General features: G+C 38.7%; 6 protein-coding genes and 1 pseudogene across 6 annotated transcripts; 1 reads left to right on the top strand and 6 right to left on the bottom strand.

Annotated features, from left to right (window-relative positions):
* Window positions 1-2,609: 2,609 nt before the first annotated feature.
* On the bottom strand, window positions 2,610-3,755 carry LOC132953755 (uncharacterized). The gene has a single exon (XM_061026108.1). It carries the CDS (start codon window positions 3,753-3,755, stop codon window positions 2,610-2,612), a length of 1,146 nt encoding a protein of 381 aa, XP_060882091.1.
* Window positions 3,756-28,969: 25,214 nt separating this feature from the next.
* Window positions 28,970-29,629, bottom strand: LOC132953753 (uncharacterized). The gene has a single exon (XM_061026107.1). The coding sequence runs from the start codon at window positions 29,627-29,629 to the stop codon at window positions 28,970-28,972; it is 660 nt and encodes a 219-aa protein (XP_060882090.1).
* Window positions 29,630-30,307: 678 nt separating this feature from the next.
* Window positions 30,308-33,469, bottom strand: LOC132953752 (uncharacterized). The gene has a single exon (XM_061026106.1). The coding sequence runs from the start codon at window positions 33,467-33,469 to the stop codon at window positions 30,308-30,310; it is 3,162 nt and encodes a 1,053-aa protein (XP_060882089.1).
* Window positions 33,470-33,900: 431 nt separating this feature from the next.
* LOC132953751 (uncharacterized) lies at window positions 33,901-35,505 on the bottom strand. Its single transcript, XM_061026105.1, has one exon. It carries the CDS (start codon window positions 35,503-35,505, stop codon window positions 33,901-33,903), a length of 1,605 nt encoding a protein of 534 aa, XP_060882088.1.
* A 25,216-nt stretch (window positions 35,506-60,721) lies between these two features.
* On the bottom strand, window positions 60,722-63,396 carry LOC132953750 (uncharacterized). Its single transcript, XM_061026104.1, has 2 exons — window positions 63,237-63,396; window positions 60,722-61,330 (listed from the first exon to the last, which is right to left on the bottom strand). The coding sequence occupies exon 2, from the start codon at window positions 61,325-61,327 to the stop codon at window positions 60,722-60,724; it is 606 nt and encodes a 201-aa protein (XP_060882087.1). The 5' UTR covers window positions 61,328-61,330; window positions 63,237-63,396.
* On the top strand, window positions 62,424-63,194 carry LOC132953749 (putative nuclease HARBI1). The gene has a single exon (XM_061026103.1). It carries the CDS (start codon window positions 62,424-62,426, stop codon window positions 63,192-63,194), a length of 771 nt encoding a protein of 256 aa, XP_060882086.1.
* A 433-nt stretch (window positions 63,397-63,829) lies between the features above and the next one.
* LOC132953748 (uncharacterized) lies at window positions 63,830-64,705 on the bottom strand (annotated as a pseudogene).
* Window positions 64,706-72,089: the final 7,384 nt, after the last annotated feature.

Here is a 72,089-nt window from a genome sequence, read left to right as displayed (position 1 = left end):
TGGGCGCTAAGGAGAATACTCGCTCGGCAGCTTTCCCCTAGACCGAGCTTGGTCTTTTAACCACATGGTTAGCTCCTGCTAACTGCCACTCCGAAACCAAACCGCCGCCGACCACGCCACGACCGAGGTCGGGACGGGCCGTCGTGTGAGGGCGCGTCGCCAATTGCTCGGCGCCGCGGGGCTCCCCCACATCCCGAAGTACCATTTTCGCCCCCGTTAGGAAGGCCCATCAATGGTGAGATGGCCGGGCCGAGCTTCGTCGACCGGAAGGTCTCAGCTATGGTCCTGCCAAGATTAGGACCGTGTATCACGGGCTAATGGTGGGCCCTTACCAGTGGCGGTCGCCCTGGCGCGGTGGCCGCGACCCCCGAGTTCAAGGCTCGGTAGCCTTTGCCACGCCTCCCAGAGGCATCACCGAGGTGATCGACCCGCTCTTCTCGAGGTCGCGGTAAGAACCTCCAACACCCTAGTCCCCGGAGGTTTCGGTGTGTCCGCGCCCCGGGCGCCGGCCCCGACTGGCCAGGTTCCCTTTTAGTCGCCTCTTACGACAAGCAGGGAATACTGATGCCGAATTCTGGACGGCCCCAGCAACAGGGCCAAACTCCTCGCCCCTGGCGCATGAGCACGCCCCTAGTCAGGACGCGCTCGAGCGTACCCCTCCGCTTGTGCCTCTTACACCGTGCGTGCTCATCCGGGGCACCCCGACACTATGCACTACACCGCCTGGTGTGACTACGTCCTGACCTTTGGATGTCTTCATCCTTTTATCGGTCCTCCCTGTTTCGTAAACTGTCATATGAAAATGTTCTCAACGCTTCATATGTCCTTCGGTTTTTCAGGAAGGCCCCATCCCTTGGTGGCCATCCCTCGCCTTCTTCGCTGAGGATCCTTTTCAGTTTTTCTCTTTGTTTCTCTGTCCTTTTACATCGCATTAGCACGTGCGCCACTGTTTCCGCCCCGCCGATGGTGCATTTGCAGTTGGGACTATTTACCAATTTAAATCTGTGTAGTTGTGCCAAGAAGTCTCCGTGTCCTGTTAGCATCTGCGACGTATAATGGTCTAGGCACATCGGGAGGACATATCTTCTGCCTACATCAGGTATCATTTTCTTCGTCCATTCTCCCTTGTCAGTCTGGTCGTATCTTTCCTGCCATGTGTTTATTAGTCCAGCAAGTAGGGTATCATATTCGTCCTTACTTATGACTTGACTTCGGAGTTCTCCTCGGAGCACTGAGTTCTTTATCTCCAAGTCCAAGGGCAATACTCCTGCCACTGCCGACAGGCAGTTTGTAGATGCTGTTCGATAGCAGCTGGTCATGGCACGTAGCGGGTCTCTCTGGATGCTACCCAGGAGTTTAATGCACTTCTTGAGACTACATGTTTTCTCCCATATCTCGGCTGCATATGTTATGCGTGGCATAAAGACGGCTGTATATATCGTCCTTGCGGCATTTCAGCCCATGCCCCAGTTGGCCGACGTCATGCGCCTAAGACGTGTGAACATGTCCTTGTTCTTATGTCTTAGTGATAGTATATGGTCCCAGTAACTTTGCCTTGGGTCCAGGGTGACACCAAGATACTTCACTTTTTCACTAGCCACTATCCTAGGCGAATTAGGTCGAGTCCCAAAGCCCACCGAGTAATTTGGTTTTAGACCACCTTTAATTGACATCAGTTGTGATTTTCTTGGCGAGAACTGGAGGCCATAGGTTTTCGCCCAATTCAGTATACCATCTAAATATCTTTCTAGTCTTGCGAGTGCAGTGGGAGGCCTTGCTGCCCCTACCAAGACTGCTATGTCGTCCGCATATATAATAATCTTTGCGGTTGGTTCCAATGCAATGTCACTTACGGCTGTCATGGCTACCTTCCATAGGGTCGGCCCAAGTTGCGACCCCTGTGGGCACCCTCTTTCTAGATACCATGTATAGTTTCGGCCCTTAAGGTTGAGCCTGACCGTTCTATCTTGCAAATAACTCTGGACTATCTTCAGCGTACGCAGTGAGGAGCCTATGCCTTGCAGTCGCAATAGTAATGGGGGCCACCCCACATTATCAAAGGCTCCAGTAATGTCCAAGAATGCCCCCATTACATGCCTGCATTTAGTGTCATTTGTCCATCCGTACAATTCTCTTATCGCTGTTATAGTCGATCTTCCAGACACGAACCCATGCTGTTGCCTGTATGTATCCAGGTCGGTTTCTTCAGCCAAGTCCTGAATTATTAAAGTTTCCAGTGCTTTCCCCAGCACTGGTAACAAGCTTATTGGCCTAAACGACTTTGGACTGGCTAGGTCCTTTTTGCCTGGTTTGGGGATAACCACCAACTTGGCTACTTTACAGGATTCCGGGAATACGGCCTCCGTTATGCACCTCTCAAAGAGTTTTGTTATCTCTTGTCCTAGCACCGGCCAAGTTTTCCTTAGTATCTGTGCCGTAAGTCCATCTAGGCCTGGGGCCTTCTTGGGGCTCATCCGCCAGATCGCGGCCTTGACCCTATCAGCGTCAACTGTTCTATGGTAAGCATTAAGGGGGCCTTCCCTAACTATATCTGTTTTATCTGCGTCCGCAGGAAAGAAGGTTCTTAATAAGAGTTCAGCTGTGTCGTCTCAGCTATTGGTGGTTACACCGTTAATGTCTTTCATAGTGCTGGGGATACTCGGTCTTTTTGAGCCATTCTTTGCCCACTTAAAGGCCTTACCCCACGCGTTAGTGTTAATGTCATTTGAGAAATGTCTCCATGCAGCCATCTTCGCTGACCTTATCTCTTTTAAGTATCTATTGCGTAACGCGTTATATTCGGGCTTATTCGTCACGTTTGATCCATTGCGTCTCTGTCTGTCCAATTCTTTTTTCAGACTGTCCAACTGATTGTTCCACCAGGGTTGCTTACCACAGCGTTTTTGTCTGCTGCCAGAGGGCATGGATGCTCTGGCTGCATTCTGAATCACTAATGTCAGAGATTTAGCAAAGGTGTGTACTGAGGTCTCATCTATCTCTGGCTTATTCTCCAAGAGTTTATGCGTGAATTTATTCCAGTCCGCCTTTCTCACGACGAATGTGTGGTTTCTATCACTTGGTGGTTGTTGGCTGCCGATTTCCAAATTATACACCAGCGTGTTATGATCACTGTCTGTATTATCAAGTACTGACCATTCACCGATTTGGTTTGAAATACTTGGTGTGAAGAGGGTGACGTCGATGTTTGACGATCCCATTCCTTCACGATCATATGTCCTTAGCTGCGATGGACGGTTCGCAATACCCAAATCATGGTCTTCAATTAGACCTTCCACTACCAGGCCTCTTTCATTACGGTCAGTGCTGTGCCATAATTTGGAATGTGCATTAACATCTGCACCGATTAGGACCCGCCTCTCATCTTCGAGGACTGCGTGCAATTTCTCAACGAACCAGAGTGTCGGCATGTTGTACTTAAAATATGCCGACACTACTGTTATAGCATGTGCCTCATCATGCTTGCTGACTCTAATTGCGACTACATGGTCACTCGTATGTTGTGCCAGCTCGATTATGCGAAGTTCTTCGTTGAGAACTACAATGGCTGCCCCTGCCCGGTTGCCTTTATGTATTTGCTTACTGCTTTCAAATGCATATACCCTGTCTTTTTGGATTAGCGGCTCTTGTAAAAGAATGATGTCTATTTTATTGCTATGACAGTAGTCTCGGAGTTGCAAGGAGGCTATCCTACACTTGCAGATATTATGCTGTGCTATTTTAATGGTCTCAATCATTGAGAACCAGTAAAGTCCGTGCGCCTCAGCAGGTTGCGCGTAGCCTGGCCTCTAGCTTTGCATGTCCCGCTTGACGCCTTGTGCGGTCCCTTGCAGTTCACGCACTTCACCCCGTCCTCCTTACAAGTCCGGGAGTCGTGCGGCCCTGCGCAGTTCCTACACGAAGGCGTCTTCTGCTCGCAGCGTGCCGATGTATGCCCAAACTGTTGGCAGTTGTAGCACTGCGGAAGTGTGCTGTGCACTTTGCACCTACATCTTGTCATGCCAATGTAAACCGTTTTATATTTATTTTCCAACTTGGCGAGAACACTCGGGGGAACTTCTACCACCCAGTGGACCACGTCTCCATTGCGCGGGCCTAGCTTATGAAGCGGAACTGAGTTGCCCATATCCTCAGCCATTATCCCGAGCTCCGCGTTCTGCGCCATTAGACACTCGGTGAGCTCATCTTTGCTTATGCCTCCGTCGACGTCGTAGATTATGACACGGGGCTTTCTCGGGCCTATTTCCTTAATATCGTTCATGCTCCTAATCACCTCCAACGTATTGGCATCGTCTGGGATGATTACAAGCGACCTGCCGCTGACTATGGTTTTCGCCTTAGGGTTACTACATTTCGCCCTAACCGTCTGCCATAGTCCGGCCTTCGCACTTGCAACTGTCATCTCCTGAGGAATCTCTATGAGGAAACGAGATGTTGCCTTAACATTCCTACTCTTGGCCATAAGATCCTTATTTACCGTCTTCCTAGACTTAGGTTGCGGTGCACCTGCGGCCTTAGGTGCAGTTTCGGTCCTAGGAGCCCTTTGTACGGTTTTTGCAGCCTTAGAGGCATACGAGGGCTGTTGCGATGTACTTGCGCCTTGTAACACCGTGGTGGTCTTAAGCGCGTCTAATTCGGCTCTTAGGCCGCTGGCTTCGGTGTTCTTAGTTTCCAGCTTACCAATAAACACAGCAAGACTCTGATTCAGGGCCTCATCTTTACCCTTCAGTTCACCAGCTAGCCTGCTGTTTTCGTGTGCCAGGGTCTGAGCGACCGTTCTCAGTCTGGCTATCTTGGCCAACATTTTTTCAGCGACCATGACGCCCAGTTTCTTTTTATCCTTTTCTTGGATAACTGTTTGCTCCAAGAACCCGATTAAATTATACTACGTTTCTACTAACGGCATAGTTTATCTGTTGTCGCGTTTTCTCTATATCATGGATATATGATGTTGTTGTTGTATTAAATTGCTCGCATAAATACGACCAAATTACCAAGTGCTCTATTGGAACTATTTCTGTGTTTTTTGCAATTTTTAAACAATGTTTTATTGTTTTCTTTTGAAATTTCTTAATTCGTTCAAAATTACCATCATACGTGGTTAAATTCACATAGACTGATAATTTCCACTTTGAATTTGTTGTTTTTATTTTTGTCAAATGATTAAAAAAAATTCCTGATGGTGATTCAATTTCCTTTATTCGATAATTTTCTGTTAAATTTGTTGCCATGATAGGTTGTATGATTAATATCCTGTAATAATAAGATATCATTGGTTTACTACTTATTTTTATGTTATTGATTACATAGTTTTAATAGATTTCTATGTACTTTAACTAATTTTTTTCCTCTAATGATTGTTACATTTTCATTATTATTTATTTCTGCTATTACATACGGACCTAACCATTTTTGTGCTAATTTATTTTTTTGTTGTTTTTCCATAAGCCATACTTTGTCATTTATTTTTAACCTAAGTGGATTAACCTTACTATCATATCGACCTTTTGTATTTTCTTTTGTATTCATTATACGTTGTTTTGCAATTTCATAAGACTGTTGAAATTTTTGCTTAATCTCATAATTATAATCTTCATAATTGTATCTTGGTTCAGGTGTTTTCTTTAACGATGTAGGTATTTTCCCTGGAAATCCATACAGTAGTTCATACGGTTGGAATTTTGTTGTTTCATGCTCTGTTGTATTATATACATACATTGCATATGGAATAAATTCATCCCAATTTGCTAAATCTTTGTCGACATAATGTCGCAAATAATTCCCTAATGTTGAATGACTTCTCTCTAATGCTCCATTACTTTGTGGTCTATACGGTGTTGTGTTGAATTTAGAAATTTTTAATAGCTTACATACTTCTGAAAAAATTTTACTTAAAAACTCTGTTCCCTGATCAGATACTATTGATTCTGGAATTCCATGTATACAAACAAATGAGTTCACAAAACTATGCGCTACTTCATGGCATACCATAGGTGTCGCAATACTAAATTTTGTTAAATCATCTTGCATTGTAAGTACATATTTGTTTCCTTTGTGTGTAACAGGAAGTGGTCCTACTATGTCCATAAATACTTTTTGGAATGGTTTGTCTGCCGTGGAAGTGATAACCATCGGTTGCTTTGCTTATTCGAAGTTTTATTCTTTTGACATGATTGACATATTTGTACATAATCTGTTACTTCTCTTGCCATTCTTGGCCAATTATACTGTTTTTTAATCTTTTTTATTGTATTTGAAATCCCTCTGTGTCCTGCCAAAGGACTCTCGTGCATTTCCTTTATAATAGTTCTTTTTTCCTGATCCGTAAGTTCATTCGGTGTAAATATTTTGATTTTTATACTAGTGCCTTTAAACAAATATCTTATCATTATTCTTACTGTTGCCCAATCGAGCTGAAAAATTTGATCACCTGTTTTTGATACTGCTAAATCTGCAATTTGATTGTTTAAACAAAATGTTTTTAAATTCTGTAGACAATTATACACATTTTCGTAAGTAATTGGACTTTTTCCTTTCTCCGATAAAATCATATATATTATATAACGGTTACTTTTTTTTAAATATACTAAATCTGTAACTTTTTTATTTTGATTACTTTCCAGATTCCCGAATCGTCTTCGGAATTCCAGTGCCAATCCTTCCTTTAACGTCAATTCCCGTGATACATAATGTACGAGATGCGAATGTTCGTCTTCAAAAAAATCACCTGCTATTTCTATAATATTTAAGTTTTGGACTATATTTGTCTTAATATACTCCATATATTCATTATATGTTGTACTGCTTACTACTTGTTCCCCTTCTATTTGCATAATTTGTGGTATTCTACTGAGAGCGTCAGCATTAGTATTTAATAAACCTGGTTTATAAATAATTTCGTACTCGTATTCCTCCATTGCTAATTTCCAATGCATTAACCTTGATCCTGGATTCTTGTGATTAACCAACCATCTGAGAGGCTGATGATCTGTCAATATATAGAATTTTCTTCCCAGTAAATATGGTCTTAATTGTTTTAAGCTCCATACGATAGCTAACAACTCCTTTTCTGTCGTACCATAATTTTGCTCTGCTTTATTCAGTACCCTTGATGAGTATACGATTGGTAAATCTTCCCCTATTTTACCTTGTGAAAGAACTGATACAATTGCAAAGTTACTTGCATCGCATGTTACATTAAATGGTTTATCGAAATCTGGATAACTAAGAATAGGTTCACTCACCAATGCATCTTTTAATGTTATAAATGCCTGTTGACAAAGATCTGTCCAATCATATAGTGTATCGCTTTTCAACAATGTGGTTAACGGTTTTGCGATCTTACCATAATTTTTTATAAATCTACGGTAATACCCTGACAGACCTAAAAAACTTTTCAATTGTTTTTGGTTTTTTGGTTCTGGAAAATTCTTTACACTCAGAATTTTTGATGGATCTGGTTTCAATCCCTGTTCTGTGATAATATGACCTAAATATATAACTTCGTGACGCAAAAATTCACATTTCATAGGTTGTACTTTTAAATTATAATCTCTGAACCTTTGAAAAATTTCTTTTAACTTTTCACTATGATCTCTTAAATCATGAGCATATACAATAACATCGTCTATATATACAAATGCTTTTATTCCATTTATTCCTAATAACACTGTGTTCATTAATCTTTGGAAAGTACTTGGTGCTCCTTTTAATCCAAAAGGCATTTTAAGAAACTCATAATGTCCTTTATCTGTCGAAAATGATGTCTTAGCTCTATCATCTGCATGTACCGACACCTGATGGTATCCGCTCGCTAAATCCAAGGTCGTATAGTATCTAGAATTGCCTAGTTGATCCAAAATATCATTTATATTAGGAATCGGAAACACATCTCCGATCGTAACATTATTTAATTTCCTGAAATCTACACAAATACGAAATTTTTGCTTCCCTGAACAGTCGACCTTCTTTGGTATCACTATTAACGGGGCGTTCCAAGGTGAAGTACTCTTTGTAATGATTCCATCTTTTTCCATTAGATCTACCTGCGTTGATATCTCTTTTTTGTGATTCTGTGGTAACCTATATGGTTTAATATAAATTGGTTGAATATCAGGTGTTGTTCTAATTCCATGTTGTATTGCTGATGTCCCGTCCAACCTGTCACCTTCTAATAAAAAAACATCTGAATACTGATTAAATATATCTTTTAATGATTGGTACTCCTCCTTATTGAGATGCTGCAATCTTAACGACTGCTCCAATAACTGTAACCGATTTTCATTATTCCGACTTCCTATAGTTTTAGTACACACTTGTATGTTCGCTTCTTCAAATTTTTCATATAATAAATTACTCAAATCTACTGGCTGTAACTTAATAGAATTTTCATTTTGATTGACAATTTTTGTTAACACCTGCCGATTTTTCACTTTAGTAATTACATTACCAAATTGAACTCGATTTTGCAATACTTGTGAATATATAATCACTGTATCATTTTCCTTTATTTGATTATCTGTAATTTTTACTGGAATGATCATTTCCGATCTCGGTGGTACTACTGCAATGTCTAAATTATCTACATGCGGAATGTCTTGATTTACCACTGTAAAATTGTCTTCATTAAGTGTTGATGTTATCTCATTTTTTGAATAATCAATTGCTATCTTGTTATCCTCTAAAAACTCCTTACCTAAAATCCCATCATGAGGTATTGGAAAATTATTATTAACAACTTGAAACCTTACTTGTCTTTTTTCTTCTCCAAAATTTATCATTATATTTACTGACCCAATTGTGTTCACAAAATATTCATTAATCCCTTTTAATCGATATAAAATTCTTTCGTTAACTTTTACGTCATCTTTTAATGACAATAATTTTACTATATTTACTTCACTCCCTGTGTCAAGTAAAAATCTTGATTCCTGATTAACGAATTCCGTAGCCTGACATATAATGTGATCTTTAAAAAGTTGAGCCTTTAATTTAAATGCTCTTGAAATGTTACGGCTGTTGCTTTGATTTCCTGGACCGATCGTTCGCCGCTCTGAATCGACCCTGTCTCGTTTCCCGAAGTTGATGGTTCTGACATTGAACTTAAATTTGCCTGACTAGCTCTTTTCTCATTGTTGTATTTTAATTTCCTGCATACTCCAATTTCATGACCTAGTTTCTTACAATATTTACAAACAATTGCCTTGTTATTAATCGCACTATTACTTTCTGCAGTTTGCCGATGAATATTTGCTGACCAATTGTTTGGTTTTGAATTTTGCCCAGTATTCGTAACCCCGTTCTTTTGATTCTCTTGTGGCTGTTTTATAAATTGATGATTTGATCTTGACCTACATACCTTGGCCATGTGACCTACTTTGCCACAATTGAAACATGTAATTTTCGCTGTATTTTGCTTCGGCATTTTTGATTGTGTTTCCTTATCTGATTTGTATGACGTTTCCTCCTGTTGAGCCACCGCAAATGCTTCCTCTATTGTACTCGGACGACTTGCCTTTACTAACATTTTTATAGGTTGTCTTAGTCCTTCAATGAAAATACTTAATGTTTGAGTTTTTAAAATTCCCTCTATGACTTCTGCCACTGCTGCAGTTTTATCTTTGGTTTGAACATTCAACGTCAAATGAAATAGCTTTTCTAACCGGCTATAAAATGTACTAATTTCTTCATCATATTTCTGACGAGTTGTGGTCAATTCTAACATCAAATGTGTGGAAGTATGTTGTGGTTCAAAACAATTTTTTAACTGTGTTTTCAATTCTTCCCATGAATTAATTTTTTTAAATCAGACAACTTGAGCTGCTTTTGCTGTTAAATTTGCAACTATTGCCCCTAATATTATGGGTTTTAACTCCTCACTAATGCATGAAAAAGCAAATTCTGATGACTTTATGAAATTATGTAAGCCTTCAGAGTCTTGTTTGTCAAACTTTGGTAATATTCGAAATGCTGCCTCTAAAGAAGTAATTACACTCATATTTACTAATTCAGTACTCGATTGACTCAAATTTGGTACAAAACTGTATGATTCAGTACTACTATCAAAAGAAATATCTTCCTTAACAATGTTTGAACTTAATTCTGCTGGTACTCCTAACCGTCTACGCTGTATTGGCAAATGTAATGTGTTTCTACCGGTGTCAGGATTTTGAAGTCCTAATAAAGTACTCTGATTCTGCACTGTATTTTCTACTTGGTTACTAACGCTATCCCTGCCTAATGTCGTTTGACTTGCCCTACTATCATCTGAATCAAATGACCTATCTGGGACAAATGTTTTGTCTTCACTATCGCTCTGTGTTACGCTACTAGTACTACTACTATCGTTGCTCATTAATTAAATATAAATAGAAAAATATAGATATGCTTACAATACAATATATAAAAATAACAAACTTACAATACCAATAAATTTAACATTATCGGAGTTGTTTCTCTGTTGCCTTGAAAAAGTTGAATGCTGAATTTGTTTGGAATGCTCTGTAATTGACTGGAATGCTTTGTAGTTGACTGGAATGCTCTGTAGTTGACTGGAATGCCTTGTAGTCGAATGAAAATGCTCTGTAGTTGAATGAAATGCTCTGTACTTGAGTGGAATGATCCGTAGTTGACTGGAATTATGCACCTTGACTGGTTCAATAACAATTTAACTCACCCTGATTGAATGAACGCGCCTCGTTTGAATTAATGGTTCTTTTGATCCGCTGCCACCAATGTTACAAGTCGGTTGACCGTAGCCTCGTACTTGTGGAGTTTGTATATAGATTTAGTAAATAAAGTAACAAACACACGTTCAAATATTCAATTAATAAAGTTTATTGCGTTCTGAACATGTACAGTCAATGGCACTATCTCCATTCTCCACTGCCTGTCTTACAATCTTAACGTTCCTTATATCTAAACTTCTGTAGGACAATCCCTCCTATATAAAAAGTGCTTACTCGCAGTTTCGGGATTGTACCTGTTTACACTAATTTACAATAATCATTTCATTTCATAATTCTAAATGTTTTATAAATACTACATTTCTAATTTGTTTACTAACTGCTACATCCTTACTTACTTCCTATGTTTAATAATACCAAATCATAACACGTTAATTTCCGTCGTCTCTTTCGACGTACGGGGCAGTTTAGCTGGGAGTCCACCCGGCGAGGAAGGACCCCGTTTCTGGCTGCCTCCGGCGCCCATGTCACCACTTGTACCACTGGATTCTGTGAAATCCGATTCATCATCACCGCCTCCCCTAAGCCTAAGAGGGGCTAAGTAGCAGTGTCCTATTGAATCAGTCATTAGGGACACAAAATCCATAATTGAGGATATGGTTAAAGAAGCTAAGGTCGCCAGGCGATGGGCTGAAACGCTGAATACCCAACTCGATGAAATTCTCATCGGATTTAGACGCCTTGGCATGGCAGGGTCTAAGATCCTCGGCGGTTGGACGGAGCAACGAGTCATGCTAAATGAGTCACGGTTGGCGATGGGTGACCTGCAGTCAGACTTAGGTGCACTCCGTGAAAAGCATAGAACACTCGCTGGCTTGCATGACGAATGCATAAAAGGAAAAAACAAGGATGACTGCATAATGGTTGAGAAATCGCCAAGTACCTCGGTGTATCCCACACAATGCACAGAAAATACTCCACCTGTGGAGTTCATGGTGATAGATCAGGACTCGATAAAAGTTGTAGGCCCGTCAGGTAACACCTATGCCAAAAGCGTTAAGACCAGGCGCAAAGAGGAAAAGAGGGAAGCATTCCCCGCGCTCAAGCCTATGGAGGTCAAAACTCCCAAACCAAAGACTGCAAAAAAGGGTAAAGCCTTACAGAGACAGAGTCATAGGAAATCCAAAGCCAAGGCCAGGGAGACCAAGGTCGGATCCCGCTTCGAGGTAGCGGGCGGTCCCGCGGCCTGGAAAGAAGTCAGAAAGTCAGTGGAGCAAAAAATAAGTTGCCCAAAAGTCCGTATTCTCAGCAATAAAACTGGCGCGGTTCTGTTTCCGGAGAACCCAGAAACATTGGACGCGCTCAAAAGAACGGGCAGGCTCACTGAGAGGAAACCCGCATTGCCGAGACTAATTGTTAAAGGGGTTGATAGCATGCTCGATGCTGACGTTCTCGCTTGGAGCATTGGCAACCAGAACCTGAATTTAGGCCTCACTGAGGAAGACGTCGGAACGATTACTCCTCTGTACAAGACAGGTCCAAGGGATAGGGTCACTGTGGATTGGGTGATCGAGTCACGCCCAGAGACCTTCTACAAACTCGGAGGCAAGATGGCCTACCTTGGTCTTACCAAGTGCCGGATGAAACTGCACGAGAACCTCCCCCAGTGCTATAAGTGCCAACGATATGGGCACACAGCCAAAACGTGCAAAATGACAACCCCGATCTGCCGTAATTGCGCGGGTAGCCATGACTCGAGGGAGTGCAAGTCATCAATTACAAAATGCGCCAATTGTAAAAGCACAAGCCACAAGGCTTCCTCAATGAACTGCCCGGCCAAGCTTAAGGCAGTTAGGAACGTTCTCCGTAGGACTGACTTTGGGACAACCACCAAACCGAATGATGAACACGGTAAAATTATTTCAACATAACGTCAATAGGGACCGCATTGCTAGCCATCAGCTACAGGTAGCTTGCAAGGAAAATAAAATTGAATACCTGCTTATCCAAGAACCCTTGATAGTTAGCGGCAGGGTATATGCATTTGAGTGCTTCAAGTCACACATTAGCGAGGGAGCAGGAGCGGCGATAATTGTTTTGTCGAATCGCTTCCAAACGATTAAGCTGAGCTCCTTCTCTTCTAGCCACATAGTAGCGGTAAAGGTCTCATACGGAACTGGTCGCATGGACCATATAGTACTAGTGTCCGCTTCTTTCAAATACAGTACTCCAATATCAACACACATAGAACGTCTATAACAAATCCTAGCGGGCGAGAGCAGATCAGTGTTATGCGCCGACACAAACGTCCATTCCACCCGCTGGCACTCTACCAAAAGAAACCGCCGTGGTCGTATTGTTGAAAAATTCATAGACAAACATGGCCTGATAGTCCATAACTCCCCTGGACAGCTGAACACCTTTTGCCGTCGAGATGGGCGGACATCAAACATAGATGTGACGATGTCGACAGCTGATGTCAGCCGAACAGTCAATAACTGGACAGTAAGTGACCTTACGGACAGCGACCATAGAGTCATCGCTTTTAATATTTTGGTAAAGAAGCCTCCAAAAAGAGAAAAGTTAAGCACCCGGTACGACACTAGATCGGCTGATTGGGACTTATTCAAAACCACTCTTCTAGGCGAAGTTGGTCGTATCTCAGTTGATGTAGATATAACTGCAAAAGGCATTACCCGCGCCATTATCATAGCTGCTGATAAGGCAATCGTAAGAAGGAAACCTTCTGGTGCCGTAGGCAGAAACCCCTGGTGGTCTCCAGCGCTCACCACGCTGAGGCAGAACCTTATTCGGCAGAGACGCTGTGGACTCATGTCTAATGACAGACCGGCGTATAACCTGCTACGAAATGAGTTCCTGACGGCTATTAGGAAACAGAAATCCGCCGCATGGAAGTGCTTTGCGGAAGAACTTAATGGCAACCCGTGGGGCAAAGCCTTCACCTGGGCCAAACATGGTAGTGCAAATCACTCCATCCCCAGCACATTGACTAGGCCGGATGGAACGTCAACTACGAATTGTCACGACACGGTGAAAATGATCCTTGACACATTCGTGCCTGCCGTCCAAGATCATGCATACTTGGAAATCCAGGGGCCAGTCCAATATGTCAATAAACTTGAACAGGACACTGTAAAAAATGCCATATGGAAAATGAAACCGAATAGTGCTCCTGGTATGGATGGTATTACACCAAACATACTAAGAAAGGCATGGCCGACTCTGCGGGATGACATAACTAGTCTGTTTGATCGCTGCCTACAAGACGGGTTATTCCCAGATTGCTGGAAGACAGCAAAACTAGTCATAATACCCAAGCCCGGTAAAGATAATTACACCGAGCTAAAGTCATATCGCCCAATTAGCCTCTTACCGGTCTTGGGCAAAGCCCTGGAGTCCGTGATAATCGCGAATCTAAAGAAAGAGACCCACCTAGACGCACACATCGAACAGCATGGTTTCACGTCGGGCAGAAGCACTATTAGTGCTATTGAGAACGTGTATGATTGGATCGACGCGTCCAACGCCAGGCACATATTTGGTGTATTCTTGGACATAACAGGCGCATTTGACAATGTCAAATGGGCGCCACTATACTATCAAATGCACCGTCTGGGCGCTTCTGTTGGCACGTTGAGGATCGTTAAGTCATACCTCACTAACAGGCAGGCGGTGCTGGAACTCGAGGGTATAAAATACACATGAACGCTGGACCGAGGCTGCCCACAGGGCTCACAGCTAGGCCCGACATTGTGGAAAGTCGCCATGACCCCGGTCTACGAGATAATAAGCAAGTTACGAACGATTAAGGTCATCACCTACGCAGATGACATTCTCCTAATGGCCGGGGCAGCCAGGCCACATACAGCTTTCTGCCGCATCGAAAATGAACTCGACAAACTTAAAGCTTGGGCTGTTGATTTTAAGCTTGAGTTCTCGGCAAGTAAGACCCAGCTCCTATCTCTGAAAGGTGGACTTAAACCTGGATATACCATTGGCTTCGGCACAGATATCAATGCCCCTAAAATTACGGCATCGGCCACTGCTAAGTACTTGGGGGTAATCCTGGACCCAAGGAGGAGCTATTGGGACCACGTCGTCTCTGTCAGTAAGAAATCCACGCAGATGTACAGCCGTTTGAGAGCGCTATACTCGGCGAAGTGGGGCATGGGACGCACAGCAGCCCGTACAATTTATAAAGGCGTGTTTCTGCCCCGGGTGACATACGCGGCAGAAACATGGGCCGCAGGATCAAAGCTCGAAAAGAGCAAGAAAAAGCTGTTATCCGCCCAAAGAGCGCCACTGCTTGCCATGACAAGTGCATACGACACTTCGTCTACCAACTGTCTTGCAGTAGTGGCAGGCACCCTCCCTTTAGATCTGGAGTTAAGGTTCCAAGCCCTGAAACGGGCCAGTTCCCGATTAAAAATCACCCAGGATGAATTTGCCACCCGGACTGAGGGCGTGATGATGGAATAACAGATAAGATATGGAAATTCTGAAAAGGGCAGCTGGACCCAGAAGATGATACCTTCGGTAAGGCATAGCAGCTTATGGTAGGCGTGCAGCCTACCGATGGTACTGGATCACTGGACTACACAGTTCCTCACCGGTCATGGGGACTTTAGGGCCAAGTTACATCGTTTTACGCTTGCGCCAGACCCCATCTGCGAATGCGATAAGGGGCCGGAAACGGTCAGGCACGTTCTCAGATTTTGCCCGAGAACCAAATCTGCACGACTAAAGCTAAAACGGGCACTCAGACAAGATGGAATTGCTTGGCCTCCAGCAGATGGAGCCTTTCTAACAACAAATAAGTCGTACGAGGCACTGGTCGCCTTCGCTAAGGAAGCTCTTACTAATAGATCAGACCGATAATAACAAAGGCAGATAAGAATAAGGTCTAAAACGATCTCATGGGTCAGAACGCTGCCCCATCAGGAGATGGAAGGCATCGTCTCGGGGTGTTCCCGATGAGCACATATGGCGTAAGTGGCAGAAATGGGGGAACACGCTTGAGCGCGTTCTGGCCCGGGCTGTGCTCATACGTCAGGGACGAGTAGTTCGGCCCTGCTGCAGGGGCCTTACAGAATTCTGCATCATTATTCCCTGCTTGTCGTACGAGGCGACTAAAAGGGATCTGGCCAGCCGGGGCCAACGCCTGGGGCGTGGACGCACCGAAACCCTCGGGGATTAGGGCGTTGGAGGTTCTAACCGCGACCTCGAGAAGAGCGGGTTGGTCACTGGGCTTAACCACCTGGTGACGCCATGATGGCGAGGTTGAGGTTCTGACCGCGACCTCATGAAGAGCGGGTCGGTCAATGGGCTTAACCACCTGGTGACGCCAGGATGGCGAGGTTTGAGGTTCTGACCGCGACCTCATGAAGAGCGGGTCGGTCACTGGGCTTAGCCACCTGGTGACACCTCTGGGAGGCGGAGCTGGGCCCACCGTGAGCCCGCGGTACATGGCCCAAATCTCGGGAGGATCACAAGTTGAGGCAAGCCGCCGACGAAGCTTCATCCGAGCATCCAACTACTGATGCTCTTTACCTAACGGGAAGAGAGAATAGTACTTCGGGATGTGAGGGGACCCTTCGATGTTGAGAGATTGACACCGAGCCCTCACACGTCGATCGCGTGCGGACACTGGCCGCGATCGACGACGGTTTGGTTTCGGAGTGGCAGTTTGCAGGAGCATACTATGTGGGAAAAGGCCGCACGCTTGGCCTGGAGAAAGCTGCCAAGTGGATGAAGTCAGGCGAACTCGCACGGTGACAGCCGGCCGAGGAAGCAGGACTTCTCCTTAGCGCTCATCCAGCTTATCGTTGGAGCTATATGCAGCGAAGGTTGTCCGTGACCAAAAACGGAAAGCAACGTGGATAGATTGCGACCCCACCAAGGTGGCGAAAGGTACCTGTATGCCCAAGCCGGATGGTACGGGCATGCCGTAGAAAAGCAGGCCCGGTGCTCGTGGTCCTTAGACGACGTGCGGTCGTCAATCCCCGGCGGCCCCTGGCCATACGAAAGTGTGGGGCGGTCCGCCGGTTGGCGGTCGTAAACCTCTACGGCTCTTGACTAGCACCTAGTGCTAACATAAGGTAAGACGGAGGACATGCCGCGAGGCTTGTCCGAGGTCACAAAACCCGGGAGCTTCGTGTTCGCATTGAAACATTTTTACGTAAAGTAATAGCGAAATAAAACCACAAAGTGTAAATAATGTTTAAAACGCAGAAAAAAAATAAACACTTGTAAAAATATTTTAAAGACTGAGAGAGTAAATATACGTGAACAACGGTTTAAGATAGTACACGGACTAAACGGAAAATCAGGAGTCTCTTCTTACCAAGGGCACTGAGGAATTTTTGGAGGATAGTAGTAATGGTGGGGAATTTTACAGTGCGCATGCTCTACACACGTATGAGAGGTGCGGGGTTGACCTCGGGTGTTGTCTCTAGAAGTTTAACAGGTTGGGGAATTTTACAGTGCACATGCGCTAGTGAAAGGAGATGTATACTAATAACCGGTGGTCATCTGAACGTATGTGTATTATCCCTTAGGCATGTCGTCGCAGGTTTTCGTGGAATTATGGAAAGGCAAGTCGTCGCAGGTTTTCGTGGAATTATGGAAAGGGAAGTCGTCACAGGTTTTCGTGGAATTATACGAATAATGGGCACCATATGTCACGACGGCGGCTATATAGTTAGTTGTGACTTTTCTTGTTATACTTTTTGCGCTTTTCGTCAGCTCAGGATACTCTTAGTCTTATAAATACGACTTTTATTTACCAGCAATATTTATTATTTTGTTCGTGATTATCGCATCTTTCGCCTGGAAGACGTAAGTAGTTTTATTTTTTTTTATTTTCACATTATTCAAGACTTACGTAAAAATCGATTTTTAGATGTCTAATGATTCGTCGTCTAGTTTGTCGTGGTTTAACGGGGATAGCTACAATAGGGATCTTGCAGCGACTCCTCCAGAAGGTACTCCACCTTTTTTTTTTTATTTCACCAGAGAGGACATTTGTATTAGTAAGTATATATATATATTTTTAAATATTAATTATTATTATTATTGTACTTAAATTAAATTATTTATAAAATGTGCATAATCTTGTTTTAGCGGGTTAATAGACCGCTATCAAGACCCGTCACCCCAAGGCCCATTGCTCCGGCATTAGATGATAGTATGCAAGATGGACAAAGACCATGGTGGATGCTTAACTGGTTTAGTCCGCAATCACTGCCCGTTAGCCCATCCCCGCAGCGTCACCCCTTCAGATATTCAGATATGGTAAGTGTTAAAAAAAAATTATGTCTTAGACTCAATATAATATAATTTAAAATAAACAATAATTTTTTATTTAGACTCAAGATAGTGGTTTCTTTCCCGGACAACAGTCGCAGAGTACATTATCTCAAGTTAGATGACCTGCAACGCCTCCACCTACAACACTGGGGGTATACGCGTTGAACCTGATAGAAAACATGGAATTTTCGCCTTCACCGCTACGACAATCACAGATGGACGAATGGCTTCGTTCGTTTTCACCAATACACTCTTCACCAGATATATTACCGCTAGATGTTGTAGGCGGCGTGGTTTTTTCACCTTCATCGCGACGACAATCTGAGATAAATGAATGGCACCAATCTTTGTCACCCATCTCTCCAAGTGTGCTAAACATTTGACGTACTAATTTACGGGAGGATATTAAATACCACCCAGCCAAAATGTAACTGATTGGGCTGAGGATGGCTATAATGATATCCTGGAACTTCACATGTTAGCACTTGAAGCAGAATGGAACGATGAAGTTGGTGATGAAGTTTTGAATCAACATATGGATACTAACGAAGGTAAATTACAGAAAAACTTATTTTTTTAAATATACTTTATCTTTTGTTTTATATAATATTATTATTTACAATAAACCTAATATTATTATTTTATATTTTGTTTTTAAGACGAGGAATTGAATCGACATTTGGACGAATACGAGGGTAAATTACGAAAAAACTAATTTTGTTTTATATAATAATATTTTTTTCTCTAATCCCACATATACTTATTGTGTGTATAATATGTTTAGATTGAATATTTCTTATAAAAAAATATTTTTACTTTATATAATATTATGATTAAATATTCCTTATAAAAAAAAAAAATTTTTACTTTATATAATATTATGATTGTATGTTTCTTGTAAAAATATATTTTTATTTTATATAATGAATGTAAAAGGTGATATTATTATGGTTAAACCCATGCTCACACACGTGTGATTTGTGTTAATTGAGTGAAAATAACGCTGAGAGTATAAGTGGTCATGTAGCCTAGTGGGTTAAAGCGTGATCGTTATTAGATGGGGGTCGAGGGTTCGAAAACCCGATCAATTATTTTGTAGTTCTTTTCCCGTCGTATAGATAATTGTACACGTCTTGCGCGGATATATTATTTGATAAGTGATAATATGATAAGTGATTACACGTTAAGTGATAACGGTAATATATATCTCGCACACGTACGCGGCCGGGCGGCAGGCTCAGCGGCTCGGCAAGGATCAGGGATCAGGTCCATTGTATGTTTGAATTGTCTATTTTATACTACTAAAATGTTATCTTACTTATTTTGTTTAGTGTTTTAGATGGCATAACCCATTTATACCATATGATTTTCTAACAGGTTTATGCACAATATTTATTTATTATAACATACAGTGTAAATTTCTCTGTTATTATTATCTAAGGTTTGTCAATGATTTTAATGGAAGTCAACGATATTTATTCAATTAATATGAGTTTGTGTGCCTATTCTGTGATTTTTGTATTTATAGCGCAGTTTTCCTTATTTATAATGCAACGATTTTTGGTACATATTTTAACGTGCATGAATCATGAAATTGGCCAATCGTATAAATTATCCATATAATTCTAAATTATTATTTCATAACAATCATAACGCGTGAATATATACAATACATACCTTATTGTTATTAGAAGTCTTTCTTCGACTCCGCCACATTTTCTAAAATGAGTGTCTTTTCGGCTGATGACCGGTCCAAGCAAGTTGCAAAGTTCTGAAAAACTTTCTTAACTCATTCTGTAGAATGACTGAAAACGCTCCGGATGTAATAATAGTTCTCTCGACAACATACGCAACATACGAATTTCTGTTGATATTATTTGTTATGTACGGATGGATCCATAATTTCCGTTTTTTTTTTTACTTTTTAAATAAGACCACATCACTATCACACTATCATCTGAACTATAGAAGGTACTAATAATAGAAGGTATTTTGAATTAAAATTGGTAATAAATTTAAAAGTTGATGGTAAGGTACTTAATAATAAAAAAGTAACAACTTCAGTTGCTTATTACTAGTATACCTAACTACATTTATAATGCACTTTTATGAACTATATTAATCAATTATAGTTTTTTAAATTCAGAGTTTAATTAAAAATACAATACTTGAGATAAAAAAATGTCACATACTACATACTAAAAGTCCCCATTGATAGGACTGCAGCTTTTTTTTTATAAGCTCATGAAAGTTTAAAAATATTAGTTTTTTTGAATATCTCAAAAAATATTACAAATATCAAAAATAGTTTCAAATAAAAGTTATTTATTAGACAATTTACAGCCCGGAAAAGACATAAGTAGATGAAAATCACCAAGTCGAACAATGACGTTTGAAAGTTCTTTGCCATGAGTATGAACAATATCTTTTGCTTTCATGTACAATGGCAAATCGAAAGTAACAAACGTAGTCTTTTGATTAATTTCGTTTGATTTTGTTATTGCAAAATGAAGTACTGTTGAAATTGCATCATAACTATGAGCGGGTAAATCTACAAAAGTTAAAAATATTATTTGCGAAAGTGAATAGTCTATTGGGGAAAGCTGACATATATTTTCCATGTATCCATTCCAACTACTTAAATTGTTTATTTTCAAATATTTTCCACAAGCCCATAGAACGTCAATAGGTTAGAGGTGTTGCTTAGTTCTTTGAAATGTAGTGAACTGCTTAAGATCTCGAATTTCAATATTCTTTAACCCATTTCCGATACCCTTTTCATAATAGTAGTTGGGCACTTGACCATACTTACTAATATTTTTAGCCGATGGAAGTGTTTTACAATAAGTAAAGGCTCTTCTGGAATAACTGATGTAGCTAGTGTAGCACAGCATATAACACCCATTATATGTGTAGTATTTAAACCATCGATAGTGCACGAGTTAAAATCAGCATTGTCAAATACAAATTGGCTAAAAGAATTTTCTAAAACCCGAGTTTGTGGGTAAATGTTATGTTATTATAATTGAATCGTTTACCTTTAGTTTGTAGAACACATAAATATATTTAACACGTTGAGTGCTGACGTCGACATATCGTATTAGTACTATGCGGCGAACGTCGACGCATCGTCGACATCCTATATATTACTTTCTGACCTCTCCCAATAAAACTTGCCTACAACAAGCCATTTTTGCTTGAGCCTCCGCACAGATAAGAGGTTGAAGTTGTTTAATTCGCTGTGGTTCGAGATTCCGAGAATTTTGTACTATTTGTTAGCTACTTTTTTGCCTAACGCGGCAACACTGTCGGACGGCCCTTCCAGACCGTCTCCGAGCAGTGAGTACTATTGCTCCTTCTGTTTCGCCGTTTGTGCCCGCGCGCCGAACTGCCGTTAATTATAAAGCTATTTATTATAAGTCGTTATGTGATGATTTAATGTTTCTTTAAACTTAATAAACCGTAATCGTTAATAAATTAGCCAAGTGTTGAACTGTTTCTATATCCTGTCACACCCTTTACTATTATTTCTTTCAATTCAGAGGTGGGATACGACTCTTCCTTGGTAAGAGTCTATCCACCCGTTGTTTTTCGCGTGCTCGCCACGATCGTTTTTTTTTGTTTAGTGCCGTCATTATAGTGCGTTCGCCGTTACCCTACGATCGCCCCGTAACTCATTTCACGAGTGTAATCGCGTTTCCATAGAAAATATCGACGACAACATTTCGTTCGAGGTTAACGCTTCAGTGTTCTGTGTGCCGCGGGGTTTTCCCCGAAACGTGTTGTGCGTGATCACGTCCGTTGGTTATCGGGCTGTCTGGCAACCCCGGTTACTACCGACCCGATAATGGGTAATCGTTCCGCGATTACCACGGTATCAGTCGCCGTTATCTTTATCAGCATGTACCATTTGTTTTGTTCACGCTCACCGTAATCTTAATCGTGACTCGTCATAGATTTGATATTTGAATCGTCATGGGCGACGAGACAAGTCCGCCGTCGACGAACGACCAAAAGGCTCCGAAATAATCCGATTTATTTAATGCCGTTACTGAGCTACGCGATAAACTCAGCCGTCTCGAATCTTCGTGTCCTAAAACCGAAACCGTATCGGCGCCGACCGTCGATTACCGAATCCTCCCGGACGTAGGGACCGCGATTTGGACCTTTACTGGCCACGAGTCCAGCGCGCAGGCTGAGGACTGGGTCAGTTCCGTGGACGGGCTAGCTCAGGTAAACCAGTGGCCTTTGCGTCACCGGTTGTTGTACGTCCGCTCGCACATCTCCAGTGCCGCACGTAGTTGGTATCTGATGCAGGACTTCCACGCGTGGGAAGACTTCCTCAAAGGCTTCCGAAAAGCATTCGTACGAACCTTACGAAAGGCTGATTTGTGGCGTGAACTGGAAGCCCGCATCCAAGCACCGGGTGAACCAACGATCGACTATTTCTACGCAAAAGTTGGATTGTGCCGTTCGTTGGACCTGACATTTGGCGAAACGCGCGATTTTGTATTAGAAGGCCTCAGATCCCAACAACAGTCTGACTGGGTTCGGACGACGTCAGACCGATATCGACGAAATTTTAGGCGACATACGCGAATGGGAGCGCATGCGTAATCAACGCAACGAGAAGTTCGACTCAGCAAACACGTCGGCTGCCAAACTACGACAGCCGAAATCGAAACCTCCTGCCGAACCGACAAACTACGTGTCAAACAAAGTCATCGCCTCACACCCGAAAACGTCGACCGACACGACAGTCGCAACGCGTCCGCCGAGTTCAGAAGCGACGTCGAGTCAAGCCACTTTCTATTGTTACAACTGCCGTGGTCCGGGGCATATTTCACGAGATTGCCCAAAACCGAAACGCCCGATGAAGTGCACAAACTGCAATTCGAACCGACATACAGTTAAACGTTGCCCGACCGTCGCCACCGACGACTCCGTCACCACTCCTGCCGCGGACCAAGCGTATCGTCCTGACGCGACAATCACGAGTGGGACATCGAAAAATCCCTTTATCAAAACCGTATATGTTAATGGCCGACCCGTTGACGGGCTGATTGACACGGGAAGTTCGGCAGTGTTGATTCGATCCTCGATTGCCCGTGAGTGCGGACTGATCGTACAGGACACCTTGTGCCCGCTCTTCACCGTGGGGAACGCCAACGCGCCAAGTACCATGACAATTGGTGAAGGTGAAGCCGATGTCACTATCGACAACGTGCTGGCCGCCGACTATACGCTAAAGGTTGTATCAGATAACTTGCTACCCGTTGACGTGTTGGTCGGTGGTACGTGGCTCGACCTACCACACGTCAACTACTATAAGCAAGCCGGGGAAATTGTATTCAAGACTACCAGCTGTGTACCAGCTGACGTACTAGCCGAGACACGCTCCGAAAACATTTTTGTTGCCGAATCAGAACCGGTCCGCCCGCCGAAAGAAACCATAACCGCCGACGACGTCGCGTTCGGTGCCGATGTGACCGATGTCCAACCAGAATCACTGATTGGATTACTTAACGAACACCGCGACGTTTTCGCCAAAAACATCATGGAGCTTGGCTGCACGAACGCTATCTCTATGGATATCTCCGAGACACCGGGCAGTACACCGGTAAGTTGTAAGCCGTATCGTACGTCCCCTACCGATCGCCGTATAATTGCTGACATGTTATGCGACTGGAGAGCGGCTGGTATAATAACGGATTCGTCATTCCCGTACGCTAGTCCCGTACTCCTTGTGAACAAGCATCGGCGTAACTAGGGGGGCTAGGGGGGCCTTAGCCTCCCTGCAGTTGTATTTAGCCCCCCTAGAAGGTTTTACATTTTAGCCTCAAATTGAGCCTGTAGCTAAAACCCAAATCCGAAAAAATAAGAAAAAAAATGTTTAAAATAACTCATAATAGTCATAATACTCATAATTAATAAATATTTTATACATATTGATATTGTTTTATTGTGGATGTACCAAAAACAAATTTATAAGTAATTGGTTATGTCCATGAATTTGACCCACCCACTTTCTATGATAAGACCCAAACCAATACCAAAAGTTAGCAAATAGTTAGCAAATAATAGCAAATTTACTATAGAAGTTAGCAAATCATTATTGAGGCAGTTATAAGCATTATTTATTTGGGTGGGCCAAGTTCAGGTAACCCACCCACTTTGTCCGATCGTCTCCAAACAAACGCCGGTAGTTAGCAAACAGTTAGCAAATAATAGCAAATCAATTTTTGAAGTTAGCAAATCAAAATTCTATTTTTGGCCGATTTTAGAAAAAAAAATTCCAGCCCACCCGCTTTGTCCGATCGTCTCCAAACAAACGCTGGTAGTTAGCAAACAGTTAGCAAATAATAGAAAATCGATTTTTGAAGTTAGCAAATCAAAATTCTATTTTTGGCCGATTTTTGAAAAAAAATTCCAGCCCACCCACTTTGTCCGATCGTCTCCAAACAAACGCCGGTAGTTAGCAAATAGTTAGCGAAATAATAGCAAATTATTAATTATTATTTTTGCATGACTCTTTTATATTATTTTTAGATTATGAATTACTATAATATCCATAATAAAACTCATATACTCATATACGATATTAGTTATTACTTATTAGGTGTAATTTTTAGTGTTTTATAAAATAGATACGTGTATGAGTATGATTTTTCGTATCCTTGGTGATATGACAACTTCTAAAATATTCTCAATCTGCTTGAGTAGCGTACATAAGCCTTTTTTATGGGTGGGGGGTTACAAAAATATTTTCATATCTACATTATATGGGATTTGACCATGTTATAAATAGTATAGTTAATACCTACATCACTTTCACGAACTTCACGCCCGTGTATTATTTGGCTGTAATAATATTATATACTAATTAGTGACATAAAGCAAATAAACGTGTTGTGTTATTTTACCACCTCAATCCAAACTAACACTACGACCGGATCATGATCAACCAGTGTTCAATCATCGTGTATGCATCACACTCTGTAGTCTGTGTTTTTTTCATACGATTAATGTCTTCTGGTATCATCACATATCGTGGTTACTGCTAATAAGATGAACACGACAAATGTAAATCTATTAACGGACTAAGATATTAATATTATACAGGATTATGGAACACAAATAATATTTGTTGGGGACTTCAGCACTTCACCACTAGTTTGGATTGAGGTGGTAAAATTACACAACACATTTACTCATACTCAAACTCATACACGTATCTATTTTATAAAACACTAAAAATTACACCTAATAAGTAATAACTAATATCGTATATGAGTATATGAGTTTTATTATGGATATTATCGTAATTCATAATCTAAAAATAATATAAAAGAGTAATGCAAAAATAATAATTAATAATTTTCTATTATTTGCTAACTGTTTGCTAACTACCGGCGTTTGTTTGGAGACGATCGGACAAAGTGGGTGGGCTGGAATTTTTTTTTCTAAAATCGGCCAAAAATAAAATTTTGATTTGCTAACTTCAAAAATTGATTTGCTATTATTTGCTAACTGTTTGCTAACTACCGGCGTTTGTTTGGAGACGATCGGACAAAGTGGGTGGGCTGGAATTTTTTTTCTAAAATCGGCCAAAAATAGAATTTTGATTTGCTAACTTCAAAAATTGATTTGCTATTATTTGCTTACTGTTTGCTAACTACCGGCGTTTGTTTGGAGACGATCGGACAAAGTGGGTGGGTTACCTGAACTTGGCCCACCCAAATAAATAATGCTTATAACTGCCTCAATAATGATTTGCTAACTTCTATAGTAAATTTGCTATTATTTGCTAACTATTTGCTAAATTTGGTATTGGTTTGGGTCTTATCATAGAAAGTGGGTGGGTCAAATTCATGGACATTAATTGGTTACCTATAGTTATAGCGGAAGAAATTGTTTTGACGTATTGTATTGAGTCAATAAATACTAATGAGTAAAGTATTGTTCACATATGGCTAAATATGGTACATTAATTATTGAATGTACGACGCGGGTATGAGACTTATTATGATTGTTTATCAGTTAAAAGTTTTACACAAACTACAAAGTATTTACAGGATTGTATTATATGTCCCGAAGACCAAAACCCACTTATTATATATTTTGTTATCTTTAAATAGGTATCTACCCGTATTAGCGTATTTTTGTATAGACATATTAGTTATATACTTATATCGTACAGCAGTTACTGGTTAGTGATTATAGTACTATTATATAATATTTTCTAACAATTCTCAATTTACAAGCACTATGCGATATGCGTCTGTGCAGACTGCGAATAGGTATTACTATTTACTGGTATTAGTGTACTAGACAGTGTCTCAGTAACAACTATTTTTTTTTGCGTATATGTTAAATTTATTGAATTTACCCATTACCTATTTATTAAAATGTTCAACATATTTAAATCAAAAGCAAGTAGTGCTAAGAAAAATAATAATGATGCACCAAAAAACCAATCATCAATGAAAGTCTTACCAGATATACAAACAATTGAGGTAATACGATTTACGTAATTACCTATTTATTAGTTATAGGATAATTATTATTTGATATTTCTGTTTAAATTTTATTTTAAATTTTAATTATTGAACTGTAGGTTCTTGGTTATAATCAAAAACAAGTTGCTGAATCAACAAAATCAGAAAGTGAGACCTAACCTTTAAATATTAATTCAAAAATTATTAAAGATAGTAATAATGTGAGCGATTTGGGAAGCAAAGAAACTGGTCCTGTAAAACCGATTTTAGATGTGAGTTGTAATAATTTACCAATATTCTATTAATTAAGACCATAATGTTTGTAATTATAAAATAAAAATAGAGGTATTTGTTAACTATTTAATACCTAATTAAAATACTTTAAGTTCACTAATTTTTACATTACCTATACAGAATATTTCTTTTAAATACCCAAATCAAAAACTTTAAAGCCTATTATTTTGTATGTAGATTTATCTTTAATGTAGGTACCTATATAATATTATTATAATACAGTAACTACTAACTATACAGAAATTACCTATGTTGTATTATTATTACAAATTATTAATTACTATCTATTATATTTAGGTTTATCCTATGACAGTAGCTGGAAAACAAAACAGATCTTTTAGTGCAAAATATTTAAAAGAATACTCTTGGCTCGAGTACAGCTTAGAAAAAAATGCTGCATTTTGTTTTTGCTGCCGAAATTTTGGTTGCCGTGATGTTGATAAAGTATTTACAAAAACTGGCTTTACAAATTGGAAAAAGGTGTTAACAAATTAAATATGCAGCTGTATTTTAGTTCTAAAAATATATTATATATAAACAACAAACATATAAATGTCAACTGATGCAGTGATGTGTATGGTGAATCTAGTGAATCTAGTATCTAATAACTTTTAATTTTTTAATTAACAAATATTTTTAATAATTTTATTTATCAATTAGATGGGAGGTGCAAATTCAAACATTTCAAAACTAAAAGCACATGCTGCTACTAAACAGCATTTCTAGAATGTCAGGTTACAAGAACAGTCAGTGTGGTTGCTGGATGTGTTAGTTCTCAAATATCAATTGCTCATCAACAATTTGTTGAAAATAATAGGAATTATTTAAAAAAACTTATTAACATTGCACTGTTTTTGGCTCGCCAAGGGATTGCGTTTCGTGGACACAAAGAAGACACAAACTCACCTAATCAAGGTACCTATCTAATTAATACAAATATCTATCATATAAATTTTAAAAACTGACTTTTTCCTTTTGATTTTTAATGTTTTAATTGTAATACTGGTATTTAGGAAATTTTATTGAAATGTGTAAATTATTTTCCAACCACAATCCAGAGTTTAAAACATTATTTAACTGTTCAATAAATTACACTAGTCCGTTAATACAAAACGAACTTATTAGCTTATGTGCGAATAATGTTCAAAGTATGATAATGTCTGAAGTTAAGGATGCTGGATGTTTTTCTATTATGTGTGATGAAGCAAGGTAATTAAAATATTAATACAGACTATACAATGTTTCTATTTATTTATAAATAAAGAATGTATAAAAATAATGAAGTAATTTTTCAAAGGTGTCATAAGCAAGAGCAAATGTCTATCTGTATTAGATACACAAAAGATTTTGAAATTCTTGAACGTTTTCTGGGCTTTGTAAATGTATCACAGAGCCAAACTGCCGCTTCATTATTAAGTTTTATTTTATCTTTCTTGAAAGAATTAAACTTAGATAATATTCCTATCGTTGCTCTATGATGGGGCCAGTGTGATGTCTGGTTGTAGAGGAGGTGTGCAAACATTACTTAAAGGACCATGAAACAAAAAAAAAATGATTTTTTTTTTTATACCTTTATATAATATTAGAAATGAAAACTAAATTATTCGTCTTTTCAAAAAAATTATCCGATCACTCCTTCTGTGTCAAATAGCGATCGTACGTATACGCGTGACGTCACTGGTGCGCACAGATTTGTGCCGCCGTATTATTTCACGCGGTATTTTACATGGCGTTTTATAAACACTTATTTAAAATGAAAACTACTACTCCTAAAATGTCGAAAAAAATATTAAGTATTAAGTTAACATTTATTGAAATATATTAATGCATTATTACAATGAGTATTTGAGTTTTACAGTTTACATTTAGTATAGACAGAATATTATAAATTTAAAATGGTGTACTATATTTCAACAATTAAAATATTTAAAAATGCTTAACTATTAATTTATATTTTTAGAATCTTGTGAATTTTTTTTTCATTAAATCGTTGTAACTAGGTTTTGGTTGAAGAACTATATTGTTAGGTACCGCGGGTAAACTGAATTTTTCTGATATTGTTGAATTATTTTCTTTCATATGAACATGGACTTTTTCATAATATTTTCGCGCCACTCATCAGTTTTATTTAATTCATATTTTTTTTTATATGACATATCTACTGGCTGGTTTGGAAAATACTATTTTCTCTCCGACTTCCTTTTTATTTACATTGTTATTATGATCTAGTATAGCAATGATACTTCTCATATACATACCTTTGTATTTTAAGTATATACGTTTTGGCATATATTTTAATCGTAAATTGTGATACGACTCCAATCTACCAGTATGTACAAAATGAGTAGCATGTGTCAAATCCTTTAAAAAGTCTTTTGTCATGATAATTTTTTTCAAAGCGTAATATGATTCGCTTTCTGGGTCTATCCACATTTTATTTCGTATTTCATTTTCATTTAATTTTTCATTCTCGCATCTCTTTTTTTCACCATTATCTTCCCACTCATGCTCATTTGATATGTGTTTTAATATAGATGTAAATTTATCAATGAGTTTTTCTTCATCTCCTACACTTGTCTGTGCTGACCACCAAATATGATTGTTAATTGACGATTTCCATAAAAAAGTATCAGGATATTTCTTTTCGAGTGGTTTTAATCTTTTCATTAAACTCTTACTTAAATGCCAAATATCGAATTCATGTTTAATATCTGGATGCTGTGTACGGATAAATGCACGTATACATTTATGTCTATCTGTTAAAAATAACTCGATTTTACAATTACTTCTATTAGTTATATCCATTAGTAATTGTTCACAGGCTTGCCTTTCTAAATCGCCTTTAAATTGACCCTCTAGCCTCTAATTATAATATCTAATAGCAACTGCGAATGACGACTGAAGAATGACAAATGACAATTAATAATATCCTATAGATCCTAGTTTGTTATTCATGTTATTAAAATGGAATCATGTAATACGATATAAATAACTTTTAATGTCAATAATATTAAATGATAATGATATTATATCGTTACAGAAATTAATTCAGTCTTATATTTTGTATATTTTAATGCACCATATAAATATCTACTGCGTACAATAATACGGCGGCACAAATCCGTGCGCACCAGTGACGTCACGCGTATACGTACGATCGCTATTTGACACAGAAGGAATGACGCGGAGTCACCGCCGCCGTGACCGGTCGGCCGACAGATAAGCTTATCGGGCCTTTGGTGGTGGACACGGCGTGCAGGTGCAAACGTTGATTGTGGCGTCAACATACTCCCCCCTTGGAAGACTAAGGATCTTCCAAAATGTGTTCGAAGCGTAAACGAAGATGAATTTTTGAACAAAACATAATATATAATAAAGTAAACAAAAAAATTATACAAAATACAAAAAATACACGAAATATCAGTTTACAGGAGAGGAAAGACGTTTGCTGCGTAGGAATAAACAAAGAATTTTTTTTTTTTTTTAATTGATTGGAAGACGAGCTAACTTGACCACGGGCCTTTTGAGGGTGCCATCACTGGTACGGAGCGTTACTACCCTCACAACTTCATCTTCGCCGGGATGTACGGCTTCGACCCGTCCCATTTTCCAGAGTGTGGGTGGCAAATTTGGTGCCTGCACTAGCACAAGGTCACCAACTGTGACATTAGGTTGCGGGTGGTGCCATTTCGATCGGACTTGCAAAGATCGCAAGTATTCTGAAGACCAACGTTTCCACAACGATTGGTGAAATTGATCCAACAGCTGCCATCGGTTGAGACGGTTCATCGGAATCTGCGTCACATCGTGGTCAGGCAGCGTGACGAGAGGTGCACCTGTGAGGAAGTGACCTGGTGTTAACACTCGTAAATCATTCGGATCTGACGAAAGGGGTGTAATTGGTCGTGAGTTCAGTATGGCTTCTATTCGTTGAGTTATGGTGCACATCTCCTCAAATGTTAACAGTTGGGTGCCAATTACTCGTTTCAGGTGGGTCTTCATGGATTTAACAGCTGCCTCCCACAATCCCCCGAAGTGGGGAGCAGCCGGTGGGTTGAAATGCCACCTACACGGCACAGCATTTGAGACACTGTTTTGTGCTTCAGGATCTGACCACAACCGACGCAATTCAGATGCGGCACCTTGAAAATTGGTACCACAGTCTGAGTATATTTCCAAAGGTATTCCTCGGCGAGCAATGAAACGCTTTAATGCCGCCAGGAATGCCGAAGTTGTTAGATCAGAGACCACTTCGATGTGCACCGCTTTCACGGCCATGCAGATGAAGATCGCCACATAACATTTTGTAGAGCGGGCGTTCCGACGTTTACCTTCCTTGATCAAAAGTGGTCCTGCGTAATCTACACCGACATTAGAGAAGGGTCTCGATGGACATACTCGTGAGGAAGGAAGATCGCCCATTAACGTTTTGATGGTTGACGCTCGATGTCGTGTACAGGTAACACATTTGAAAATAATGTGACGAATAACTGATCGACCTGACACAATCCAAAATTGAGAAGACAACAAGGATGCCACAAGCTGAGGCCCAGCGTGCATACCCGTTATATGATAATATTGGATCAATAGTAGCGTTAAAGCACTTGACTTTGGAATTAACACTGGATATTTGAAGTCTTCCGGTTCGGTTGAACGGCGCAATCGTCCACCCACGCGTATGATTCCAGATGTGTCAATGAACGGGGTGAGACAAGCTATCGAACGAGGTTTAATTGACGGTGACGAAGATGAAATAAGCTTGAGTAACTGTGGAAAGTGGATGCGCTGCGTTATTTGGACTAGCGTCTGTAAAGCATCACGAAGTTCTTCATATCGAAGGAATCCTGTACACATGGGTGGATGCTCGTCACATTGATGTGTGGGCTTTCGCTGGAGTGACTTGTGATGAGCCTTGACGATGAAACGTCTCATGTAAGCAACAACACTTTTTAGCCGAGTCAACGATGAGAATTTTTCAATCCAGTCGTCGTTCGTTGTTGGTGTAACCATAACGTGCAGAGTCTCTGCCACGGTTTTCTGTTCAGGTAGTTCAGCGACGGGAATTTTTTCATACTGTGGTGATTTCCAAGTATCAGGTGACTGTTGTACGAAAGACGGACCATCCCAGTATAAACTGTGTTCTAATGCGTCGGTAGGAAGTAGGCCACGGGACACACAATCAGCTGGATTTTGCATGGATGGTACATATCGCCACTGAATCGAGGGCAGAAGTTCACCTATCTTGTTAAGCCTGTTCGTGACGAATACTTTAAATGTAACTTGCTGAGTTGTTAGCCAAGACAACACCACTGTAGAGTCGGTCCATGCATGAATCGAGGAGATGTGAGTGATTGACGATAATGCCTTTTGTACACGATACAGTGTTTGAGCTAATAGCAGTGCCCCACATAATTCCAACCTTGGAATGGAAAGTGACTCGTCCAGACGACTGTTCTTTAACGGTGCCACCTTCGACCTTGCTGTAAGTAGATGTACTGTGCCAGGTTTTGACGCATACGACAATCGCATGTAAACAACAGCTGAGTATCCTTTTTGTGATGCATCGGAAAAACCTAGTAGTTGAACGTCAGTACACTGTTCAATCGGAATATGTCTCCTGATTTTAACTTGTGAGACCGAAGGTAACTGCGTAGAGAATGAATTCCAGGAAGAAGCTAGTTCGTCGGGGATCGGTTGGTCCCATTCATAAGCATTTTTCCATAAAATCTGCATGAAGCACTTAGCCCAAAAGGTGATGGGTGATAAGGCTCCGAGTGGGTCATAGATCTTAGCTATCGCGGATAGCACTGAACGCTTCGTAGGCCGAGAGACGCAAGGATCACTATGATAACTGAATATATCATTTGCCGGGTCCCAATGTAACCCCAGAATCTTTATTGAACAATCATCCTTTGGGTCGAATGACAATTCCACAACTTGATCGTCCTTTGGGATATTTTGCAGAGCTTGTCGACAGTTACTTGCCCACTTTTTCAGCTCAAATTGACCTTGACCAAGCAAACCGATGAGCTGTTTCTGCAACGTCACCATCTGTTCGACTGAGGCAGCTCCGGCTATAATGTCATCGACGTAAGTTTGACTAGATAACACTCCTTGTACAGCTGGGTATTTGGAACCTTCGTCCAGTTCCAGTTGATGCAATACACGGATGGCTTGAAAGGGAGACGAAGACACTCCGTAAGTAACTGTCGACAAGGCATACTCTTGTATTGATTCAGATGGATCGTTGCGCCACAAAATATGCTGGTAAGAGCATTCCGCTGGTGACACCTGTATTTGTCTATACATTTTGCATATATCTGCTGTGAGCATATATACATGAAAGCGACATCGTAATAATAGATCTCCTATGTCACATTGCAATTTGGGTCCGGTAAATAACAAATTGTTTAATGATGTTCCAGAGGATGTAGTGGCAGACGCGTCAAATACGACTCTTAGTTTAATTTTTCCGTTCGTTCGTTTGACAACTGCGTGGTGTGGAATGATGTAGTTTCCTGGAGTTTGCGCGAGTTTCATGTGGCCAAGTTGTAAATACTCGTTCATAAAAGATTTATATTCCTCGTATATGATAGGATCGGCTGTTAATTTACGCTCCAAGTTATAAAATCTTGATAGTGCCATTGATCGGGAATCACCAAGAACGGAAGGATTGGTTTTAAACGGAAACGACACTGAGTAATCTCTTCGCACTTCTGTTCTTCTGTAAACGGATTAGGTAAAACCACAGGCTCCTCAACTTCTCAAAACCGGTTCAGCAATTGTTTAAGTGACGGTTCAGTTGTCAATGACAGTGAGACTTGCGATGACAAAGTGCTTGAGGCTGCCGCGGCTCCAACAATAATCCAGCCCAATGTGGTCTCGAACGCGGAAGGCAATCCTGGTGTATGGCGTACATGATAACCGTCTGTGAAAATGTGGTTGTACACGTCAGCGCCTAGTAAGAATTCAATTTGCCCTGGACGATCGAAATTCGGATCTGCGAGCTCCAGATCCATGTACTGAGTTCGTATGGATAAATCTAACACTTTCGAAGGCATCAACCCAGTAATCTTTTACAATAGAACGGGTTCACAAGTTAGCTGTCGATCTAACCGCATGTGTGGCACTATGCTGCACAAAACTACACCTTTTGCCTGGACTACGGGGCTCTGTGACAATCCGACTACGTTGATTTTACGGTTGCACCGAGTGAGACCAAGTCGTGTTGCGCACTTTGTTGTTATAGCAGATATTTGAGATCCACAATCTATTAATGCACGGACTGGGACCCACTGTCCCTGTTGGTTGTACATCCGAATAACAGCTGTGCCCAGAACACTCAAATTGCCGCTGCTAACGGTACCAACAAATGACGTGTCATCGGTGCTTGGTAGATTACCAACGGGGGCTACCGACGACGATGGAACCGCAGGTGCATTGTTAATTGAATTAGTGCCAGCCTGGCGTTTTCGCGATTCGAAGTGCAGTAACGAATGATGTTTTCCGGAACAGGTTCGACACGAATACTTCGACGGACATGTGGAAACCGCATGGGAACCACTGAGACAATTTGAACACATGTTATTGGACTTTACCAGCTGGAATCGTGCTGATGTAGTTAGTCCCTTAAACTTCTCACATTTGTATATATAGTGTGTCCCTTGGCACGCATAGCAGTGAGGCTCGTGATCCTTGGTTGAGGCCAGTAACGATGATCTTGAAATTACAGGCTTTCGGCGCGTGAAAGCTGCAGGTTTTCTTTCGGCGTCTGACATCGAACTATTTTGTAGGATTTTGCACCGAGATTGTATGAATATTAATAAATCATTTAGAGTGGGAAGATCATGTGTGCCCCGATCAGCCTCGAAGAGACGCTTCGTTGAACTATCCAGGACGTGCGACGCTATATAGAATAATAGAAAACCGGACAGATCATGCACACCTAAAGCGTTGATCGCTGCTGTGTTCTCTTTGAATACATCTAAAAAGTTATTTAGATCAGGTAACGATTCATTTTTTATGGGAGAAAATCCGAATAACTTGTCCAAGTGCGCATGAAGTATAAGACGCGTACTGTCAAATCGATCATGCAGTGCGTTCCAGGCAACTACGTAATTGGGACCAGTAAGAGGGACCGAACGTACCACAGTACTCGCAGCTCCGGAGACTGAAGCAATTAAATAATGAAATCGCTCAACACTGTTAAGATCTGAATTTTCGTGGACAAGCGATGTGAATGTGTCACGATAAGACCGCCAATTAATTATGTCACCATTAAAGTGCGGTAACTCAATTTTTGGTAAATTAATGTGAGAACCTGATCTGATTACCGTATCCAATTTACAACCGGCCACCGCACCCGCCACGGCTTGTATGGAATAGTATTGATCGGTGACAACATTTTCAATGACACTATGTTCCCGTATGAACTCCTCAATCCGCCCTAGCTCTACCATTTGATCCATAACGTCCTCCTGGTCGAGGCGAAAATCTGACATGAGTGTTTCCAAATCCCGTTTACGTGCATCGAACATAGGTTTAATTGACGGATCAGACTCAACTGTCTTCGATAAGTTGAACAAGATTAACATCTGATTAACATGCTTATCTTGTTTAACAATAGCGCGCTGTAAGGATCGCTCAACCCGTTCCTTATCTTGTTGATCTGTTGGCGCCATCGCACAATATTAATACCGTGTAAAAAAAAAGACAACGTTAATATGACGTATCTAGATGGCCACCACGCACGCTACCATACAACAATACAATAAATAGACTCGAGAACAGCTATGAACACCTAGATGATGACTAAAATTCACTTGTTTTATCGAATGGTTAAGTAAATTAATTAAAGTGGACTGTATTTTCGATATCCGGTTCGAAGGACCAAATGTTGCGGCTGGTACGCCCGACAAATTATTATTGCTCAGGAAGTTACCAACACTATAGGAATATCAATGAGATAATTAAAAAAAAAGGAATGAAGATATAAAATATATAATAATACGTAAATAATATTCGATAATAATTATAATAATACAAATGACGCCTTAACCTATGTTAGTACCCTTAACTCAGGCGTTCACAGACGATCCACCGTAATAATTACAGCACATATAAAATATAGACAATTCAATAATATGTATAATAATAAGGTAAACAATAATAACGATACTACGATATCACGGTACGACCTGACGCTGGTGATATGGCACCGCGGCGGAACAGCTGGTTTATGACGACGGAGTGATATCACGTGTATGTGCGTGTGTGCCAATGATAATATTATATAATATTTGAACGGCTGGCTCGCGCTGCGCTTTCGCGGACGGGCGACAATGATGAGCCGTAAAAAACGCTTAGGTAAAGGTAATGCATTCGCACTGCGACGATGGACGGGCGATAATGCATAAACCGAGCGAATTTCAGTCGTGCGGCGAAAAGTCGGACTGACGACGGTTGCATGCGTATTACAATATTACATGCGTACGAATCACGGTCGTACGAGCAGCCGACCGCGACACACTCGTTGGGGCAACCACACCGGTACTGGAGAAGCGTACGCGGAGTCACTGCCGCCGTGACCGGTCGGCCGACAGATAAGCTTATCGGGCCTTTGGTGGTGGACACGGCGTGCAGGTGCAAACGTTGATTGTGGCGTCAACAGAAGGAGTGATTGGATAATTTTTTTGAAAAGACGAACAATTAAGTTTTCATTTCTAATATTATATAAAGGTATAAAAAAAAATCATTTTTTTTGTTTCATGGTCCTTTAAGAAGTATCATCCTAGTGCGGTATTCATTGTATGGCCCACAGGCTAAACTTAGTGGTGGTTGATATGTGTAAAAATGTGAAGGTATGTACTATTATATGTAGGTATCATCTATTTATGTATATATTATAAAATTTAAAATATTTTATGATTATAGTACAGTAAAAACGTTTTCAATGCTTTAGAAGCAATTTATATACATTTTTCTATGCCTACTATGAATAAAAAACTTCAAGACATGCAAGTCAAACTAAAAATGAATCTTGTAACATTATCAAGTATTAGTGATACACGTTGGGTATGTAGGCATAAAAATTGTAAAGCTGTTATTGAAAACTTCAAATTAATTGTAGATGTTTTACAAGAAGAGGTAGAAGAAAATAATGATCGAGATGTTAGTCGAGCTATTGGTAAATATTAGATTTCTGGTTATAAATTATGACATACCTATGTTAAAAATTGTATATTATATATTTTTATAGGAATATTGGCCATGATGTTGAAAGGAGAATTTGTTGTATATTTACATATCATGAATTATGTATTAAGTATCATTCAAATTTTGAGTTGTAAATTACAAATGAAAAATTAAACATTAGGAAAAGCTGCTAATACTGTTATTAGAGTAATTAACACATTTGAAGATAGCAGAAATTCAGAAAGTTTTTCAGATCTTTGGGAAGAAATTGAAAACTTTTCAATAGAAAACTGTATAGATTTGCAAATTCCTACTAGACGTATGTTATTGTTTACCCCGTATCACTAATTTAACTAAAGTTTAAAAGTTATGCAATTATAAATACTATTATTTAATTTTTTCAGTGTCCAAGAGAAAGAGAAGAGAGGTAACACAACTAAATGATTATGTGGTGAGCACCACAACAAGTGCTATTGATCAGAACTTTCAACAAAATAGTGAAATTACTTCAATTGATTTTTGGAAAGTTCATGCATTTTTCCCTATACTTGATAATTTAATAGTCAATATAAAATCCAGATTTTCAACACAAAGCTTAGAATTAGCCCAGTCAGTTGAAAGCTTTTTAGAACTTGATTATGAAAAAAGTTCCTATTTTATTAATAATTATAAGGTAATTAAATAGCAGCCAACTAATATAAAAATAATTTGACACATAATCGGTGGAGTATTTTTTATATTTTTACATTTAAATAATACTTTGACCTAAACATAGTTCTTTTGATTTTTGGTCTAGTCTTTATTTAATATAGATGAAGATGCATTAAAGTGTGAACTAAAAGTAGCAAAAAGGTGTTTGATAAATGCTCAAAATTCAGACAAATCCATAAGCGGTATGAATGTTGAAGAAAAAACACAATCTCAACTGTTAAAATCAGTTGTATAACAAGAAGTTTATCCAAATGTTTATTTATTATTAAAGACTGCATTTGCTATACCCATAAGCTCAGATACGTGTGAGCGATCTTTTTCTTGTATGAGGAGAATTAAGTCATACATTAGGTCAACTATGATCCAAAACAGATTTAGTGATCTGGCTATACTTAATATAGAAAGAGAACTATCTAATGTAAAAAACGATGATGATATTTTAAAACTATTTTCATCAAAATATAGGCGTATACAGTTATAAATTATAATGTAAATTTGTTTTTATTGACTAGGTTATACTTTGATTCTATGGTTTATTTTAAATTTTGATTTTAGAGGAATCTTGTGATTACTAAATGCTAGGGATGCTTAGAGGGGGGGGGGGTGTGGGGGGCAAAGCCCCCCACAAATTATCTTGGACTTGGGTTTTATAGGACTCTAGCCCCTGTAGCTATTAAATCCTAGTTACGCCCATGTGAACAAGTCTTCGGGTGAAAAGCGTCTCTGTGTCGATTATCGACGACTTAATCAACAGACCATGGATCAACCATACCCGATGCCCGATGTCGATACACAACTCAGTGCTCTGTCGCACGGTGTGATCTTCACGACCCTCGACCTCGCGAATGGATTTTTGCAAATACCACTCACCCCCACTGCCAAGGAGAAGATAGCGTTCGTTACTGATGAGACCACAGCGAAGTTCGAACGCATGCCTTTCGGCCTGAAGGGCGCACCCAGGACGTTTCAAAAATTAATGGGAATAGTATTTAATGACTTGAAAAGCGAAGGCGTGGTTGGTACCTACCTGGACGACATTATACTGTCAGCGAAAAACTGGGACCGCATGATGATCGACCTGCGCCGAGTCCTAAGTGCTTTACGCGCCGCGTATCTTACGCTCAAACCGGCAAAATGCATGTTCGGCGCTCGCGAGCTAGACTATCTGGAACATCGTATTTCGGAAAGAATGGTCAAGCCGGAACGAAAAGCGCACGCAATTGCTGAATTCCCGCGCCCGCGCGACGCACATGAAGTACGCCGATTTCTGGGGCTGGCGGGCTATTTCAGACGCTTCGTCGTGAGCTACGCGGAGATTTCTGCCCCGCTTACACATCTGACTGGTAAAGACGTACCGTTTATTTGGTCTAATGAACAGGAATCTGCATTCGTTAGATTACGCGAAGTCCTATGCGACGAACCTGTCGTACGAATGTACGACCCGAAAGCCGCCGTTACGCAAATTCACACCGACGCCAGTGAGCACGCATTGTCCGGAATATTACTACAGGGTGAATCAGCAACATATGGTCTACGCCGTGAGCAAAAGAACGATGACCACGGAATCGAAGTACCATTCGTCACGTTTAGAGTTACTCGTAATAATTTGGACTCTGAATCGCCTACGACCTTTTCTCTTGGGTATCAAATTCACGTTACTTACGGACTACCAAGCCCTGGTGTACCTGAACTTGCATAAAACGATTAAACCACAAATTTCTTGTTGGTTCGAGGTTTTACATGAATACGACTTCGAGATTAAATACCGTCCTGGTACGAGAATGGCTCACGTCGATGCATTGAGCCGGGCAGTTGACAACGAAACATGCGACGTGGAGTCCGTGGACAAGGTGTTGTTAGAGCGGCTCGAGGTATGCGTCGCCTTGACTAAAGAAGAACGTGTCCGGTATATGCAACAAGTGGACGTAAACTCACGTTAATTAATCGCGCTCCTGGAATGTAAGGACAATTTGACAAAACAGGAAACAAGTCTGGTCGAAAATTTTGAGCTGTCATCAGCTGTCCTGTATCGACTGTACAAGGGACGCCCGTTACTCGTCGTACCGAAGTCGATGAGGAAAGGTATCGTGATTGAGGCTCACGATTACCGCGGTCACTTCTCCGTCAAACGGACAATTGCTCGGATCACCGCGGACTATTGGTTTTCGCGTCTACGTAGATATGTGCGTCAACACATAAATATGCGCCTCGACTGCCTCGTACACAAACGGCCGACGGGTAAACGACCGGGACTGCTGCACCCGATACCACCAGGCAAGCGCCTGTTTCAAATTGTCAACATTGACCACTTGGGGACCTTTTGAAAACTCCACGAACAACAACAAATACTTGTTAGTATTGGCAGATAACCTAACGAAACATGTGCACCTGTATCCGTGCAAAACCACCGACGCAGCTGGCGTCATACGCATTTTAAAGAAATTTTGCGACGACCGAGGGTTTCCCGACCGGATAATATCAGACAGAGGTACGTGTTTCACTTCACGGTCTTTTCAACAATTTTGTCGCGACTGCGAGATCGCTCACACATTGAACTCAACTCGACACCCCCAGGCGAACGGCCAGGTCGAGAGGGCGAACCGCACCATTTTGCCGCTGCTTAGTATATCGACTAACGACGCTGGGACACGCGAGTCAAGGAAGTAGAACGTCTGTTGAATACCGATGTGAGTAAAACCACGTCTAAAACACCGTACGAAGCGCTACATGGATACCTACCACGTTTTCGCTCTGACGCTTTATCATCGTTGAGCCGCACGAAAAACGAATGCAGTCCGCCCGAACAAGTTCAAAACGAAGTTCAAAAAAATATCTTACGCGAACAAATCGGGATGAAGAACCGATACGATAAAAGACACTTTGACGGAGTTCGATACGACGTTGGTGAAGTGGTGGTTATGCTGAGGCAACCCACGGCCGGCCAACCATCAAAGTTACAGGCGAAGTATCGGGAGAAGCCACTCCAAATTATGCAAGTGTTACCGAACGACACCTATCGCGTCGCGGAACTGGCGTCTAGTGGACGTGAAATATTCGCCACTACGGCCCACGTGTCGCAATTGAGATCCTGGCGAATCGTACGCGACGACGACGAGCAACAACAGTCCGACGACGCCGAGGAACAGCAAAATCGACGTCCCTCTTGTCAAAAAAAGATACCTGCCCGTTACACCGATTACGAGCTCGGTAAACCCTAACTCACATTGTATAAAATTTTTATTATTCCTTTTTATCTTATCACTACCGTTGGTGATTTATACTAATTGTATTTATTTTATTTTTTTTGTTTACACACAGTTACTTTTTTTGTAACTAATTATCCCATTTAAAAATTGTAACAGCCCGGGGACGGGCTCGGGTCCGTATGTAAGGAAGGCCGATTGTTAGCTACTTTTTTGCCTAACACGGCAACACTGTCGGACGACCCTTCCAGAACGTCTCCGAGCAGTGAGTACTATTGCTCCTTCTGTTTCGCCGTATCCACCGGGTACGACGTGTGTGCCCCCGCACCAAACTACCGTTAATTATAAAGCTATTTATTATAAGTCGTTATGTGATGATCTAATGTTTCTTTAAACTTAATAAACCGTAATCGTTAATAAATTAGCCAAGTGTTGAACTGTTTCTATATCTTGTCACACCCTTAACTATTATTTCTTTCATATTTATAGTTGATTTTCATAATGAAGTAACCCAACCATATTCATTATAATATATATTATTATATTATTAAACCATTGTTGTATTTTACATTATTATTATATTATTATAAATTACTCGAAATTGGTTCCACGTGGAGCTACACTAATTATGTTTTTCACATAAGCCAATGAAATAATAATATAAAGTTTATAATTGTATGTCGTATTTCTTGGTTAGTCAAACATTAATTATCGTTTATCGTTACTATTTATTATTATTTCTTCTATTTCAGTATAAATTCAGCTGCTGCCTACAGTACATATATTTGTTTGTTTTTTATTTCGTAAAAGTACTAATCATTATACAGAGTGTGCTTCGTAATTTTATAAATTTATTTTCCTTTTTATTTTTTGCTTAGTAGTTTATACATTTATTTTCCCTAGAATGAGTTAAAAATCAACAAAAAGACGTTTGCCATTTGACGATATTGATTCGTCTATAATTGATGAAAATTTACCAGGACCATCAAAACTTATCATATCATATGCTTTGAATGACGATGAATTGTTGAGACTTTTACAAGATTCAGACTTTGAAGAAAACTTTTCAGATGAAAGTGAAGATAACGATGACGATAACGACTACATCGTTGGACAAGATACCGAGGTACCTCTTCAATCACCAACCCATACTCCAAAAAATATTCCTACTGCTTCCTCGTTACATGACTTACCTACAGGCTCACCCTCCACAGTAATTCAGCCCCAAAATCAGCAAGTATGGACTCCTACTCGTAAAAATGTAGGAGTCCATACTTGCTGATTTTGGGGCTGAATTACTGTGGAGGGTGAGCCTGTAGGTAAGTCATGTAACGAGGAAGCAGTAGGAATATTTTTTGTGGTTAATATTTCTAACCGGACATATATCTGCTCCGACTATCCCCTATTATTAGCAAACAAATGATTTGTACAATTTTAATGTTTTTAGAAATGCTATGAGTAGAGACAGATTTTTATTAATTCTAAGATGTTTACACTTTGCCGAAAATCCTCCAACTGGAGACCCAAAACTCGATGACCCCCTATATAAATTTACGCCATTATTTGACCTATTTCATAACCGAATGAAACAAGTATATTATCCTACCAAAGAGTTGAGTTTAGAAGAATCTATGCTCCTTTGGCGTGGACGTCTCTATTTTCGACAATATATTCAAAATAAGAAACATAAATTCGGCATAAAATGTTATGTGCTTACTCAACCGGATGGCCTTGTCCTAAAGACAAGGATTTATTTTGGATCAAATGATCCAATTGTGAGTGGTAAAGGCCATGTTGACAAAGTGGTAAAATATTTGCTCAGCGATTATTGTGGAGTGGGACAATCTGTCTATATGGACAACTTTTATAACTCCGTTGATCTTACAGAATATTTATTAGACAAAAATACATACGTTACAGGGACTCTTCGTGGAAATAGAAAGGGAAACCCACCAGATGTCATAAATAAGAAACTAAAAAAAGGAGAGTTGACATCTGCATATAACAGTAAGGAGATTTGTGTTATGAAATGGCATGATAAAAGGGATGTGATAATTATATCGTCAGAGTTTGGAGATGCTATACATGAATACCGGGCAAGAAGTGGTAAAATATCAGAAAAGCCGGAGTCTGTACTAAAGTACAATGAATTTATGGGTGGTGTAGACCGTAGTGACCAACTCATGAGCTACTATCCTTGTGAAAGAAAAACACTAAGGTGCTATGCAAAGGTCGCGTTACATATGTTTCATGTAATTATGAATAATGCGTATATACTATACAAGCAGCCTGGAAAACGTAACGTCAGATTGATAGACTTCAGGGATTCAGTGATCAATAAATTAATTTATAACCAAATAGGCCAAAAATATTAACTCCAACCCACAAAGAAACAGGGACTACATGTCATTTCTTCAGTTCCCAGAAATATAAAAAAATAGGCCGATTAGGAAAAGGTGTGTCATTTGTACAAAAAACAAAAAAAGAGTGGAAACAACATACTATTGTGATGAGGGCGAGGCACGTTTGGGCCAGGGACGTTTAGGTCACTAATAAAAATGCAACCCGTTTGGACCAGAATCCGTGAACCCGTTTGGGCCAATTTTTTTTAGGCCGTAAGCGCGCGCTTTTAGTTTACACTGGTTAAGTTCATACACGCCGTATCGGCCATCGCCATCGTCAGTTAAACTGTGAAAACTAATTTGTAATTTGTAGATTATGTACAGAACAAAATTATTAATAATTGATAACTGACCAAAAACCCACAGTTATATTATACATACGTATAATACCAATATAAAAATATATATATATATATATATACAAATATATAATAGATATCTCTTACAAAACGGCCTTATCGGCCGGTGCGATAATACTAATTGGCAATATTGTGGTTACTTATACATTATTATCAAAAATTCAAAACACTATGTTCTACGTATGCACAGTGGTGGTGGTGACATCGAGGCCCTGTTCCTATAGCTCATACCATACTAGGTTAGTATTAGTATTTTCAATTTTAGTTAGTGCAATCTTAATATTCGTGTAGTTAAAATGGATATCCAAATCGAAAATGTTTTCCAAACAAAACGAGGTAATACGTGTATAACTATTGATAATTTTAAACTCAGTAAATGTAATATTTTAATGAATAGTAATATTCGTTTTCGGTGTATAAATCGTTCGTGCAACGTGACTATTATCGTTAATGATAAGTTAAATGAAATAATTGAAACCAAAAATTTTCCTCACAAGCATCCTCCTCTAAAAGATAATTCGATCAAATTGGACATCATTAGAACAGCTGTAAAAAGAAAGGGGACAGAAGACCTGCATACCAAACCAAACAAAATTATTTTAAAAGAAATACGTCAAAGTGGATTTGATACCGATATTGAATATTCTAATTTAAGGTTAGTGCGTAAATCATTATATTGTGCCCGTAAAAAATTATTTCCGACGTTACCACAAACGTTAGAAGATACAATTGATATACTTTCGGCAGAAGGAGACAATATTACAAAATTTGACGATGAAAAATTTTGTCATATTTCTTCGGATAAAAATTTAATTTTATTCACCTGCAAAGCAAATCTAAATCTGCTGAGTGATAGCACACATGTTTTTGGAGATGGTACATTTCGTTATGCACCTAAATTCTTTATATATAGAATTATATAGAATTATAATATACAATTCATGTGTATGTAAATAAATTTTACATTCCTGTAATTTATTGTTTACTTCCATTCAAAAACTTAGAAATGTACCAATATAGGTTAGGTTAGGTAAAAAATATATTTTCGTAATTCAGTCGACTGAAAAAATTAATAATTTTTACCTAATGTACCTATTTATTTTTTAATATTTTTATCTTTAAGACGAAGTAATCATACATACTTGATATTATTATTTATTATATAAAAAAACAATAATAATAATAAAAATAAAAACGAGTTGTATAAAAGTAATATTTTTTAGTCCAAACGGGTCTTCAAAATTGGTCCAAACGAGCTGTGTTTTAGAAAAATTGGTCCAAACGGGTCCTGCCCTGTGACGAATGCCCCGATAAGCCAGGATTGTGCTTAGATACATGTTTTAAAATATATCATGATTACTAGTTATCTATTTACTATTGTATTTACAATATTTTTAATGGTTTTACTTTGTTTTATTTATTTTTTATTAAGTTTTTTAATTATTTTTATTTACTATGTTTTTAGAAGTTTCTATTTATGATTATTTTTATTTTGTTGTTTAATTATTTTTACATACAAATCGTTTGTATTGCCAGTTATTTATTTTCAGTTGTTCTATACATTATGAATTATAATATAATAACAGTTAATACTGTACGTCTGTACAATATTATAATATATATATATTACATATAATGCAGTGGCGTGACTAAGGACTTTGAGACACGTGCCTCAGTTTAATGGGTGGTGGGTGTCCTGGAGACTAAAGCCATTTCACATATAATAATGTATTATGTGTGTACTAAGACTAAGCCAATCTTTCTCAGTTAACCTTTAAGTAAATACGTAATTACTTAAATAAGTATTTATAATTTATTACTTATATAAATTATTGTACCTCATAACTTAATGAAGTTCGTAACGCCACTGATATAATGCAGTCATTATATTATATACCTACGTATTACAATTAATATAAAAATATATAAAATATATGTATTTAAAAAAACATATAGGAACCCTGGGTTTTTTTCAGTCTTAATTTTTAATTTTTTTTCAAACAATTTTTGTTTTATGTTTCTACTTATGGTTATTGCCTATTGATTAATGATTTATTTATTTATGATTATTATTTATACACCTGGATTGATTTCTGTATACAGTGCTCGACTTGGAAAAAATAAAAGTAGGGTTTAAAGAACTAATTACTTTTTTAAAAAGAGCATCCCTATCACTTGTTATTTGTCACTTTAACAAATATTTATAAATAATCAATTAAAAAAAAAAAATACAAGTTAATAAAGACATAGGTAAAAATGATGATGCGTCCCATCTATTCCCCTTAAAAATAATAGTAGTACGCTGACCTAGGATAGAGCTAGAGCTCGGATATTTTTGACTCAAAATGCATTAAAATATAAATGTGAAAAAGACCAACAAAAAAAAAAAATTATAATACCGTCAACAGATAACAATGTATAATGAATATAATATTCATATTATAATTGATTTTAAGTCAAAATATAACTAAAATCAATGAGTTATAGGTTGGTTCCGTGATTCAAAATGCAACGAATATTATTGGACTGTTTATTTTGACTTGCGATAAGACTATTGGGAGACAGATTAACATTGGGAGCGCTGTCCACGCCTATCGTACTGATGGTTAGGCGGGTTCCTCCCTACATGGAGTCGGGATATTGTATGTATTTTCCCGACATTTCGCATATATTTCCTTTAAGTGAAGTGTATTTGAATCTATTTGATAATATTAGTAGACATTGTACTTACCAACGTATACAGTTAGCTATAAAAGCGTGTCAAGTTTCGATACCATAATTAATTTATTATAAAAAGTAAAATAACCAATATAAAACTATATCTATACAACCCCGAATCGGGAGGTACAAATTGTTTCCACCAGAGCGCGTTTTGTTAAACTGTTTCCCCAATAATAACATTTAATGGGGATTATGTTATTGGACATAACCGATCCCCACCATTTTTCCCACACACACGTTTTAGAGACACTGTGTCTATATGATGAGTTATACTAAAAAATACGAAAGCGTACAAAAACAATTTTTATACTCGTTTTTTCGATTTCAATCAACGATCGACAGCAGAAGTTACGATATTTGGACAGTTGTTAATCATCCAAACACATCCCATTCATACAACCGTGAGTATTTTAAATTTTTTATACATCTAATTTTATTAGATTAATTGCTCATTGTTTTTAAATAGGTAATTTCTCTTTTTATTTTCCATTTTAAAGTAAACTTAATTGAACTAATTACGTTTTGTTACAATTAAAAATCGATACCTAACATTACAAAAATTTCCATCATTTCCATAATTTTAGTAGTATGTGATTTTACTCTAAGATTACTCAAAAACATAAAAAAAAATTATTCTGTGTAGATGCGTTTTGTCTATGTTACGCGTGGGCCTGAGAAAAAACAAATATTCCCTGACATTCAGTATTTAAGTATAAAGATTAGTTTTTCATATAAGTATTACTTATGCCGGATTTCATATGTACAATAACTTAACATTTAACGAGTGAATAGTGAGCAAACGGTCACTTTTAAACTTGATTTAGCGGCCCATAAATTAATACATATTTCATGAAACTCAATCGGCATTAGAATTTAGATTTTTCTTATAGATGTACGGTAATATTACCATATACACGGTACGGGTGGTGATCGCAAAGGCGGGCGAGGTGCCAGCGGTGGCGCACCGCCACTAAAAAAGTTTAGCGGAAGTAAGTATCAAATATAAGTAAATCAAATATAAAATATTGTTTATTAACTATCATTTTTTTTTAGAATGTGACCTGAGCCACACAAAGGGGCACAAGATTTAGCTAGTTTCAACCACTGCATTTAATATACGTTTTTTAAAATTTAAAATTATTTAATTTTATGATATTTTAGTATCCATAATTGCCATCACTTCTCGGTCAGATGGCCCCGAAGCGATTGGTGACGAGTCCGGGGCCGGTGGCAATGGTGAGTTGATGGCCGGTGGCGATGACGGATCGGTGACCGGTGGCGGTGGCGGGTCGGATATTATTATATTATTACACCCAATACCCATAATGGTACAATGGTAGGTACCTGTACTGTACATTGCAAAACACTAACACTGAATAAAAAAAACAATCACAGATGTATTTTAAATTATGTAGTACTACTGCGACTCTACGACTGGGGTAAAATACCAACCAACATAACTTCCGTAATTAAAGTAAAATATTTTTTAACAAGTACCTATCAAAATAACAATAATTGATAGCTTTGTAAATTTTGTATCAACCCTGTTCAAATAATATTATGTTTAAAAGATGTATTATTTTTGGGATAATTATCAAGTCAATTCCAGCACCATATAAATAAATTGAAAAATCAGTTTTAAGTATAGAGATGAAACTGTGATATTGGTCCAGTAGATGCCTATTGAAGAAATTAGTTACAAATTACAATTTAACAGGACCTGACCTGAAAACTGTTTTAGAAATTAGGCAGCCACCCCATTAAAAAAATATGTTCAATACAGTACCTAGTATGATTTTAGAATTTATGAACCTTAAATAAACTAATATACATATTATGATACAAATATATCAATTTATAAAGTGTATAAAAAACTTTTCATAATATACTTTTAAGACAAAGTTTTAAGTTTTTAACAACAAATCGTCAACATTCAACAATCGGAAATCATTTTTCCGTATATACCGGGTATAATATACTAAACAGATTTATAATTCAATTCAATTCAAACCTATTATGCGACAGATTTATAATTTATAATTTTATTTTATTTTTAAAATAACCATTTAATGTAACATGTAATGTAACATTTAATGTACACTGTAATTGACTGTATATAATGACATATAATAGTGATTTTACATGACATGTCTTATAATGTTAACATATAGAAATACCTACTATACAATAATTAATTAATAACAGCAAAGAAAAATTAGGTTCAGTTATGACAAAGTTTTACTTTAGTAAGTATAAATATATAGGTTCCCATCAAAAAATATGTTTTAAATTAATGATTAATATGAATATAATATGATTCTAAAGCTGAGTCCCCCCCAAAAAAAATTTGTCTGTTTGCGACTGGTATATTAGATATTAGTTTAGTCAAATTAGTTAGACAAGAATAATTGTATAATTTCGGATTGTAGAAATTTTAGTTATGGAGAAAACGGTTATTAAATGTTGTGTAGCAACATTTACGTTGAAAAAGAATATGATATTACTTTTGATGATTTAAAAGGTAGGTACGTTATACTATTATAATAACTCATAATATAATTGATTTCCTATATATCAATAATTTGATAGAATTTGAAACACGGAAACATAATATAGATTATTATTACATATTATTAAATACAAGAAAAATGCAGTTTTTTTATTTTTTTTACAAGATATTTTTATCGAATAGTTAATTAAAAAATTTTGCATTTATGTCAGATATGATGAGACGAGTTGGAGTGCGAAGAGAAGGAATGCAGTTTGTTTTTTGGTTGAAAAGACTTTTTGTGACTTTCCATAAGCTAGAGTCATTTTGATGAATGTTTGACAAGAACTTGCTATATGAATTTACGCGAAATTGTTGCAGGGCGGTTTGCACTTGTTTAGTAAGCTTGTTTAACATTGTTTTGGCTGCTAGGTTTCTCTGGTTTTGCCAAACGCGTCTGGCGATGTGTTTTTGTTGGATTAGAGTCAATATGAACAGTGGTAATGCACCGTGATTTTTTTTTAATTTGATTATGGGGTGTAGTGACCGAGCACGCCCGTGCAGCATTAATAACGACTTCGGTGAAGTGTTCGGCAATTTTGTCTGCTGCTAAGACAGCAGTTATATTTTTTGGAATATTTAATTTTTTATTTATATAGTCTGAATAAGTGCACCAGTTTGGTTTACCTTTGAAAAGTTAGTTATTTAAGCGGTAAAATTGCAATGAAGAATTAAAATGTATTTTTACTGGATTATGATCCGAATCGAGTTCAGGAGGGATTCTTGTGCGACGTTGAAATGGTTACTAGAATGTCTAGTATGTCAGGAAGTCTATTCATATCGAAAATAAGTTGGTGTGCTTGGTGCAGATACTATACATGCAGAGGCGGATATGTATTTTTGTAGTTTAATATCGTTTGGATTCGAGACCACGGCATCCCCAATTAATATGTTTTGAATTTAAATCACCGGCCATTATAGTGTTATTGTATAGGTTCATTAATTTCTCATAATCGGCGATGTTCATTGTGCGGCTTGGTGGTTGATAAGCGCTGACGATTAGGATAGTTGGAGTATTAAAATTAATTAGCACTGCAGTAGCTTCTAAGCTCTGAAGAACAGGTATTGGAAATGTTGGTGTTTAATTTTGTTGCGAATCAGTATTGCTACGCCGCCCATAGAGCGTGCCGGTGCGTTACGATCCGCGCGGTACATTTTGTTGCCGGGGAATTTAATTTTGTCCGTATGGGGAAATGAGTTTCGGTTATGCAAGCTATGTCAATATTATGATGGTTAAGAAATGCTAATAAAGAGTTCCTATGAGTTTTGATACCGTCGGCGTTCCAATTTAGCAAAATTGCGTTATGGGGAACCATGAATGTTTTGATTTAGACTATTTATGATGACCGGCAGATTTTCAATTATTTTCTGTATGAGTTGAGTGATGAAAGTGTTTATAAGTGGTAGGAGCGTTTTCATGAAGTTGTTGTCGCTATCGGCGTTGTTTGTTGAATTACTGTTGGAGTTATTTTTGCATGTAGAGGCATATGTAAAATGATTATTAGTGTTATCTTTGTTAGTATGTACGTGCTGATCAACCGGTTTAGGTATTGCGTTACTATAATTATTGTTATGGCGAGGATTAGCGACGGTTTTATTTTTGTTTTTAGTTACATCTTTATAAAATGTGCAGCCTCTGTAACTAGCTGGATGATCGCCATTGCAATTGACGCATTTAGCGGGAGTTTCTAGAATTTTTGGACATTGAGTATAGTGATGGTCGCCCGCGCATTTTACGCACCTGGGTGGTAAATGACAACATTTTTTAGTGTGCGAGAATCTTTGGCAGTTAGTGCACTGAGGGATGCCTGTTGATGGTTCTCTTGGTTCTACGGAAACTACGCAGTGTAACAATCTATATAAAAAATAAATGTTCGGTGATGATTTTTTGAGGAGAACGGCGACAATTGGAATAGGATTTTTAAAACGGTTTTGGAGACGTGTTACAGTGTCTACTTCGAAGTTAAGTTCTTTAAGCTCGTTGAAAATCATTTCCTCCGTTATCAGAATTGGGAGGTTCCTGATGACTACTGATAGTAGTTTTTCAGTTTGGAATTGATAGGTATGATATCGAATTTCAGCTTCTTCGAAACTTTTTGTTATCGATCTGTAATCTTCGATTGAGCATAGGTTTAATTTTAGTGAATTTTTTGTATGTGTGATCGAGAATTCGTCAAAAGTTTGATTAGATAAAGAAGTGTGAAATGTTTCGTAATTTGAGATATTTTAGACGTAAATTGGCGGTATTTTGGGACTAACCTGGGCGTCTTGTGCGTTGTCGTTTGTGGAAACGCCATCTTGATCAGATTCGTCGTCGATGTTTTGTAGTGGAGTAAATTTGTTTTTGCTTTGAAAGGAGTAAGTTGAGTTTCATTTGTTCTCTTTCTTGGGACGTGTTGTAGATTGCGGGTTTGGGGAGACCCACGACCCTTATTTGAAGGCATGTTAAAACGGTTACGAAGTATATATGTTACGGTAATCAGAGCACGGAGGACAACCTGCTACGACGGCTACTGATAACCAACTGAGTAAAATAAGTAAAACATTTAATTTGCCCGGACAGAAAACATTGATTGGCATCATAAAATCCAAAGTATTTATGTCAGATAATGCACCAGCATTCTACAATGCTTGGGTCGTTGTCATGGGGCCTGCTGAACATAGGCTATGTACTTGGCATGTCGATAGAAATTGGAGTATAAGTTACCTTTGAAACTTTTACACCGAGTAGCCGACGTGTGTACCAATCGATAGATATGCTATTTATAAAGGTGGTACAAAAATTGTATTTTTGGTGACTGTTCAACGTGGAAATACTGTACCGCTGTAAATGTGCTAAAGTTTATTTTAATAATGTACAGGGTGTGTCTTGCTCGGATGTATAATAACAATAAGTGTATATTTATGTTCGCAGACTATGAGACCACCGCGAGTTCATAGAAAATTCGCTAATGATAATATGCAGGTTTTTTGTCATCGATGGAATCTTTCGCGGGGATTCTATAACACGAATTTCCACGTATTTTTCGGCAAAGTGCATTCTATGTATTCCATTCAACATTTTGTAACGGTCATTCACATTTGAACTTTCATTCAAAAATGGTTACTAAACGTACAAAATTAATTTTTTTAATGTGTGTCTTGACAAAGAAGACATTTATAACCCATTGCGTCGTATATTATGGGATGAGTATGTGGACTGCACCGGGTATGTTGAAGAAAATGAAGTCGTCATCGCCAACGAAACACTAAAAAGTTAGTAAATTAACATAATAATATAATAATATACTTATTAATTCTATTAAATTATTGAACCACAAATAGGATATTCAACATGAGCTTTAGGTAATCAAATATGAAATATAAATAAAATGAATATACAGAATAACATTAAATAGTTTATAACAATTTATAGGAATTATAGAAATGAATAGGCTCCTAATATATTGTTTCAAAGGCTTAATACTATATTATCTATTATTATATTAATTTCTTATTTAGAAAATTTACAAAAAAAGATTCACCCAATTCTACGATATCCAGAACTTTTCCCAGGTTAGGTTAGGTTAGGTTAGGTTCTCGGGAGGGGTTCACTCCCCACACCGGCCGCACCTCTAGCCCGACTGTCCCAGAAGGTGAGGGGCAAGATAGAGCTGCTACGGCAAAGAGCCCCCAAGACTGCGGCGGTCACAATCGACCGCCCAGCCGAGGGGGGATCACTGGCTGCAGTGATGAAGAGGGTGGCCGGCACCATCGACCTGGTGACTCTCGGGGTCAAGGTACTGACTACGAGGCGCACCAGGGCCGGTGGCATCCTCCTCGAGGTGGAGGGGGAGGATAAGGCTGCCATCCTGGAGGGGAAGATCCGGGAGGTAACTGCGGACGCCGCCAGGGTTCGCCGGCCGGAGAGGAGGACTCCCGTCCTCCTGCTCGATGTTCCGGAGTGGGCTGGGGCGGAAGACGTGGTCCACGGCCTGGCTAGGGCAGGGGTCGTCGTGCCCACCGATGGAGAATCGGTGTCCATCAAGAAGAACGGCGGCCGGCGCGGAGACCTCGATCGCGTCGCGAGGGTAGACCTCCCCTTCCGCGATGCCATCGCCCTGGCAGAGGCCAAAGCAGTGGAGGTCGGATGGACAAGGTGTCGTGTGAAGCTGCTGGATAAGAAGCAGACCATCTGCTTCCGCTGCCAGCAGAAGGGACACCACGCTGCGGAGTGCCGTAACGAGGCGAAGCCACGGTCCTGCTTCGGGTGCGGCGCCACGGACCACCTCGCACGGAACTGTCGAGGACGGAAGAGGAGCGGCGGCGTCGTCGACAGCGGCGCAGCAGGAACTGCAGAAGGAAGTGCTGGGACTAAGGAGCAGCCAACCGCAGAGGGACCGTCGAGGCTGGTGGGCGGGCCTGCCCCGCCGAAGACGCCGACGCCTGATCCATCGCCATGACGGAACTAAGGTACGTGCAGACGAACCTGAACCACTGCCGAGCTGCCCAGGATCTGCTGGATGAGTTCGCTAGGGCGGAAGACATTGCGGTGGCGCTGGTCAAGGTGGCGGACGAGCTGACTGGCACTACGACTCCTCGGGTCGAGCCGCCGTAGCTGTCTTCCGTTCCGGGCTCACGCTCAGCGACGTACAGACGGGCGATGGGTTCGTGGCAGCCACCGTAGGAGGCGCAGTCCGCGCCTTTAGCTGCTACGCTTCCCCTGCCTTGTCCGCCGCTGAGTTTCAGCAGTTCCTGGGTCGTCTCGAGGCCTCCGTGAGGTCGCACCACGGCGTTGGTCTCGACCGCATCGTAGGTGGGGACTTTAACGCCCGGTCGGCGTCCTGGGGGGACCGCCTCACGGAGGCCCGCGGGGACGACCTGGCAGCGTTCGCGGGCTCCTTGGGACTGATCGTCCTGAACAGGGGGCGGGAGCCGACCTTTTTCGGGAGAGGGCAGGGGTCGTGCGTCGACGTCACTCTCGCCTTCGAATCGGCCGCAGGGAAGATTCGGGGGTGGACCGTGCGGACGGACGTAGAGAACATGAGTGATCACCATCACTTGTGTTTCTCATACAGCACCGGCCGCACGCCGTCGGACGCTCGCGGTGCTCCTCTGGCGGCGGCGGCGGCGGCGGTTGGTCGGCGGCACCCGGGTTGGCTCACAACTCGGCTGGACGCTGATCTTCTGGCCGCGGCCGTGATCACCGCGGAGTGGACGGGGGCGACTCTGTTCACGGGGGCTCCAGTCGCTTCCGGAGGCGCCGAAGCCGAAGCCGAGAGGCTGGTCGGCAGCGTCGCCGCGGCCTGTGACACGGCTCTCCCCCGGAGGAACCCCAATCCTCGGGCGAGACCACCAGTTTACTGGTGGAACGGCAACGTCGCGGCGGCGCGCGCCGAATGCGTGCGACGGAAGCGGCTGTTGATCAGGCAGCGCGGACGTGTCCGCGACGGGGATGCGTCCACGGCTGACGCTGAGCGAGCCTACCGTGAGGCTCGTAGCGAGCTGAAGCACCGGATTCGCGAGTCGAAGACCCGGTGCTGGGCAGAGTTGGTTAAGACCGTCGACGACGACCCATGGGGGAAACCCTATAAGGTCGTTATGAAGAAGATCCGTGGGCCCCCGGCGACGGCAACGATGGGACCGCAGACGGTCCGCGACATCGCTGCCGTACTCTTCCCCCAAGGGGAAAGAGACGGGGAGCCCGCCTACGTCACGGGGGACCAGCCCGAGGACGTTGCGGAGTTCACTCGGGAGGAGGTTAGCGCCGCGGTCAGACGCTTCGGGAGTCGCGTCAGGGCGCCTGGACCGGACGGCATTCCAAGCCGGGTCTGGAGCGTCGTGCACGCGGCAAAACCCGGGCGTCTTGCTGGGGTGTTTAACCGCTGCCTGAGGGAGGGCATCTTCCCCGGACGGTGGAAGCGCGCTCGGCTAGCGCTTCTCGCCAAACCAGGGAAGCCGGAGGGGATGCCGTCTTCGTACCGCCCGCTGTGTCTGCTGGACGACGTAGGGAAGATCTTCGAGTTCCTGCTGGCGACCCGAATGAACAGCCACATGTCGACTTCCGGGGCCGGGCTGTCCGAGCGGCAGTTCGGTTTCCGGACCGGCTTGTGCACGGACGACGCGTTGCGGCTGCTTCGCGAGCGTCTCAACGAAGCCGTGAACGCCCGTCGTTACGCCGTCGCCGTGAGCCTGGACATTCGGAACGCCTTCAACTCCGTCGGGTGGGGTGTAGTGCGCGCGGCGTTGGTGCGTATGGGCTTCCCGCCATACGTCCGACGGGTGCTCGACTCGTACCTCAGCGACCGGGTCCTGCACGTGTGCGATGACAACGGGGGCGATCCAGTGACGGTGGGGGTCACTTGCGGAGTCCCCCAGGGCTCCGTACTCGGACCGCTCCTGTGGAACGTCGCGTACGACACCGTGTTCCGCTTGCCGCTGCCCAATGGTGTCACCATCATCGGGTATGCGGACGACACGCTTGTCGTGTCGGAGGGGAACACGCTGTCGGCGTTGCAGGACCGGGCGAACGCGGCCTTGGCTGTGGTCGCCGGACACATAAGGGACTTGGGACTGAAACTTGCCGTCGACAAGACGGAGGCGGTGGTCTTTAAGTCCCAGTATGGTCCGGCTGACCTGAAGTTACGGATCGGGGACCAGGCCGTCCAGCTGTGCGCGACCCTCAAATACCTGGGGATCGTGCACGAAGCCAAGGGGACGCTTTACGGGGCGCACTATCGCTACGCGGCCGACAAGGCACGGCGAGTGATGGCGGCCCTGCGCGGGCTGATGCCGAATATCGGCGGCCCCCGCGAGATCAGGAGGCGCCTACTGGTGAGTTTCGTGCATTCAGAGATGTTGTACGGCGCTCCGACGTGGTGCGCTGACCTGCGTCTCAGCCGGACGGGTCCCAAAGCGATGGCAGCGGTCCAGCGCTTGGCCGCCATCGGCAGCGTTAGTGCGTACCGGACGGTGTCCCTCGAGGCAGCGACAGTCGTCGCGCGCATCATCCCCATCGTCCTGATGGCCGAAGAACGATACGCGTCGTTCGAGGCCAGAAGGGAAAGGCGGCTGGCAGGGATTGGCGACGAAGGTTCTCTCCCCCCCGGCGAGCACGCCGAGCCGGCAGACACCCCTCAGTCGCTGAGGGCTCGTGTGCTGGCGGTGTGGGCCCGGGAGATGCGGGGTGCGGTGCCACCTGCGGACAGCGGACGCGAGTGGATCCGAACCCTGATCCCCCGGACCTGCTCGTCGGGTGGATGACCAGAAGGCACGGCGAGATGTCCTTTCACCTCACCCAGCTGATGACGGGGCATGGTTGTTTCAACTGGTTTCTCCGGAGGATCAACCGTGCGCCGTCGGCCGGGTGCTCCCATTGCGGTCCAACCGACGGCTACGGGGAGGCAGTCGACAACGCCCTTCGCACCCTCGTTCACTGCGAAGCGTTCGAGGTGGAGAGGCGGCGCTTGGTCGACGCGATAGGACCCCTCGATCCGAGCCATCTGGTCCCCAGAATGCTGGAGAGTCCTGCAAACTGGGAGGCGGTGGCCCGCTTCGCGAGGGATGTGATGGTCCTTAAGGAGGGCGCTGAGCGGGACAGGCAGTTCCGGCAGGGGGTGGCTCCGTCAAGGCGTCGGAGATGACGGCTACGCGGCGCTCCGGTGAGCATCGTCGGCCCGTTACCGGCGGCTCCTTCGAGAAAGGCCGCGAGGACCAATTATATTATTTTTATATTCGATTGTTGCTGTTACTTGTGTGAGGGGTTGGGTTCGGGGGATTGTCCCGACCCCGCCCCACTATAATAAGACACGTGATTGCTGGGGGTCAGGGCACTGGGTGGGGTATTGTCCCATTCATGCTCGCCCCTGGTTATGACGGTCATGTACGTGTAAATCGTTGTTTTGTTTGTTTAATAAACGATGGTGACTCACCACCCGAAGTATTGCTTTACGGCGTTTCCGGGTGGTGGGTGTATTGCCGATTCAAAAAAAAGGTTCTCGGGAGGGGTTCTCGAGAAAGGCTCTTACTCCAGTTCTTGGGAGGCATGGTATTGCAAAAATGAATACAACTTAAAAAATTAAAAAAAAAATATCACAGTTATTGACCACCACTAAGGCAAGTATTTTATTGTTGTACATATTACAAATAAAAATAAAAATAACTTTATAACTTTTTTTATGTAGATTTCCAAAGCACTTTCGGATGCCATGGTCCATTTACACAGTATTGGTCACATATCAATGGACATTGGAATGCTGCAGACCGTTATTGAACAAAATGGAATGTTCAATCTTTAAAATCAAAGAACATATTTTACAGAATAATTCAACTATACAAAACATCAACAATTAAAACTTAAAATTTCTTCTTCCAAAATTAAATTTTTTGTTTGTAGTACTATATATAAAAAAATGTTGTGTTTAATAATTTCAAATTTTTTTGCTGTTTTTTTTTTCAATATACATTTTAATAACTTACAACTTCAATGTAACCTAGATAAGGAATGTAAATATGTAATTTTAAGTTATTTGCTTTTATAATTATTATTATTATTTGTCTAATTTTATTATAATCACTCATTTATTATCAATATTTTGTATATTTTATGTTTAGACTTTTGTCTTTAATTTAAATCTTAGTAGAGAATATTGTTTTTTAATCACTTACAACTTCATCTGCGAGAACTTATTTTCTGTGTCCAGTTGAACCACCTCCTCTGCATAATGATTGCTTTCATTTTTTTTGCCACTAAAACGTTTTGCAATGTGTGATATTGCTGTAAATAATTATGTAAAATATGTACCTATTCTAAATGTATTTTTAAAGTATAAAGTAAAGTATGCAAAATAAATGTATTCTCTACCTATATTTCAAGTGTTAATATTATTACATATTATATACCAGTGGTTTTCAACAAGCACACCTACTGAACTCATGGCACCCAGTTTTAAAATCACTATTATATACACTTACTTGACGCAAGTTATCCATTTCATCAAAGCTTTTTTGAAGTTGGTTTTTATAAAAATCTACTTCTGTTTGCATGCCATTATCATTTTGATACTTAATATATAACTCTCCAACATCTTCAAAGGTAGTCATTTTCAATATTGTGTTCACTATTGTAGTGTTCGTGATGGAGTAACAATGTTTAACAAGCTTATCTTAAATCTTATCTTAATCCCTACCCAATGTATAGACTTATTTTAAGATTTTATTAGGTTTTTTTTATTTTTCACCTATTGCTAAAAACAATATTGTAACCTCTCTTATCAAATTTTATTTATTAAAGTTTTTTAAAAATTTTTTTTGAAGATGTCTCCTACTTTCAGTTTTATTGAGTATTCTGAAATATTAGAAACTTTTTATGCATGCCATAAAAACGTGTTAAATGCTTCTCGTATGTACTTAGAAAAATACCCTAATAGAAGACAACTTTCAAAAAAAAACATTTATCAATGTTGAGAAAACACTGAAGCAGACAGGTATTTACAAATAAGTATAAAATCAAAAATAAGTTATTTATTCTTATACATTTTTAACATACAATATGTTTTATTGAATTGAAAAATATATATATTATATAATATACATATTATATAAAATATAACACTTAAAATTAAAAAATATATTTGTCAAAATTATAAGTCAATAGTACATAACACAATCACAATCAACATTAAAAAAAAAATAAAATTCTCTTATTCTTAACTCTAGGTAGCTTTCCGAATGGTCTTCATAAATCAAAAAATAATGTCACATTTAATGAGCGACATTCGTTAGTATCTTGGCTGTGTTTAGTGTTGATCCGCATGCTTCCACAAGGCCATGTACACCGCATTTTAAAGACCAATTTGTATCAGCCGTATAAAATACACTATGTACAAGGTTTAAAACCTTCTGACCCAGAGAGGCGATTAGAGTTTATAGCAAATATGGTACTGCTGTATGAAAATAACCAAAATATTATTTCAAACATATTATGGACTGATGAAAGTTCATTTAATAATAATGGAATTGTTAACCGTCACAATTCGCATTATTGGAATAATAATAATCCTAATTGGACACGTGAAAATAATTTATGGTGTGGCATTATAAATAATCAGTTAGTAGGACCTTATTTCTATGATGGCACATTGACTGGACAGCGATATTTAGATTTTCTTCTTAATACTTTGCCGGAGTTGATGGAAAACATACCTCTTGAATCTCGAGCCAATATGTGGTTCCAAGAAGATGGTGCTTCAGCACACAATGCTAATACATATAGTAAAAATATTTTTATATGAGCAGTTAAAATCAAAATGGATGGGCACTCAAGGTCCACTGAAATGGCCTCCACGATCTCCAGATTTGACTCCATTGGATTTTTTCTTGTGGGGTCACGTCAAAGATATTGTTGATGCTGAACAGTCAACGTCCTTGGCAGATTTGAAAGAACGTATAACATCAGCTTGTAATAAAGTTACACCAGAAATGTTGAAGTTGACAACTAATTCCATTATGACGAGGTATGAGAAATGAGTAGCGAGAAATGGAGGACATTTTGAAAATTATGAATAAATGTTTACATTAAAAAATTTTACTAAAAGTTATAAAATAATTGTATTCATTTGTCAAAAATTCCATAACCCAACATAATTCTAAGAGTAGTTATAGGTCAAATCACACACAAGGCCGTTTGTAGGGGAGAAGCTAGAAATTTATAACATTTTTTTACATAACAGTATTTAGAATAGAGCAGCCATACATTTATTTCAAGTCGTTTACAAAACATTTTTATTAAAACATGTTTTTAAATATTTTTTATCCATATAATTTTTTTAATTTTTTACCTTTTTCAATGACAACATTAAGTTTTAAGAATTTTATATTCCAAAACAGAATGTGATTATAACAATTAATACTAAAAATATGAAATAAAATATTTTTTTAAGAAATGTATGCTTGTAATGAATAATTGCTATTGTATTATTTGTATACCTAATACACATAATATGCATTTAATGTAAAAACTATCTTGTGTGTGAATAAGCCACATAATGGACACTAATTTAATATTAAATTATCAAAAATAATAAGTGCATTAGCTATCAATAATTCTACTGGAGTATGGCCTAATTTCCGTAATGCAAGTTTTTGCAGAATTTGGGTAAGGTCATAAACCAACAAAAAATATTAACACTTGACACACACACTACACTTGATAAAATTATAAAAATTAAATGTACATATATTAACTACTCTACATTTAAACTTATTTAAGGGTTAGTATTATGTTGATTTCAAATACAACAAATGCAATTAGTACAAACATAATTCATTTTTCATCTTACATTTTTTGAAAATAAGTTAATTAAAAATTGGAAATGTCTGATTAAATTTTTTTAAAAATGTTAAATTTTCTATTTTAACAAGCCTTTAATGCTACTTATGAAGAATTGTATTACAATTTAATAACATAACCTTTAAGTAGGCTGACTTAATATTTCCCTCTTCGTAAAAATTAACTTTACAATCTGGAAATAAAATAAAATAATTTAAAACAATGAATTTATTTAATAATTCAAAATATTCATACATATACAATTAATTGAGTAGTTTGTTCAGAGACTATATTATATTACAGAAATATATTTGATTCCATAATAATTTACATAAATATCAAATATCAGTGTACTGGTACAGTTAGGTTAGGAAACATTTGCTAGTCAGATATAGTTGCTCATAGTTCAGTGTAATTTATTATGAATAATACATTGTGTAAAAATAGAATATTACTCCTGCATCTGGGTTCTAAAACGTAACTTATTTAATGAAGGCAACTGTTTCACGTATGGTAACATCGATTTGAACCAAAGTAAGTCATCATCATTGTTATCTTGTTGATCCTGTCGCAAAACTTCTATCTTTTCTCTTTCTAATTGAATAAATACTTCTAGTCCATCATCTTTATGTTTTCGTTTTTGTTTTGTCGTAGCTGTTGTTGAGGATGAGGCAGAAGAGATGCTATAATTACGTCTTGCTTTAGTTTCATTTTCTGTTATCATGACCGACTCAGACCGTTCAAGTTCAGATCCCTGAGGTTCAAAATTATTTTGTGTCATGTTCGTGTCAAATATGTCTCCCTGACTAGCATATGTTGTAGACTCCGATGAATCCATTAAATAGTTTTCTGCTGATTCCTCTGGTTCAATAATATTTTCGTCTTGTTTTCGGGGTTTTAAAATAACTTTTAAAAATGACAAGGACTCAAAATATGGCCAATTTCCTGTATACTCCGGTTCATGGTCAGCGTCAGCTCCCGAACGAGGCATGGGAATTTTTTTTAATTCTTTCGCATAAGTATCCCTTAAATTTTTCCATTTTTTTTTTTGCCCCATCAGCTGAAATAAAAAAGTATCGAAACATCAGATTACAACAAGGGTTGAAATGGTTGAATGTATTTATTAAACAGGGCTTCAAAGTAAGTGGATGTCAGTCTGCAGTAGAGTAGATTACAAGTGGGTGACTGTAATGGAGAATGTTAAATTTGAAATCAATTATATAAGATCATTATCTAAGAGAGACGTATAGTAATTTGGACGTCAAAAAAAATATAAATTAAATAATAAATATTATTCTTATAATAGATCATCATTAAAATACAGGGTGTAACAGAAAGTCATGACAAATGAAATAACTTGTATACTATTCTAATCAATATGTTTTCATTTTTTTTTTTTCATATAATTTATAGACGTTTGTACTACACGTACAATAAGGACTTTTTTATTTTAATTTTTTAGTACTGAAAATAAAAAAATTTAAATTTAATAAAAAAATTTTTAAGTAAATTCAAAATAGCCTATTTTTAAATATAATTATAAGAACAATTATGATGGTAAAAAAATGTATCTAATTTTAGTTGCTTATTTTTTAGAATTTTTTTAAAAACATGATTTTTGAGAATTTGCTGACATGAGTATATTTCTTAAATTATTTGCTTATCATATAATATTAACAATTTTTGTCATACGTTTAATTCGCATAATTTTTTTTTTTTTTTTTTTGTCAGGTCTTTCTGTTACACCTGTATATAAAAAAAATTGAAAGTAAATAGTTTTGGTTTGTGCTTATAAATTATAAAATTATAAAATCATTGATATTATGTTCATAACAGTAAGTTAACTTCATTTTTGCTAAAAAAAAATACATTTGAATGTGTCATTGTATGTAATTTCGTCCAAATTTAAACTTAAAATGTATATAAAAAGTAACAACTGTGTTTAAATATTGACAAAATTTGACCAAATATATTTATCATTAATATAATAAATAATTATTTCAAAAATGTATACTTATTATTATTTCAGATACTTAGCCACGGGCATACAATTCCGGCAACTCGCTTTCTCTTTCAGAATTTCAAAAACGGTGATTTCCACAATCGTATCACAAGTATGTAAAGCTATATGGACAACATTAGTATCGGAACACATGCCTGAGCCAACAGAAGATGATTTTAAAAAAATAGCACAAGGTTTCTGGGACAGATGGCAATTCCCTAACTGTTTAGGAAGTATCGACGGAAAACACATTCGTATAAAAAAACCAAGCAACTCTGGTTCCATGTATTATTGCTATAAATCTTTCTTTTCAATTGGGTTACTAGCTGTAACCGATGCAAATTATAAGTTTGTAATGGTGAGCGTGGGCTCTTATGGTAAAGAAAATGACGCAGGCGTTTTTGATGAATGCCCCTTTAGGGAAGCTATAGAAACGGGAAAACTAAAAGTACCCAAGGAACAATTATTGCCGGGCTCTAGTATCAAGACACCTTATGTTCTCATAGGAGATGCAGCATTTCCTCTTAAGAATTATTTAATGAGACCATTTCCGGAAAAAACAACAACTAAAGGCGATGCTAAAGATAATTTCAACTATCGGTTATCTCGAGCAAGAATGGTGGTAGAATGTTCATTTGGTTCTATAAGCTCTAAATTCAGAATTCTGCAAAAATCTATCGAAACCAATGTAGAAAACGCAGTCCATATTGTGAAAGCCATAACATTATTACTCAACATCATACGTGATTTGGAATCAATAAATGAGACTGAAGTTGTAATATTCCAGGATTCATACCGAAATACACCAAGAACTCTACAGTATGATTTACAAAGGAGACTTAATGCTTCATCACGAGCAGCTATGCAAGTGAGGGAACATTTTAAATTGTATTTTGAACAACATCCCATACAAAGATTGTAAGTACCTAATTATAATTGAATAAAATATGTATTATGTACTTACATGTGTTATTAATTATTTTGGCAACTTCCTCCCATTCACGGTGTGCTAATAATCTATTATGATAATTCTTACACCTCTTGTCCCACAATGCAGGGCGTTCTTGGACAGCACTGATCAAATGTTCAGGCATTGTAATGTTCAATAGCAATGGAAAGTGGAAAATGTCCAGTGTACGTGATGGTCCATAAAATAATAATAATGTAATGAAATAAGTTGTCACATAAAATAACATCAGGCATTATATGTCACTAACTCGTTCAAACACGTTCAGACCCGACTATACGCGCGAAAATAACTATTTGATCGCGTTCGTATCGCGCCGCAACACATCACTTCGCAATAAAGTGCGTTTAACCACGTAGGCCACTTTCGACGAAGGCAATTGTTTGAAATTTTCGCGTCGCTTCGCGCCGCACCGCGTTCGCGTTGAATTTGCTCTCGTAGGCCGCCCGCGCCGCGTTATACTTTACCATCTGAGAGTTATATTTTCGACGCTTCACTTTACGTAATGGTGCGGCAGGATGTTGGGCGTAAGTCGGTTGACATATGGTGTTGATGTACTAATTGGATTGAAGAAATCCGGACCGTCATTTACGTCGAACGGCTGTGGACTTGCGGGTGATAGTGGTAGTCGACGCTTCACTTTACGTAATGGTGCTGCAGTGGGGTGATTGACGTAAGTTGAGGGTGGTGAACTAAATCGATTAAAGAAATCGAACCCGTCTCTTATGTTGAACAACCGTGGACTTGAGGGTGATTGTGGACCGTCAATATGATCTGGAAAATGAATTAAATACAAGATAAATATTGTTTTTTAGTTAAAAATTATTTTATTTATTACCTTAGCTAGAATATTATCCTCCGGCTTATCAAATGCGTCACGTATTGTAGAGGAATCATCCTGTAAGCTGGAGATAATGGTTTTTGGCGAACAGCTGGGTGACAGTATTTTCGAATCAGCATTACATGACTAAAATAAAAAAAATTTCTGTAAATATTATAATAATATATTTTTTGAATTACCTCTTGTGATTTTTGTGCCTTCCGATTTTCCCAAGTTTCAGCCAACTGTGTAGCATATCTGAATTATTTGTTTTGTACGATTTGGAATAGATTGAACGACCCTATCAGCTCGATCGAGTTGCATATTCTTAATGTACATTTTCATCTCTTCAATATTTTTTGGTGGTGATTTCTTACGAGAAAATTTCTCTTCTAGGTACGCAGCAAACTCACCAATTTGTTTTAAAATTAATGGAGTGGTAAATATATCTTTTCGCACGATGGTTTCAAAAATAGAAGATTCTAAATATTGCAGTTGAATAAGATCTGAACGATTTAGAAGAACTCTTTTTGAGTAAACTGATTTAATATTGAACTTCTGAGTTCATTTGCAATTAAACGTCTGACCTGAAAACACCAAAAGGCAAAATATCCACCGCTAGTGACTTCGCAGAAGAAATTGTCATGATACATGTTGTTGAATGCGTTGATACATGCGTCATACCAATAGAAGATGAAGAACCACACTAACACTAGAAGTCAAATATTTAGAACCAATACTCGAGGACGAAGATACTACAGGACATTATTTGGTTGTTTGGTGAACATGATAAGGTTGCAGAATGCACGATCGAGGAAGGCAGCGGTGACGCTGCAGCGGCAGTACCGGCGCCTTCAGTGGTATTACCGGCGCTTGGATCGGCCGACGTACTGCAGCAGGCCGGCGATAGCGTGCAGGTGCAATATGAAAAGGCAGACACGATTCAGTCTGTGGAAGAAAAGAGGGACAAAGCTACTCTGAAATGGAAGACAGAACCGGGGACAACCACTGCAGCAGTTCCGAGCAAGACACGTGGTAGGACAAGGCGGGTTTTCGCCGCCACGTGGAAGGGTGCAAAGCGCCTGCTGCTGTGTGGTTGTTGCCGGAGGACTTGAAGCTGGCAGTGTAGTACTCCCCTCCCCCCAGATGAAGACACCTAGACAAGACAGCGGCGACGGGGGAGTGGTACGTGAAAGAGCACTTTACGGTGTTCGGCGGTAAGTCACCCTATACGTTTTCCGGCCATTCGCAGAAAGACGAGATCGCAGTTGCCAGCGTTGCGCGCTCGCGGTTGCCGACACGTGAGACATCAAGACGACTCGGCTGCTCCGGTCGCACCAGGAGCGGTGGACAGCTGTACTGGCGCGGGTAACGATACCGCCCCGACGGTAACACGACGATGGCAGAGTGCATGAAGACGACTCGCAAAGGCGGCGGAGACTGCAAAACACGAGTTAGCGATACAGCTGAGCTAGGAAGAAGGACGTCAGCATCGCCGGACTCTTGGAAACGGATAACATTTCAGGGTACGGCGATGCGAGACTCTAGGACGGCCACCGGATGGGGACTCGGTCGAGTCATGGCGAAAATCACGCGGAGAGGATCAGGATCTTTGCAGCACAATCCGACGATCCTCTCCCATTTTTGCCCATTGGCAATCGGTCGAGTCACGTCTCTGGACGACGACAGCTGCACAGTGTCTTCAGCACCTGCACATCGTCGATGCACTAGCCACTCACCGTCAAATCGTCTCATCGCTCCCGTGGCAGTCGCGGTCGGGACTTCGCCCGCCGTCATGATGGTCGCGCTGGCGATTGCACTCGTCCGCCTGCGCAATGTGCCGCGAGAACGTATAGAGGTGACCAGTAGCCTTATTATTGCTTTATGCAAACACCTCGCCATCACGTACCACTCCGCCTTGCTTATTGTGTCTTGTCTGATGTTTTTTTTTTCCCCACTAGGCCACTTTGAGCCGTCAATTTATTTACACTTTTAATTATACTTAGTATAATAAATATATTCCAAAATTACATTTGATGTTTGTTAATACACAATAAAATTGTCTTTACTAAAACATAATATTGTTTCTTTTTTACGTATTAGAGTGTATCTGTATATTTATTTATTTCAACAGAATAATGGGCTCCACTGAACATGGCCCATGCAAATTATTAACTACCTACTAGCAATGTTTTTGTCACGCATCAAATATATCAATAAAATATTAATAATAATGATAGGTATTTTGCTACGCACCACACTCCTGAAAAACAAACATTTTGGTATTGATGATGGGGGACAAAACAAGGGAAACAATTTAAAAATTCAATCAGTAATATTATAAAACAATACAAAACACATCCCAGATCTATTAAAATCTAAAATATTAACTGTTGTACAAAACATGAAGTATGAAGATTCTTATTTACACAACAAAAAAACTATAATCAACATTTACATGCAAGACAACTACTTAAACAAAAATAATAGGCAAATTAAAATAAATAACCAAATAAATTGAAAATGTAGTATGCAGTTCAAATGTATGATAGAATTTCAAAAAATGAAGTGAGTAAAAAATATAAATATAAAAATACAAAACAGTCTTGTACATTACAAATCAATTTATTTGCAAGGATTTGGAATATAACATATTCTATGATGAACCAGAATACCCATTTGTTGACTTAAAAATGAACTACAATTATTGGTGTAACACAAACGGTAATTCCATAATATCCAAAATGTATATTCAATAAAAATTTGTTGTTTGGGTCAACAACAACCCAAGACCATATCAATGTGTAAGCCTTAATTTTTTTCCTAATACGGTACATTATTATAATATATATGTTTTATTATAGCCACGATGAAATTGGAAAACATTTGGTAACAGAAGTCATAAATGATTATTATTTACGAGTATGTGCCAAATTAAATTTGATACATACATGTTATAAGAGAATCATTGAAAACGAATATGATGTCTACATCGAGTACAGTGACATAATTTATACCTCCATCATCAGATATGAACTTCAAAAACTACTTTACAAAATAGATAAATCCCTATATAAGGATTTTGCTTACACCAAGCTGCGGTGAGTGTTATTATTATCACCTGTTTATTACAATTATATTATTTAATAAACTGTTCTTTGTTATGCAGACATGTATCTATATACATATAATCTATATTTTGTATATTATAAAAGTGATGAACCATATTATGTAGATATAAGATATTTTAAGCCTTGAAATAAACAGGGTAGGTTTTAAATGAAAAATTACAATTTACAACTCGTGGTACTTTCTAAGCCTTGTACCGGAAAATAACTTGCAAAGAAAGCACAATTATTAAAATACCGAATAAGGTGTACAACAGACTATTGGTCAACTACAGTTGTACGGACATCAAACGACAAACACACACATTATATACGATACAATATAATCGATAATCTTCGTATGTTGAATGTTTCTTTGAAACGCGATTATCGCTTATTTTGGGTATTCCAAAAAAAAATTATGGGTACCCTCACATCACTCGATAAACTATTATAATATATTATTATAATCGCCCGCCTCGACCGTCGCCACATGCTATTAGATCATATTATACTAGTATATGATATAAAGCCGTATACCCGCATTGCTCAAATGCGATGACGGATGAAAGGAATAAACGGTTTATCGATTTTCTACTGTATATAATATGCATGATTTAATATTATATGCGTGTTATGTTATGAGCCGTTCATTAGGTTTTTATCTTGCGCCGACTGCCGATTCTCGCAGACTCGATGTACTTTTGCGAATCCGCTCCATAACCCATAACGAAAATATTAAGTTAAAACAATATTAGCATTTAAACAATTTATTTCATTTTCCTTTCCTCGTCTTAAAAAAATTGGTTAGATTCAGGTGAAAATAAATTCCATTTTGCCGACTAAAAATCAAATATTGCCGAGTGTCGAGTTTTGTTCGTCCCCGTATAAACTGTATTATAACGTAGGTAGATTCGTATTTATTGTATTATTACTTATTGAAATATAATACCGACCGTACCTAACGTTTTTCTTTTAGACGATTTCTGTATAATATTGACTTTTACGTGCTTACGTCGCGTCACGCGTATATACTATGACGGAGTAGCTATTTTAAAATAAGTTTTCTACCAAAACCTCGAATTATATCAAATACTATCCATACATACTAGTTAGGTACTTGAATATTTGTTTTTGTACAAATAATTGGATATACAGCTACTAGTAGTTTCAAGTCCCGCTATCTTAATTCGTAATAAGATAACTACTAATGACTAAGAAGTAGAATGTAGATTTATACCTTTTTTTTTAATAGTTACCTATAATTATTGATATTTCATGAAGAAAGATAGTTTATAAATAATTTTATTTCTTTTTTACACAACAAATATTATTGGTTATTTTTTTTTCTTGAATTTTTCAATATTTTGTACGGTACGTGGAGGTTCAATCATATTATTTTTTAATAAACGTTTACTAAATTGAGAGTCAATTAGTTCTTTTAATAAGCACTCTTCGTAAAATTTAAAACTAAATAAGTTTGTATGTAATTGTAAAATGTAAATAAAGTAATATTATAATATTAACCAATAGACTATAACTAGCGATTACAACGTTCCCCGACATAACTAATCACAAGTCCGCACCCAATAACACGGCACCTGGTTTAGTAATGTCGGGTAACGTTGTAATCGCTAGTAGTCACGTCACCTCGCCATCTACCGGGATTAAATATTTCGGGACACCGAAGTACCGGCCAGTGAGCAATCTAATATTATCAATATAATATAATTTAGTGTTAAATTATTTAATTTGTCATGTTATTAATGAGTATTTAATAGACTATTGATTTGAGAAAATACTGTACAACTTACAACTTAAGATGAGGTTCCATTTTTACGTTCAAAATCCGTCATTATATTTTATTATTTCCAAGTGACTTCATTTTGGAGCGTATATATAAAAATAACAAATTTTACCATCAGTCACATGTAATTGTCCTTGGATCTGGTAAAAATAATGATTTTCTTCTTTCAAAGTTGATACATTATTTTTAATTTTCATATAAAGAAGCTGAAACGGAAGTATACGATATCAATACAAAACAATTTTGGTCTTACATCTATTATGTAATAAATAATAATTAATATCTGTAGGTACGACCTTTGGTTTTAAAATATACAGATAAGCCAAAGGAGTTTTCGATGACCAAAATATTGTTTATTTTAGTTGTCGATGGATATCGTTACCTGTTTGGTGTCGAACTCGTATAATTATATTTTATATTTTTATATTTTCTATGAAATCAAAATCTATAATTTATTATTTATTGACTGTGGCATCGCGACGGATATGCCGGCACAGCAGTCGGCAGCTTACCGTAACTAGGATGGAATTGGAAGAATAAATAAATAAACAGTTTAACAATTAATGGTCATTGTTTTATAATATACAGTAAATATAATGATAACCAAAATTTAAATTAATCATAAAAAACAAATATAAATGAACATAATTAAATACACCTTAGTCATAATGTCCATTACAATGGACAATCCCCCCATTTTGGCAAAAATGGGTAAAGGTGCCCCCTACTTTTTTCAATGGATTTATGAAGTCCTATTAATAAGGTTTCTTGATTAAAATATTTTTTTTATTGACCATTTCATAATTCGGGACTGGAAGGGTTAATAAAATAATTAATCGCGTATTGGAAATACACTAGGTGGAAAAATATTAAATGAGAACAAAATAATTATGTGTAGAAATAAATGTAATTGAACAATATAAATTTATAAAATACCAAAATATGATAACCTTTTTTTCATTACAACAAAAAACATAACAATACATCATTTATAAATTTATAATAAAAACATTATTTTTTTTAAAATAATATTATTATAAAATAAAAATAAATACTTGAAATAAACTTTTATATGAAATAAAATAGCAATATATCATTATTTTTTTTTATAACAAAAAACAAAAACCTTAATAATATAGGCATAATATAATAAAGACCTTAACAGGTTGACTGCCATGTAGGGTGAATTGACCCAACACGAACTTTGATGAGATTGCCATTATTATTTTTCACGAGTTCTTGTATTTTGATTTATAATTTAAATAAAAAATATCAATTTTACAAAAAAATGTCAAAGGACAATATTTCATTATACTACTTTGTTGAGTAGTATTGGACCGTAAAAAGTGTGTGGGGCTTATAAACCCTACATGGCCTATGTGGAATACGTAGGGTGATTAAACCCTACGAGACGAAAACATATTATGTACCCATATTTTGATACTTAGTAACTTTATTGAATACCTAATAATAATAATAAAACAATATAATAATAACTTTTTTTATTTATACTTAGTATGTACCAGATACAATATTTTATTTTATTTTTATAAATATTTATTTTACTATGTTGATAAACAAAAATTAAACGTAGTACAATCTCAACATTTTATAAATTATTTTTATGATATTTAATAAAACAGTCTCTACATATATATATATTGCATTCATCACAAAGTGTCAAAACTTTTCTTGTCTTATTTTGCGCAGCCTTTCTTCCTAATGTTGTTGATATGGTTGCATAACACTTTTGACACATTTTTTTTTTCCGTTTTCGCTGGTTACAAGATTATGATTGGCCTTAAGTGGAATTTCTGGTTTGTGTAACAATGATTTAATAATTTCTTCTTTAAAAAACGTAATTTTTACTTTATTTTTTGTGACAGATTTAAATAGAGATAAAGCGTTAACTACTGATGTTGATAATAAAATATCAAATGCAATTTTCCGATACCATTTCAGTGATCTTTTCAGTGGAGATGAATACGATGCCATTTGGTCAGAACGATCAATATATGATTTGCCCATGTTATAATCTTCTACTCCTTTCGGTTTTTTAATTATACTACCATATCTGTTACGTATTTCTATAGTCTCGTCCGTGTGTTTTGTTGTTATAATATGTATGTCACGTTTGTCACGCAATTTTAAAACTACTATATTAGAATTACTTTGTTGAGCAATTAGTTCCCCCTTTTTAATTTTTTGCCAATAACACATCAGGTGGGTTTCCTCGTCTATTTGCTCTTAACGTCCCTACCATATGGGTATTTTCTTTAAGAAGTTTTTCCGCCAATTCCACACTGGAATACCAATTGTCGACGTATAAGCAACGACCAAGTTAATATAAGGTTCCATCAGCTTTAACCCTACACTGCATGACATTTTTTTTTTGCTATAAAAATTATATGTTATATAGTTCCACTCAATAATTATAGAAAAAATCATACAAAAAAAAAAAAAATATTTTTTCCCTGAGAAATAAGGATTTAAGTGTATAATGCATATCTGCACTTGCATGCAGTTACGATACCTAATCGAAACCCGGTTATAAATTACCTACATTTTTTTGTGAATAGGTACTATGATAAATATAAATATTAAAACACAACGAAAATATAATTGTGATACTAATAATACTTTATTTAACTTCTTAACTTTTTACATATACTTTGAATTTGTATTTTTTGTGTTACCTAACTAAGAACAATGAAAATCAACAAAACAGTTTCTATCGTTATTGTAACATAAATATACACAACATTTGGAACATTTTGTGAACGACTGAAATTTGCATTTTGGCATTTTGCATACCCGTCTTTGCTGTTCATAGTTTGGCCAATGTTCTAGACAATCTCTTCTTATCTCGTCAAACGTCGCAAATGGTGTTTGTGTTCGTTTTTTTTTATATTTTCTTGTGTTTCAAATGAACCTGAGGGCCTGCCTTTTCCTCGTTTGGCGATTCCACTTTGCATAAGAGTTACAGATAAATTTTCTCGAAATTTGGCCAATGACATTGTGTTGCCGGTAATTTTTTTGTACATTAGCCATGAATTCACGACCGTCATATCTAATAAGTGATAAAATATTTTTATGTACCATTTTTTGTTCTCATT

Source organism: Metopolophium dirhodum, chromosome 1 (genome assembly GCF_019925205.1).
Source record: "Metopolophium dirhodum isolate CAU chromosome 1, ASM1992520v1, whole genome shotgun sequence".
NCBI classification, from domain to species: Eukaryota; Metazoa; Arthropoda; class Insecta; order Hemiptera; family Aphididae; genus Metopolophium; species Metopolophium dirhodum.
This window is presented reverse-complemented; position numbering and strand designations above follow the sequence as displayed.

Excerpts from the sequence above, each read along its gene's own strand:
- LOC132953755 (XM_061026108.1), bottom strand. The coding sequence starts at position 3,755 with ATGATTGAGACCATTAAAATAGCACAGCATAATATCTGCAAGTGTAGG.
- LOC132953753 (XM_061026107.1), bottom strand. The coding sequence starts at position 29,629 with ATGGATATAACTAATAGAAGTAATTGTAAAATCGAGTTATTTTTAACA.
- LOC132953752 (XM_061026106.1), bottom strand. The coding sequence starts at position 33,469 with ATGGCACTATCAAGATTTTATAACTTGGAGCGTAAATTAACAGCCGAT.
- LOC132953751 (XM_061026105.1), bottom strand. The coding sequence starts at position 35,505 with ATGGCGCCAACAGATCAACAAGATAAGGAACGGGTTGAGCGATCCTTA.
- LOC132953750 (XM_061026104.1), bottom strand. The coding sequence starts at position 61,327 with ATGGGGCAAAAAAAAAAATGGAAAAATTTAAGGGATACTTATGCGAAA.
- LOC132953749 (XM_061026103.1), top strand. The coding sequence starts at position 62,424 with ATGCCTGAGCCAACAGAAGATGATTTTAAAAAAATAGCACAAGGTTTC.